Source organism: Pelophylax lessonae, assembly GCF_965119305.1.
Source record: "Pelophylax lessonae genome assembly, chromosome: 5".
Classification (NCBI taxonomy): domain Eukaryota; kingdom Metazoa; phylum Chordata; class Amphibia; order Anura; family Ranidae; genus Pelophylax; species Pelophylax lessonae.
Genome location: NC_138772.1, coordinates 544,863,329 through 544,935,187, shown reverse-complemented (window position 1 = coordinate 544,935,187; position 71,859 = coordinate 544,863,329). Strand labels below are relative to the sequence as shown.

General features: G+C 46.3%; 2 protein-coding genes across 6 annotated transcripts in view; one reads left to right on the top strand and one right to left on the bottom strand.

Moving 5' to 3' along the window:
- LOC309556394 (alanine aminotransferase 2-like) overlaps positions 1-5,851 on the top strand; it is a 9,379-nt gene extending 3,528 nt beyond the window's left edge. Inside the window, exons 2-3 of the mRNA XM_082258860.1 lie at positions 3,505-3,617; positions 5,678-5,851. Of these exons, the coding sequence (XP_082114986.1) occupies positions 3,505-3,617; positions 5,678-5,768 (204 nt within the window). The 3' untranslated portion in view covers positions 5,769-5,851. The remainder of the gene's footprint in view (positions 1-3,504; positions 3,618-5,677) is intronic.
- A 20,997-nt stretch (positions 5,852-26,848) lies between these two features.
- Positions 26,849-68,349, bottom strand: LOC309555394 (alanine aminotransferase 2-like). Of its 5 annotated transcripts, none has more exons than XM_082257409.1 (12): positions 68,326-68,349; positions 62,725-62,852; positions 60,116-60,205; positions 55,879-55,987; positions 51,857-51,990; positions 51,174-51,417; positions 46,562-46,641; positions 39,843-39,979; positions 35,016-35,187; positions 33,724-33,879; positions 32,363-32,475; positions 26,849-27,155 (listed from the first exon to the last, which is right to left on the bottom strand). In XM_082257409.1, the coding sequence occupies exons 2-12, from the start codon at positions 62,845-62,847 to the stop codon at positions 27,065-27,067; spliced, it is 1,449 nt and encodes a 482-aa protein (XP_082113535.1). In that variant the 5' UTR covers positions 62,848-62,852; positions 68,326-68,349; the 3' UTR covers positions 26,849-27,064. The 5 variants fall into 5 exon arrangements, with proteins under 5 accessions (XP_082113535.1, XP_082113534.1, XP_082113532.1 ...); XM_082257408.1 differs by lacking the exon at positions 68,326-68,349 and adding an exon at positions 68,114-68,189; XM_082257406.1 differs by lacking the exon at positions 68,326-68,349 and adding an exon at positions 67,978-68,107.
- Positions 68,350-71,859: the final 3,510 nt, after the last annotated feature.

Below are 71,859 nucleotides of genomic sequence, written 5' to 3'. Positions count from 1 at the left end.
TAATGCGTTAGGATCTATACTGGTATGGACTGGGTAATGTGTTAGGATCTATACTGGTATGGACTGGGTAATGTGTTAGGAAGGAAAGGATGCCACATCATTTGATGGGAATGAAAATTATCACCTTACAGAGGGCTGAATTCAATGACACCCCGAAAATCAAAGTGAAAAAAATTATGCTGCAGACTAGTCCATTTTGCTGACATTTCATTGCAAGTTTGAATTGCCCCCACGTGCTTGTATGCATGCCTGACAATGTCGGGGAATGGTCCTAATGAGACGACGGATGATGTCCTGGGGTATTTCCTCCCAGATCTGGACCAGGGCATCACTGAGCTCCTGAACAGACTGAGGTGCAACCTGGTGGCGTCAGATGGACCAAAACATAATGTCCCAAAGGTGTACTATTGGATTTAGGTCAGGCAAACGTGGGGGGCCATTCAATGGTATACATTCCTTTTATCCTCCAGGACTTGGCTGCATACTCTCGCCACATGAGGCCAGGCATTGTCCTGCACCAGGAGGAACCCAGGACCCACTTCACCAGCGTGGGGTCTAACAATGGGTCCAATGATTTCATCCTGATACCTAATGGCAGTCCGGTTGCCATTGTCTAGCCTGTAGAGGTCTGTGCGTCCCTCCATAGATATGCCTCCCCAGACCATCACTGACCCAACACCAAACCAGTCATGCTGAACAATGTTACAGGCAGCATAATGTTCTCCATGGCTTCTCCAGACCCTTTCACGTCTGTCACATGTGCTCAGGGTGAACCTGCTCTCATCTGTGAAAAGCACAGGGCGCCAGTGTCAGACCTGCCAATTCTGGTATTCAATGGCAAATGCCAATAGAGCTTCACGGTGCCGGGCAGTGAGCACAGGGCCCATTAGAGGATGTCGGGCCCTCAAGCCACCCTCATGAAGTCTGTTTCTGATTGTTTGGTCAGAGACGTTCACACCAGTGGCCTGCTGGGGGTCATTTTGTAGGGCTCTGGCAGTGCTCATCCTGTTCCCTCTTGCACAAAGGAGCAGATACCAGTCCTGCTGATGGGTTAAGGACCTTCCATGGCCCTGTCCAGCTCTCCTAAACAACCCTCTTTGCTTCTTAACTGACCAGATCAATATCCCAGAAGAAAAACTCTGATTAAAAAGTGTTCCTTTAATTTTTTTGAGCAGTGTAGTAGTAAAACAGAGCATATACACCAGACTATGGCCACCGCCTTGACATGCGTTCCAACAGCCGGAAATGGGGTGGAGCACTTGGGTTGTAGAACTTTTAATAAGCCAATTTTTTTTTTTTTTTAATTCTTCTTTTTTTTTTGTAGAGCTTGATCATTTAATAGTATTATGTGGATGTTGGGCTTGCAGATGGTAGTTCACTAGGGAATTCTCAGCCATGGAGGAGCTACTTGATGTGGTTACTATGTGCCTACAATAATAATCTCAAGGACTGATGGCCGCACATCCACCATGTAATCTCCCATGGTTATGTAGACCTTCATTTCACCCTCATTTAAGGCACTGATGGCCCCTTTTCCAAATTTTAGTTTCATGTGGTGTGTGCATATCCACCCATAAACCCTGATGAAGTGCCATTCCCAGAAGAACCTTCCACTGAGTGGAAAGCTGCTCTCCATATCGCACTGCTGAAATTGTAAATTTCACTGGATGACCCTGCTATGCAAACAGAGCATATACACTAGACTATGGCCACCACCTCGATGTACGTTTCAACAGCCAGAATTGATGATGTACAAAGACGTCCTTGCTTGACGTGTTTCGCCACCACTGGGCATCTTCAGAAGACGGGTCTGTATGCTCTGTTTTTCTACTATATTGTAAGTGTAATTTTGAATATTCTTTTAATGCAATAAACCGTAAAACACTATGGTACTAGGACACAAGTGTTTTTTACTGCAGGAGTGAGGATTCTGCACCTGTATGTAGGCAGGTGCAGGTTGACCTCCCCGACACAGGTGGCTCTGATCCACCTTGCGGGGAGAGTGGAGGACAGGAGTACTCCTTGCTCTTGGGCTTCTCTACGAGTCACCAGGTGAAGTACTGTCTGATTGGACGCTGTCACGTGGGCGACCCTTGCGTCCACATTTAGTGAGGGCAGATCTTTCAAAATCCCTGGCTCACTGCAGTTGGCGCACATTCTTCGTGTGGTGAGGTTAGGGACAGGAACCCAATGGTCAGGGAAAGTGAACCGAGGAGGAGGGACTAGAGATTGACGCAGACTACTTTTGGAGACTTCTGCTATTGGAGTGTACTGCATCTGCCTGCCTTCCGCCTCTGTGTCAGGAACCGCCGGCCTCTGTCTTCCACTCTCCTGCTGGATTTCCGCCTCCTTTCTGAGTGTTGCTGCTTAGCCTCTTAGCGCTGGCGCCTCACAGGACCTTTAAGAGGTTTATGACACCGGGAGCTTAAGGTAACGTGACCACCGTGATTGGCTATCACGGCGGTCAGGTGATCCGAAAACTCCCGTTTGCAAGGAGCAATCAGGAGCTTTTGATTGGGCGACAGTAACTGTGCCGGGTGCGTGTGTGCTCTCAGTACAGGTGTAGGTGTGGCAGCAATTCACGCAAATATGCAGCCCCTCGATGCTAAGGACCAGGCACAGAGAGGCCCTATATTTTTATATACAGGCAGAGCCAGGGGGTTATTACTGTTAAAGCGACTCAGTTTGTTGTATCTGGAACTAATAATAATATACTCTGCATTCTCAACCACTGTGTGTGCCGAGTTTTCCCATTGGGTGCCCATCACCTGGGTCACCCCCAGCCTACATGTAGTCTTTGAAACCTTAGTAAGCATGCACATTGGTGCAATTCCAGATTGTTGTAGGTAGCTTCAGCGTCTTATCAGCAGTTCCCCAGGAACTCCAAAGCGAAGTAAATCATTTTCAGAGTCTGAACTTGGACCTCCTACTTGCACTCCACCATTAGCCCCTCACTGTAATCTCTATCCAATAAAAAAGTTCCATCTTTCAAGCTTTTGTCAAACTTTGAATACTAGGCCATCTCAGGCTTTAGGAGTTCCAAGGAGTCCTAAGAAAAAAGCTGTAGTTGCCTGCATACTATGGTAGGTCTTTGCAATTGTGCAGAAGTACCAATTTTAAAGGATTTACTTTAATGTGTGGTATGGGTAAACAAACTGCGGTGTGTGAATGGCTCTCTGTACTCTGTAAAACTCTGAGCAATATTTTGGCACTGTAATAATACTGCAAATAAATGGTATACATAAGGGATCTATTGTAAATGGTTGTTTGATAAAATGTTCCTAACCGTACTTGTAGGTAAGGTGTAGAATGTCCTTCTAGTAATATTTAAATCAATTACTGGATCCTCCTCCCTTTTGTTTCTGAGAGTTTCCTTACTTTCCTCTGGATTAGGCTGAAGTTGTGCTTCATAGACCTGCATCTCCTTTAGCCTTGTCAAGTATTGAGCCCATAGTGTTTTCTTCCTCTGTGTGGTGACCTGTATCTCCCTCTTATCTCCCCCAGGCGGAAGGCCAGGCCCCAGACATGTTCTTCTGTATGAAGCTGCTGGAGGAAACCGGGATCTGTGTTGTTCCAGGGAGCGGCTTTGGTCAGCGGGAAGGGACACACCACTTCAGGTAAGAACCAGTTAGTTGTACCCAACCGGGGGGGAACCAATCTGGCACTGACCTAACCTGACCTCCAAATCGTCAAGGATCCGCACCAGGGACTTTAAGGTAGCCTCTTCAAAGTCATCTTCTTGATTGTATTCTTAACACATCCAACATGCGTCATGTAAGCATTGCAGCTTACAAAAGCTCTGCATTTATGTAAGGCACAGACTGGATTGGTATGCCGATTTAATCCCGGGTTCAATTCCCTAGTGGGCACAGAGCAGCCAGGCACATGACCTTTTCATACTGTGAGCCAGTAAACAGTCCACACATCTATCTTTTTTTTTTTTTTTTTTTGGGGGGGGGGGGGGGGGCAGAGAATGAGCTTGGATAATGTAGGGATGAGCCTTGGGATGCTCCAGAGAACTATACCTTGCTAATGAAGACTCAGACTGAAACACTTCCCCAGTTTTGAGGTTCTTAAGCTGAGCAGCCAACTAACCGCAATCCCAATAAAGATGCAGTCTTCAATGCAAAGAATAGTGGCTAAAGATCTTACAGATGAGTTAGTGAAAGTCTGTAGATCCAAAAGGGCCGGTACTCACTGTTTCCTGATCTTCCAAGCAGCCATGTGCAGGATCAGCAAACTTCAGTACTCCAGCAGCCTGTGTCTTGGGTCTCTAGTTGATTTTCTGAGAGGACTCAGTCCTCTGCTGCAGTCCAAGGTGATTCTCCTAGGGATGCCACAGCAGTGAGGCTGGGTCTCTCTCTCTCCTCTCCCTCTCCTCTCCTCTCCTCTCCTCTCCCTTCCTCTCCCTTCCTCTCCTCTCCCTCTCCTCTCCTCTCCCTCTCCTCTCCTCTCCTCTCCTCTCCCTCTCCTCTCCTCTCCTCTCCTCTCCCTTCCTCTCCTCTCCTCTCCCTTCCTCTCCTCCCCTCTCCCTTCCTCTCCTCCCCTCTCCCTTCCTCTCCTCCCCTCTCCCTTCCTCTCCTCCCCTCTCCCTCCTCTCCTCCCCTCTCCCTTCCTCCCCTCTCCCTTCCTCCCCTCTCCCTTCCTCTCCTCTCCCTTCCTCTCCTCTCCCTTCCTCTCCTCTCCCTCTCCTCTCCCCTCCCTCCCTTCCTCCCTCTCCTCTCCTCTCCTCTCCTCTCCTCTCCTCTCCTCTCCTCTCCTCTCCCTCTCCCCTCCCTCTCCTCTCCCTCTCTCCCCTCCCCTCCCTCCCTTCCTCTCCCTTCCTCTCCTCTCCCTTCCTCTCCCTCTCCTCTCCTCTCCTCTCCTCTCCTCTCCTCTCCTCTCCCTTCCTCTCCCTCTCCCCTTCCCTTCCCTTCCATTCCTCTCCTCTCCTCTCCTCTCCCCCTCTCCTCCCCTTCCTCTCCTCTCCCCCTCCCCTTACTTGGGGACAAGAGGCCTCTGCCCTGGACCTGACCCATTTTTACCTCCCTCCGCTCCCTGCTGGCCACCTGCATATCAACCAGGGATTGGCTGGGGTCATGATTCTCCCACCCACTATGTCCCAGGATCCCCTGGGAGACAGGGGGAAGCAATTGAGCCAATGCCTTTAGAGTCCAGAGCCGACCTAAATAATCAAACCATGCCTCCATGATTAAAGGGAGGCCAAAAAACTAAATTTAGCAAACAGCAGCTCTGGGTGTTCCACATTTATATTAGGATACATATCAGTTAATGGCAAACCCTTTCTGAAGCTGAAGTTGCAACTTGGTTGAGGAGTACAATAAGGAAGCTAGATTTTGAAGAACTTTTAAAGTCTCATGTGCTTTTCCTTGTTTGATGCAAACTAATAAACGCCAGTGGTAACTTGGGGAGGACCACTGCATGGGGCATTTATGCATGGAGTGGTGCAGACATTATGGTATCAAGTGACATACCTTATCACCATGAATGATGTTGGGCCCTGTGCTTATCCTGGGAAGTTAACTTTCTAACTCTCTATCTGACCACCATGAATGATGTTGGGCCCTGGTCTCAACCTGGGTAGTTAACCTTCTGACTCTCTATCTGAGCACCATGAATGATATTGGCCCTGTGCTCATCCTAGAAAGTTAACCTCCTGACTCTTATCTGTCCCCAGGATGACCATCCTACCACCTACTGAAAAACTGAAGATTCTCCTGGAGCGACTGAAGGACTTCCACCAGAAGTTTGTCCAGGAATACTCCTAAACGGTGAAGCCACATTGCTTGAACGACCTTGGATAACAGTGACTTGAGAAGAGATGCGTCCAATAAACTGTAGCTGCTCTTAATAGATTCTGCACCTTTCTAAGTCAGCCAAGTATATTTTTTGTGCCAAATTCAGCCCAAAGAGTAAAACTTTCTCCAATCCTTCCAGAAAGCCAGGAGATGAGAGCCACTTGTATTTGGCCCCCCGGAAATGTTGAGGTCTCTCTTGGACGTGGAGCACTTAGGTTGTAGAACTTTTAATAAGCCGATATATTTTAGAGCTTGAGCATTAAATAGTATTATGTGGAGGTTGGGCTTGTAGATGGTACTTCACTAGGAAATTCTCAGCCATGGAGAAGCTACTCGATGTGGTTACTATGTGCCTACAATAATAATCTCAAGGACTGATGGCCGCACATAAACCATGTAATCTCACATGGTTATGTAGACCTTCATTTCACTCTCATTTTAAGCACGGATGGCCCATTTTCGAAGTCTTCGTTTCAGGTGGTGCGTACATCTCCACCCATAAACCCTGATGAAGTGCCATTCCCAGAAGAAGCTTCCACTGAGTGGAAAGCCGCTCTCCATATCATGCTGCTGAAATTGTAAATTTCACTGGATGACGCTGCTATGCAAACTACAACAAACGGAAAACTCCACTCCTCACTGTCACTGGCGGATGCCATCCTTAAGGGAATTTTCTAAGCCTCGGCAGCCTACCAGGCCCTGACAAATCTTTTATTGCCTTATTGTAAGGTGACCCCATGGCGTGGGGACCCCCAGTGGGGGCAGGTGGGATTTCCAGTCGGCCCCTGCTGTTAGGTTCTTTTAAATCTTAAGGGTAATTTATATAAAATAAAGGCCAGTTGGATGAGGGAGATCTACAAATATGTGAAAAGGGCTCGTATACTGGTGTCTTAAATTTTAATCAATAAAAATTGTAATAAAGTGTCTGATTTCCTTTTTATTATCTGCTGTTACAATATACAAATGATACACAATGTGGATATTCCCAGAGATGGGGATTATATTGCACCTTCTCAAAAATTAATTTTATGGTTAAATAGTTGTAGGGACACAACTATACGAAGGCCTTTTGGTGTCCACTCAGTCCCTAAATTCTGCCTGAACTCTGCTACATCATTATGAAGAACATCCCATAGAATAAATATTAGTTATTATTGGGGAGGGGGAGGCAATTTGAATATGCCTGTGTGTATATATAAAATCAACTGCCATTTTGCAGCAGTTGTAAAAATGCAGAGAGGCAACAAATCGTATCAGCCAACCTCACTTTTGGTCTGCTGTTGTTTATTATGGTACAAAGCATAGTTGCATAGTAAAACTTTGAAAATCTGTGTATATGTGAAAGTGGCGCTGCTATAACCACTTCAAGACCAGGCCTATTCCTGCCATTTGTTCCATTTGTTTACAAGTTAAAAATCTTGATTTTTTTTTTTTTTTGCTAGAAAATTACTTGGAACCCCCAAACATAATTAAATCAATAAATATATATATACAGTGGGTACGGAAAGTATTCAGACCCCCTTAAATTTTTCACTCTTTGTTATATTGCAGCCATTTGCTAAAATCATTTAAGTTCATTCTTCTTCCTCATGAATGTACACATAGCACCCCATACTGACAGAAAAACACAGAATTGTTGACATTGTTGCAGATTTATTAAAAAAGAAAAACTGAAATATCACATGGTCCTAAGTATTCAGACCCTTTGCTCAGTATTTAGTAGAAGCCCCCTTTTGATCTAATACAGCCAGGAGTCTTTTTGGGAAAGATGCAACAAGTCTTTCACACCTGGATTTGGGGATCCTCTGCCATTCCTCCTTGCAGATCCTCTCCAGTTCTGTCAGGTTGGATGGTAAACGTTGGTGGACAGCCATTTTTAGGTCTCTCCAGAGATGCTCAATTGGGTTTAAGTCAGGGCTCTGGCTGGGCCATTCAAGAACAGTCACGGAGTTGTTGTGAAGCCACCCCTTCGTTATTTTAGCTGTGTGCTTAGGGTCATTGTCTTGTTGGAAGGTAAACCTTCGGCCCAGTCTGAGGTCCAGAGCACTCTGGAGAAGGTTTTTGTCCAGGATATCCCTGTACTTGGCCGCATTCATCTTTCCCTCGATTGCAACCAGTCGTCCTGTACCTGCAGCTGAAAAACACCCCCACAGCATGATGCTGCCACCACCATGCTTCACTGTTGGGACTGTATTGGACAGGTGATGAGCAGTGCCTGGTTTTCTCCACACATACCGCTTAGAATTAAGGCCAAAAAGTTCTATTTTGGTCTCATCAGACCAGAGAATCTCATTTCTCACCATCTTGGAGTCCTTCAGGTGTTTTTTTAGCAAACTCCATGCGGGCTTTCATGTGTCTTACACTGAGGAGAGGCTTCTGTCGGGCCACTCTGTCTGGCAGGAAGGGGGTGTACCTGCTCTGTATGGAAGTGGTTAAGGTTTGAACATGTGCTACAAACACAGATTTAGCCGTTGTGAAATAAATTCAATTTAGTTATAGTCACAGTCTTTTGACTAAAATGTCATTTTAGTTTTATTTGTATTTTAGTCAACTCCTTTACGACCCCCCGCCGCAGATGTACTGCAGCAGGCAGCCGCTTTTGGGAGTCTAGGCGGCGCGCTCCTGCCCCCGCTTGTCAGCTGGGAAGCCAATGCGTGTGTCAGGTGGCTCCAAATGCCGCCTGACACCCGCGATCGCTCCCCGCTGAGAGAGAACGGCCAGCTATTGCAAACACATCTGACCGTTCTCCTCCCTGGAATGATCAGAGCGCCTGTGATCCTTCTGTATAGGATCACAGGTCTTTATAGTCCTCCTTAAAAGCCCCCCCCCCCCCCCACAGTTAGAATCACTCCCCTAAGCTCATATTTAACTCCTTGATCACCCACAGGGTTAACCCCTTCCCTTTCAGTGTCATTATTACAGTAACAATGCATATTTTATCACTGATTACTGTGGTAATGTCACTGGTCCCCCCAAAAGTGTCAAAAATGTCAGTTAGGGGTCCGATCTATCAGCCGCAATGTCACAGTCTCGCTAAAAATCACAGATCGCTGTCATTACTAGTAAAAAAAAAACATAAAACAATAAAAATGACATAAATCTTTTCCGTAGTTAGTAGATGCGATAAATTTTGCGCAAACCAATCAAAATACGCTTATTGCATTTTTTTTTTTTTTTTTTTTTTACCAAAAATATGTAGCAGAAAACAAATTGGCCTAAAATGTTAAAAAATTTTGATTTTTAAATTTTTATTTGGGGAAAGTTTTATAGCAGAATGTGAAAAATATATATATATATTTTTTTTTTTCAAAATTGTTGCTCTATTTTTTTGTTCATAGTGCAAAAAATAAAAATCGCACAGGTGATCAAATACCGCCAAAAGAAAGCTCTATTTGTGGGAAAAAACGGACGTAAATTTAGTTTGGGTACAGCGTCGCACGACCGCGCAATTGTCCGTTAAAATAAGGCAGTGCCGAATTGCAAAATAGGGCCTGGTCAGGAAGGGGGGTAAAATCTTCTGGGGCTGAAGTGGTTAAAATAGTATTAATTTTGTTTGATGAAAATATTTTAGTCTATGAAATTAACACGGAGAGGTAGAAGGTGGCAGGAGGTGGGGGGGGGGGGGGGCGTCCCCTCCTGATCCATGGGGGCTGCTTAGCCGCATCGGTTGTTATTACTAGAAAGCCGACCGCCGGCTTTAAAAAACTGCAGGCATCACCCCAGAAAAAACACTTCAACAAAATGGATTTTGCGGGAAGTGATGAAAGTGATTTCACCGAATATATTTGTTTAGAAACAAGCAATTGTGTTAATGTTCTTATGTATATTTAACTGGGTACCCAAATCAAATGATGAAATATGGACAAAATTTTGGCAAGGTCTGGAGAGACCCCAACAGACGAGAGAAACTATCAGGGGAAGGGGGCAAGGGGATTTTATATAATCTTACATAAAAAAGTATCTTTTTATTATGTCCCAAATATAGTGCAAATATTAATACAAGGTTAAAATACAGTGTGTACGGATTATAATCATAGCTACAAAGACCTCATAATAGGCACAAGATCATTCCACAAAAAGCAAATGACTGTAACATGGTTCTGCTCGACATGTTTCGCGGTTTATTACCGCTTCTTCAGGAGCATAAACTTTAGAATGGACCAAAATCATCCTACAAACATAAAAGATGATAATCATACAAAATACAAGAACATAGATGTAGCACTGCCCCCTTGAGGACTGCTGGATATTACACCTTCAGGTCCCCCTGGGTTACCGTTCGCAACTGCAGCATGCACAATTCAACTCTTTACTCTCTGGCTCAGTCAATGAACAGTCTAGGGGATGTAGTTGTTTTTGTGGTTTTATTCAAATTGGGGATGGGAGAAGGGAAGAGTGGGATACTCCAACTTGAACTATTCACAATAGATGAGGGCTCCTGTCTAAAGATGCATCCAGGCTGCTGATTCACCTTGCCACTTAGATGAATTTAGGATTACTCGTTAGGATGAATTATCTTTGGGATACACTCCTAGTACCCCCTTTCACTCCACCTGCTGACACCCATCTTCTGACTATCCTACACCTGGGTGGCCCCCCTCAGGTCAGACCCCTAGACATGATTCCCTGTACTCACTATACTGTATTTCGAGGGTCTCCAATGTCTCTACCTCTCCAGTCAGCTCTCCTGGACCTTTGGGTTCAGCTCCTTCCTTCCTGGTCCCCAGGCTGACTGCCTGTGACCACGTGCCACTGCTACAGAGGAGGAGGCAGTGACCACCCTCCCTCCAGGAGATACAAGGGGAGAGAGGAACCCAAGCGCCGATCTGAGAGTAGCAATAAGAAACCTTTAAAGGTTTCTCATTGCTACACTCAGATCAGTGCTTGGGTTCCTCTCTCCCCTTGTATCTCATGACAGAGTTGCTTCTCTCTTTACCGCCAGCAGCCATCTAAGTGGACCAGAACATTTATCGGACTCATACTGGAACTGTAATTACCCCCCCACCTCCCAGCCCAGTAAGGACTGCTCCAGCAGCTCTGGCGTTCTGTTCTGTTCCCTCCCTCCAGGACTCTGCTCACCAGCCAAAGACCCCGCAGCACATGTGCTCCTGGCTTTTATACTACACCCCACAATGCACCGAGACAGCCAGTCTGTGCCAATCACTGGGGCTGTATCAAAGCCTGTGTACCCATTGGCCAGGTTTCCTCAACTGTCCAAAATGCCTCCCTATTGGACCAGTGTGAGACACTCCCTAGACCAGATGAATCACACTCTGAGCACCATGAGCAGACCTCGCTCACAGATCCTGCTCTATGGTGGGCAGAAAGCAATATAGATTTGCCTGCTGCTCCTCTGATAGGCAGATAGAGCCAAAAACTATACTCTCTCACTAGCACCTACCTAGGAGGGTGCTACATAGATTAAATGGTACTTGCACGATAATCTGAGGAGATTCACCCTGAAAAAAATACACCTCATTTGTTTAATGAAAACATTCAACCAGCCCAATACCAATAATAATAAAAGTTATGCCAAATTCAAATAATGATGACATCTGCAACAATGAAAAGGCAATTTTAGGTCTGAGATCTGCGGAGCGAGCTGTCTGGGTGACTGTATTTTGCTGGAATCGATCGGGTCCAGTCAGGATCTCCTAAATGTTTGAGCAAAGCGATTTCCACCTAGCCAGGGGCTTACTGGTAACTTTTGGCCTAGGGGGGCAAGTACAAACCAGAGGCCCATGGTGCAGCGACTCTGCCCAGCTCCCACTCTCCCTCTTCCCAGCCTCCTCCTGATCCCCATTCCAGGCTGAAGACTCCGGGTACTCTCTAGTCACCAGCCGAATCCAGGTTCCCAACCTGGTCAGCAGGGGGCGGTTGGGGGAGCTGGCACAGCTCGGTTGGGGCTGCCTGGGGGAGGAGAGTCTCCAGTGGGGCATGGAACCGGCCTCTGCTCAGACACAGCTTACACCATCCATGCTGGGGAGGATTGCCTGCTCTCTGTCCTTGCCTTCATCCCGCACTCAGTAGGTCAGCAGTGGGGACTTTTTACTTCTCTTCACCAGGAATCCTTTAGTAATGTCTGTGGAAGAACAAGTGCAGCCCTTTTTACAGAGCTTCAGAGTGGCCCTGGGGGGCAATTGCCCCCCTGGCCCAGTCCTCCCCTGCACCTAGTCCTCTCTGTGGAGCATGTTCAAAGGTTGATCGATTGCTGGAGCATAGCGGGACCCCTGGTTTATCCCACCTGGTGATCCCTGCCGTGTCCTCTCTGGGGAGCTCTCTAAAGGCTGTGCGATTGCCCGTTTTTTGGTAAGCGGCCGCCTTTTTCCTTTTTTGAGCACCTTGGGATGCATGCAGCACTCGGAGGAGATCATCATTGATATCTCGCACAGCTGACTTCATGCAGAGACTGTTTTATTTTCCATTTTTTTAATGGGACTTTTTATAAGCCACCTCATTGCTTTGGCTCTTTATCACAGTGATCTATAATAATATAATTTATGCTTATGACAATTTTTTCACTTTAACATGTTTGTATGTGTCACTATTTCATTTTGTTTTAACATTAATATTTCTAGAAGTGATAAGGATTTTTATAACTTGCCACAGTTAATTATTTATCACAGGGTGTGTCACGTTTCACATATGTCACACTTTTTGAGTTTCTGATAGCACACTTGTTTCTTTCTCTTTCCAATACCAATATGTAGAGACCTAGAAGTGAAAACCCAAAACCAATAAAAGTAACCATTCCAAATTTGTGTGTTAAGGTTCTGTGGACGATCCAAAATATTGCCAATAGTGTTTGTGCTCTATAATCAACATGTGTAATCCATCCACATCTTGGTTTGGTCACCGTGCCATGCTGAAACCTTCTTCTCCCCTTGTGACCTGCCGTGCCAATCAGGAGCGTAACTACAGGGGTTGCAGATGTTGCAATTGCAACCGGGCCCCATGCTCCAGGGGGCCTGTGCGACTCCCATGTACACCTTGATAGGAGGGGCGGCGGGGGCAGCATGTAGAGAAATCACCGTCCTCCTTTTTCCTCCTGTAGCTGCAGGAGGAAAATAGAGGAGATTGGTTCCTCTGCATGCTGCCCCCGCCACTCCTCCTATCCAGTTCACTTGTGATCTGCTGTCTCTGGGCCCCTGTGTGCTCCCCTGGTCCCCCCCCCCCACTGTGCTCCCCCCTCCCCCCCACTGTGCTCCCTCCCCTCTCCTGCCGGCTGCTGCAGGGGATGTGTCACAATAGAGAACCAGGAAAGGGTCGGTAAATATGTAATTTACCAGCTCCTTCCTTTTCTGAATGAACAGAGTCATAGTCAGTGACATTGTAAAAAAATAAAATAAAATGATAAAAAAATGATACAATTAAAATACCAAAAAATAAAAACTACTGACCCCAAAGGGTGAACTTCCAGGATCGCAAAGGTCACACTTGCGACCGGGCCCTGGTATTCCACCACCATGGGGAGGCCCCAAGATGGCAAGAAGGGGGCCCACTACAGAACTTGTGAAAGGGTCCCGCTGCAGGACTGTGTAATAAAGGGCCCCGCAACGAGAGTAAAGGGCCCCGGGATCAGTGGGAAGAGCCCCAAGGTTAAAGGGAAGGGCCCCAGCCAGGGGTCCGGGGGGGCCCTTCATGGTTTCTTGCATCGGGGCCCTGAAGGTTCTAGTTACGCCTCTGCCAAATGTGATCCTAATCACAGAAGGTGAAGGTGGGAATTCTCAAATCCCAGGGGTAGAGATGCTAAATGGACATTCTAGGTGTAATACAGATGGTATTGGAAGCCCCCTTACCTCTTCAGGGTGGACAGAGGACAACTGGTTTGCAAGATACAAAATAGATACAGTAAATGGGTATATCTGATGACCTCAGCACCACACCCCTAAAAGAAGAGTATCAAAAGAAATGGATAAGTGGTGGATAAGTGGTAGGGTTGGGACGAGGGGTGGGCAGAAGGGTCGGCTTCTCTGGACACTGTGATATCATGTGAGAAGGGAGGGAGATTGGGGGGGAGAGGATTTGTTTTGAAAGGAGGAATTTGGAGGGCAAAAGGGGGTAAGTATTGCTTGAGGATGGGAAATTGGGGGGGGGGGGGTGCTAAGAGTGTTAATTTAGGGGGATTTGTGTTAAGGGGGTGAAGATTTGTGCTAGGAGGTGGATTGATGGTGGTATTTGTACCGAGAGGGGGGATTTGGAGTGGGAGGGAGACAATGTGTTCTAGGAGGGGAAATTTCAGCGATAGAGGATTTGTGCTGGGAAGGCGATTTACTGGGATGAGGGGGAATTTATGCTTAGGGGATAAGCATGCAGATAAATAGGGGCACAGTTTGGCATGTTTGCCCTGAGCTCTAGATGACCTTGTCCCGGCACTGATAACTGTGACTTTAATGGTGCTAATCCTTTACCCTCAGAAAAGAATACACATAATATTAAAGCAAAATTTTATTCCAAAACTCGATTATTAAAAAGAGGGACAGTCCGTCCTTACTGATAACATTTTGGATAAACTTCAAATATATATACCATAAGCCACCCCATACACCTTCCAATAATCATAATAAATTGCATCTACAGAAAGTTTTCTAAGTTTTTTGGAAGACAGAAAAGGAAGGTGTAGTAACCCAACGCGTTTTGCAAGTTGAGCTTCTTCAGTGGTTCAAGGGGTGCAGAATCATAATATTCATCCAAGATTTGAGAGACTCCTTTGAGTGTTAGTGAAGACCTCCAGGGAGCAGACGGCAAGGTAAGTACATGTGGTAAACCGGATGGGAAAGGAACCCTCCCAATGGACCCAACCTGGTACCCTAAAGGCAGGATAACCCCTCCAAAGCCAAGGAGGAGACTTCTTTGAGTGCGAGTGAAGACCTGCAGGGAGCAGACGGCAAGGTAAGTACATGTGGTAAACCGGATGGGAAAGGAACCCTCCCAATGGACCCAACCTGGTACCCTAAAGGCAGGATAACCCCTCCAAAGCCAAGGAGGAGACTTCTTTGAGTGAAGACCTGCAGGGAGCAGATGGCAAGATAGGTACATGCATTAAACCGGATGGGAAAGGAACCCTCCCAACGGACCGAACCTGGTACCCTAAAGGCAGGATAATCCCTCCAAAGCCAGGGAGGAAACTCCTTTGAGTGCGAGTGAAGACCTGCAGGGAGCAGATGGCAAGGTAAGTACATGCATTAAACAGGATGGGAAAGGAACCCTCCCAATGGAACCAACCTGGTACCCTAAAGGCAGGATAACCCCTCCAAAGCCAGGGAGCGAGCTAGCATTTATCCCAAGGCAGAGGCCATGGCAATAATAGAGTTTCGAACAGAAATTGGGCACCAGTCACTTTTCAAAGCTTTAATGTTGAACTTGGAAAGAAGGTAGACAGAGAGAGGGTTAGGGGTCGCAGATATCGCAGAAGATCACTTACAGACTCTTTGGATCCAGAACAAAGTACAGCTTTACAGTGTCAGAACCTTTAAGCAAACCCAGCAACACTGCAAGCATGTTTTCAGATTCTGGTGTTTCCTCCAAGCGAGTCACCAGGCCCTTCTGAGAGACCAACCTTCATCCTAGCTCTCTCCATGCAAGGGTCCTCCCCTGGGTCTTATTGCCTAAACTTGGCTTCCTCCACACTGGGAAAGACAGCCTCAGGATCACCTCAGCATTCATAGGCCCCAGACAAGCTTCTGGGCCTACGCCAAGAGTTCACTTCAGCAGCATCTCCTCAGGCCTCAGCCTGGGGCAAGAGAGCTAGTGGACCCCCAAATGTACACTATATTACCAAAAGTATTGGGACGCCTGGCTTTACACGCACATGAACTTTAATGGCATCCCAGTCTTAGTCCGTAGGGTTCAATATTGAGTTGGCCCACCCTTTGCAGCTATAACAGCTTCCACTCTTCTGGGAAGGCCCTCCACAAGGTTTAGGAGTGCATCTATGGGAATGTTTGACCATTCTTCCAGAAGCGCATTTGTGAGGTCGGGTACTGATGTTGGACAAGAAGGCCTGGCTCGCAGTCTGCACTCCAATTCTTCCCAAAGGTGTTCTATCGGGTTGAGGTCAGGACTCTGTGCAGTGCAGGCCAGTGAAGTTCCTCCACCTCAACTCGCTCATCCATGTCTCGATGTGCAAAACACCCATTGTTACTGCGTCAACCACTCTGACACACCCCTGAATGAGTGAAATTACACCAATTTAAGTGGTCCTGTGATTATACTAGTGTACCGTCAGAATTTTTACTGGCAGCCAGTAAAAAAATGTGCCCTTTTCTCCTGCCAGTAAATGCCATTGAAATGAAAAGGCTGCCAGTAAAAAATATGGCTGTGACGCTTGGGTTGGAACTGCGCACGCGCTGTTCCAGTCTGAAGCTGGCCGAGCCCATCCAATTGCCTGCTACAGTGAGTTCAGGCAGCGCCAGCAGGGGGGGGGGGGTCTGGCAGAGGCGGTGCCTGATTGTGACTTGTGATGTCATGGTGCATGGGAGCCCAGCTGAGTGACTGGATCTGCAGGATGGGAGCAAAGCAAACCGGGAGCTGTTTGGATTGAAGGGATCACCTGGTGTGAAGAGAGACTTTCCCTGTGACTCAGGAAGACATGTGTCATCATCATCTGGACTGCTGCACACTGCTGTAGTCCATTTCATGTGTGTGTGCACCCTCCCATTATAATTTTTTTTGTCCTCTTGTCCTGTCCCTAAGCTATTTACATACTAAAACTGTAATTTTGGAAATGCCAGTAAAAACATGGCTGTGCCAGTAAATTTTGGGTGTCGTGTCCGTAAATTTCAATCTGGTAGGTTGGCAACACTGGATTATACAGGAGCATCTCGTAAAATTAGAAAATCATCAAAAAGTTCATTTATTTCGGTAATTCAATTCAAAAAGTGAAACTCCTATATATTATATACAGTAGATGTGTCACACACAGAGTGATATATTTCAAGCATTTCTTTCTTTTCATTTTGATCATTATGGCTTACAGCGAGTGACACCCCAAAATTCAGTATCTCAGAAAATGAGAATATTACATAAGACCAATAAAAAAAGAAATAATAAAAAGGGGGTTTTAATACAGAAATGTTGGCTTAGTGAAAAGTCTGTCCATGTACAGTATAGGATGCACTCAATACTTGGTTGGGGCTCCTTTTGCATGAATTACTGCATCAATGCGGCGTGGCATGGAGGCGATCAGGCTGTGGCACTGTTGAGGTGTTATTGAAGCCCAGGTACTTTCATAGTGGCCTTCAGCTAATCTGCATAGTTGGGTCTGGTGTCGCTGATAGCATGATCATTAAACCAGGTATTGGCACTGTGGGCGGTGCCAAGTCCTGTTGGAAAATGAAATCAGCATCTCCATAAAGCTGGTCAGCAGAGGGAAGCATGAAGTGCTCTAGAATTTCCCGCTAGAGGGCTGCGCTGACTTTGGACTTGATAAAACACAGTGGACCAACACCAGCAGATGACATGGCTCCCCAAATCATCACTGACTGTGGAAACGTCACACTGGACCTCATACAACTTGGATTCTGTGCCTCTCCACTCCTCCTCCAGACTCTGGGAACTTGAATTCCAAATGAAATGCAAAATTTTCCACAGTCAGTGATGATTTGGGGAGCCGTGTCATCTGCTGGTGTTGGTCCACTGTGTTTTATCAAGTCCAAAGTCAGCGCAGCCCTCTACCAGGAAATTCTAGAGCACTTCATGCTTCCCTCTGCTGACCAGCTTTATGGAGATGCTGATTTCATTTTCCAGCAGGACTTGGCACCGCCCACACTGCCAAAACTACCAATACCTGGTCACATGATCATGGTATCACTGTGCTTGATTGGCCAGCAAACTTGCCTGACCTAAACCCCATAGAGAATCTGTGGGGTATTTTCAAGAGGAAGATGAGAGACACCAGACCCAGCAATGCAGATGAGCTGAAGGCTGCTATCAAAGCAACCTGGGCTTCCATAACATCTCAGCAGTGTCACAGGCTGATCGCCTCCATGCCACGCCGCATTGATGCATTAATTCATGCAAAAGGAGCCCCGACCAAGTATTGAGTGCATACTATACTGCATCATAGGAAATGTTGTTCCAAAATATCTGGAGTGCTAAGGTTCGCCATCACTGCCCTAGGGTGACCCCTATATGCCCAAGTCTGCCTGCAGGTCTTTGCAATGTAATTGATTACATATTCCTTGTGTAGGGATACCAGTAGTTAAACCCCACTTGGCCATTTTTACCTACAAGCCTATAATAAGGTCTACCTGTAGGTAAAATTAATATCTTCTTAACATGCGCTGTTTAGGAGATATTCACCCTGCATGCCGCCAGTGACATCACCGTTGTGTGCCCTCTGAAGGTCCAGCATATCTTGCTGGAACTTCAGAGACTTGTGTCGGAATCCGAAGGCCCTGCGCGCATGCCTCTCAGCGGTGACACCGCGCCGCAGGAGGGCTTTGTTCTATGGTAAGTATTCCATAATGTGCTAGTATGCGATGCACGTTATACAATTGCTTTACAGGTGTTCTTTATGTTTTTTTTTTTTTTACAGCCGCGGTTTACAACCACTTTAATAAGGTCTGTAACGGAACCACCGACCCACACTGTGTTTGTGGTCTTCCGTCAGTATACGGCTTCCTTGAAGTCATGAACATATATACCAGATTTTCCCAGCCGCCCTCATACAAAGCTAGCCAACAACTTAGCTTGTACTGGAATCTCTCTTTATTAAACAGTCACACATAATTTATATACTGCATGGACCTCCCCCTCCTGATCATATTACCACACACAGGTACGGGATTGCCTGATTACATTATCATATGCAGATGAAATTGTATATAGACACAAAATTAACCTGAACTAATTATCTAGCCATCTGGACAGAACCATGTGGGCTCATTAACATTTAACAATGGGACAGGCAGACTTAACACATTCCACATTCCACCTCAATAGATAGATAATAGGACAAGACTGCCTATGACAGTCTGTCCGTCTCTTACATTGAAGTACATGAAAAACACATATATTTATTGCTATGATTATTTAGGAGTCAGACTTCATGGACACAGGCTATAGGTCTCACAGTGTAAAGTGGGATTAAATCTTAATTTTTCTTGAGAGATATTGCTGACAAATATTACTGTCCCACTTGAAGCAATCCAAACCATTAAATATCTGTCTTTACCTCCCAGTGACGGTGAGTACCGTCACAAAGGTCCTCAATTGGAACAAGTAAAAAAGCAAATGTGTTGTCATAGAGGACAACCCTTATAATTTTCCGGCTTGGTTGGGGCCCATACGGTGGTGCACGTATGATAGGGTTTGCTGGTTTTCTCCTAAACTATGTCAGTAGGCCATAAATAGAGTGAACTATCGAGTGCTTAAATGGATGACTGAAGTCAATTTCAGGAGTATAGCAGCGTAAAGGACAGGCGGAAGGAGAAAGGGAGACTATCCATATAATGATGTTAAAGTTCAGGTGATGAACTAACAACCTGTGGTAGACTAAAGGGACTTTTTTTGAGTTAAGAATATAGACAAGTGTGAGTGGACCCTCTAAAAAAAAAAAGTTGGCGGCGTGAAGATCTCCCACATCGCCCTGTGTGCTTGTTTCATTATGTACGTATAACCCGATTACCACTCCAAACTTCTCATTTAATCGCTTTCGGACCGCCCACCGCAGAAATACTGCGGCAGGCTGGCCCTCCTGCGCAGACCGCTGTAGGTATACGTCGGTCGCACACCTGCAGCTAGGGGGCGAGCGCACGCCACCGGTGGTGCCCTCCCACCCCCACTCGGCAGCGGGAGCTCCGATGCATGGGGCAGGTTGCCACCTGACACCCGCGATCGCTCCCTGCTGAGAAAACATTTTTTTTTGGGGGGGAATTTCATATAAAAAAAATGTGAAAAATATTGTTATTTTTTCAAAATATGTCGCTCTTTTTTTGTTTATAGCGCAAAAAGTAAAAATCGCACAGGTAATCAAATACCACCAAAAGAAAGCTCTGTTTGTGGGAAAAAAAGGACGTAAATTTTGTTTTGGTACGGTGTCGCATGAACGCGCAATTGTCAGTTAAAGTCGCACAGTGCTGAATTGCAAAAAGTGGCCCAGACGTAAGACAGCAAAATCCTCCGATGGTAAAGTGGTTAAAGGGACTTAGAGGGTGTAAATGGTGATTTAGGAAGCTTCTTGTGTTCTAGTAATACGCTGAATTCCAGTTTTGGTGGAATCCTTCTTTCAGTCCATGTTTTGGATGTTTTATGCCCAGGCTTTGTCATTGTATGAAGCCCTCTACCGCCATCTTGTGGCTAGAACACCAACTTCACATTGCCTATAAAAATGCTGCCAGTGTAAGCACTTGCAAGGTGATAAAGTAATATATCTGCAGTCTCTGATCATCTGATGAAATATATCTGCAGTCTCTGACCATCTCCTGTAATATATCTGCAGCCTCTGATCATCTAAAGTAATATATCTGCAGTCTCTGACCACCTCCTGTCATATATCTGCAGTCTCTATCATCTCATGAAGTATGTCTCTGATGGGAGAGCAGCAACCCTGCTCAGAGATGGCGGGGAAAAGTTCTGTCAGGGGAGAGGAGGTTGAGTGTGAGGAGGTGGAGGCTCCCTCTGAGGTAAAATAATGAATGGAGGCTGCGCTTGAGGTGACAGATGTTGTCTGAGAGGGGCTGGAGGCTCCTCAGAGGTGATATGGGGGATGGAGGCTCCATAGAGGGGATATGGAGGATGGAGGCTCCATAGAGGGGATATGGAGGATGGAGGCTTCATAGAGGGTATATGGGGGATGGAGGCTCCATAGAGGGGATATGGAGGATGGAGGCTCCATAGAGGGGATATGGAGGATGGAGGCTTCATAGAGGGGATATGGGGGATGGAGGCTTCTCAGAGGGGATATGGAGGATGGAGGCTTCATAGAGGGGATATGGAGGATGGAGGCTTCATAGAGGGGATATGGGGGATGGAGGCTTCTCAGAGGGGATATGGAGGATGGAGGCTTCATAGAGGGGATATGGAGGCTCCTCAGAGGTGATATGGGGGATGTCGGCTCCATAGAGGGGATATGGAGGATGTAGGCTCCATAGAGGGGATATGGGGGTGGAGGCTTCTCAGGGGTGATATGGGGGGTTGGAGGCTCCTCAGAGGGGATATGGGGGATGGAGGCTCCTCAGAGGTGATATGGGGGATGGAGGCTCCATAGAGGGCATATGGAGGATGGAGGCTCCATAGAGGGGATATGGAGGATGGAGGCTTCATAGAGGGGATATGGGGGATGGAGGCTTCTCAGAGGGGATATGGAGGATGGAGGCTCCATAGAGGGGATATGGAGGATGGAGGCTTCATAGAGGGGATATGGGGGATGGGGGCTCCTCAGAGGTGATATGGGGGATGTCGGCTCCATAGAGGGGATATGGAGGATGGAGGCTCCATAGAGGGGATATGGGGGGTGGAGGCTTCTCAGGGGTGATATGGGGGTTGGAGGCTCCTCAGAGGTGATATGGGGGATGGAGGCTCCTCAGAGGTGATATGGGGGATCGAGGCTCCTCAGAGGTGATATGGGGGATGGAGGCTCCATAGAGGGGATATGGGGGATGGAGGCTTCTCAGAGGTGATATTGGGGATGGAAACTCTTCAGAGGTGATATGGGGGATGGAGACTCCTCAGAGGGGATATGGGGGATGGAGGCTCTTCAGAGGGGATATGGGGGATGAAGGCTCCTCAGAGGGGATATGGGGGATGGAGGCTTCTCAGAGGTGATATGGGGGTTGGAGGCTCATCAGAGGTGATATGAGGGAATGAGGCTCCTCATAGGTGTTATGGGGGATGGAGGTTCCATAGAGGTGATATGGGGGATGGAGGTTCCATAGAGGGGATATGGGGGATGGAGGCTTCTCAGAGGTGATATTGGGGATGGAGGCTCCTCAGAGGTGATAAGGGGGATGGAGGCTCCTCAGAGGCGATATGAGGGATGGAAACTCTTCAGTGGTGATATGGGGGATGGAGGCTCCTCAGAGAGGATATGGGGATGGAGGCTCCTCAGAGGTGATATGGGGGGTGGAGGCTCTTCAGAGGTGATATGGGGAGTGGGGGCTCCTCAGAGGGGATATGGGGGAATGGAGGCTCCTCAGAGGGGATATGGGGGATGGAGGCTTCTCAGAGGTGATATGGGGGTTGGAGGCTCATCAGAGGTGATATGGGGGAATGAGGCTCCTCAGAGGTGTTATGGGGGATGGAGGCTCCATAGAAGTGATATGGGGAATGAAGGTTCCATAGAGGGAATATGGGGGATGGAGGCTTCTGAGAGGTGATATTGGGGATGGAGGCTCCTCAGAGGTGATATGGGGGATGGAGGCTCCTCAGAGGTGATATGGGGGATGGAAACTCTTCAGTGGTGATATGGGGGATGGAGGCTCCTCAGAGGGGATATTGGGGATGGAGGCTTCTCAGAGGTGATATTGGAGATGGAAAATCTTCAGTGGTGATATGGGGGATGGAGGCTCCTCAGAGGTGATATGGGGGATGGAGGCTCCTCAGAGGTGATATGGGGGATGGAGGATCCTTAGAGAAGATATGGGGGATGGAGGCTCCTCAGAGGTGATATGGGGGATGGAGGCTCATCAGAGGTGATATGAGGGATGAAAACTCTTCAGAGGTGATATGGGGGATGGAGGCTCCTCAGAGAAGATATGGGGGATGGTCCGCCTCCTCAGAGGTAAGTCTGCATTACTGGGCACTGATGAGGCTGCATTTGCTGGGCACTGGTAAGGCTGCATCGATGGTCACTGGTCAGGCTGTATTGATGGGCACTGGTCAGGCTGTATTGATGGGCACTGTTCAGGCTGCATTAATGGGCACTGGTAAGGCTGCATTGCTGGGCATTGGTAAGGCCACATTTGATGGGCACTGGTAAGGCTGCATTGCTGGGAACTTGTAAGGCTGCATTTGATGAGCCCCCAGTTATTGCAACTTGTCTTAGAAATTCCCTGCGAGGGAACCATTATCACACATTGTGGTGTTTTCCTTTTTAGTGTAGCATACACGTTAAATTATTTTGTTGTTACATCTATGCTATATTTATTTGTTTAATGCATGTGAATTTTGGAGTTGTCCTCGTAAAGTGGTACTTAACTGTTGCACTTTGTTTGTTAAAAAAAAGAGTAAGTATATATACACACACATGCTTTTGTATTTTTGAGGTGGGGGGAGGGACTTGGGTGAGTTCCCACACTTTTTTTCCTAGGACTTGACCCCTGGTTTCCACTATATAAGGTTAGTTTACTCCAGGGATCTCCAAACTACGGCCCTCCCAGCTGCGGAACTACGTGTTCCATGAGGCATTATAAAACTGACATTCACAGACATGACTAGGCATGATGGGAATTGTAGTTCCTGAACAACTGGAGGGCCAAATTTTGGAGACCCCTGGTTTACTCTATCCATTTGTCTCTTTTGTAATCCACACCCTGGCTGGTGTCCTCCCCCCTCTCTTACCCCTCGTTTTTGGGGGGGAGCTGCCTGGTGTGCTCTAAATACAGTGAAGCTCAGGTAGATGCAGGGCTTAGGGCCAACTACCTATTTATTGTACTAAGTATGGTTTATCTATTTTCTTTTTTACTTTTCATACTCCTGTTTGGCAGATTGGTCCCTGTGGCTGTTAAACCACGGCATCTTCTTGACTTACCATTAACCTTTTGTGGGTCGAGTGATGTGGGTCCCAGTGTTCCCACCAGTTGGACCTCCGGTAGCATACAGCGGCAAAATCAACCTATGTGTTTTTAAACAATGTGGTTGCTTATAAGCCATGTTTGTGTTTACAGGGTCAGTAAACTAAAGTGTTTCTCTGAAAATAAGACCTACCCCTGAAAATAAGCCCTACTGTTATTTTCGGGGAGGGCTGCAATATAAGCCCTACCCTGAAAATAAGCCCTAGTTTAAAGTGTTTGTAAAATCCTAGAACCCACTCTATTCAGTGGTGTATTTTGGTTTTGTGCTGCCCTAGGCAAGACTAAAATTGGGCGCCCCATCCTAGGTAAATTTGCCCCACTTCTTTTTTAACAGATGTGACTCCCTCCAAAATTGAAGGACTACAAGTCCCAGCATGAACCCCTGAGATCTCACAAGAGGGGGGGTGCGAGGGGGTGGGAGAGAGAGAGGGGGTGGGTGAGGGAGGGAGAGAGGGGGTGAGGGAGGGAGGGAGGGAGGGAGAGTAAGAGGGGGAAAAGAGTGAGGGGGTGAGAGAGAGGGGGGGGATGAGAGAGGGGATGAGAGAGAGAGGGGGGATGAAAAAGAGAGAGGGGGTTGTGAGAGAGAGGTGGGATAGAGTGGGCGGATGAGAGAGAGGGGGGAATAGAGAGAGAGAGAGGGGGGTGAGAGAGAGAGCGAGAGAGAGAGGGGGGAATAGAGAGAGAGAGAGAGAGAGGGAGGATGAAAGAGGGGGATGAGAGAGAGAGAGGGATGAGAGATAGGGGGATGAGAGAGAAAGAGAGAGAGGGAGGGGGGATAGAAAGAGAGAGGGGATGAGAAAGGGGGATGAGAGAGAGGGGGGGATAAGAGAGAGAGGGGGATGAGAGGGGGTGAGAGAGGGGGATGAGAGAGAAAGAGAGAGGTGAGAGAGAGAGGAAGGGTGAGAGAGAGAGAGAGAGAGAGGGAGGGAGGGGAGAGAGAGATGGGTGTGGGTGAGAGGGGTGAGAGAGAGAGAGGGGGGTGAGAGAGGCGGCTCTAGCAACCAGTGGCCAAAAGAGTCTCAGGTGGGGGGGCGGCTTTTTTGCTGCCCCCCTGCAAAGTGCCGCCCTAGGCCTGGGCCTTGTTGGCCTAGGCCAAAATACAGCACTGACTCTATTACTGTTTTATATAATGTCCAATGTGTGTTTTCCTGTACTATAATTGTGCCAAATACCTTCTTTACATTGCCGCTCGGTGCTCAGCTGATCTCCCGCTGCTCTCCTCCTCTTTACCCAGCTGTCAGTGGGGGATCTCAGCCCCTCCCCTCTGCAGTGCTCAGAGCGTGCAAGAGAGCTCCAGCGGGTCACGGCGCTGTAATGAAGGTATTTTAATACACTTATAATACAGGCACACACATTGGATATGATATAATCAGGGCTTTTTTTCTCAGAGAATAGGTGCAGGAACTCCCCCTTTCAGAGTCACCCCTTGTCTCCACCCCCTATCCATCTCCGAACACCGTCCCTTGGTTCCAACCTCTACCCACCTTTCAATACTGCCTCTTTTAGAGAATACAAACATTTGTGGTGCTAGGTAATTTGTATGGAATTTGTCGATGATAACAAGAAAAGCAGTAAAATAGATCCCCGGCAGCAAGCAACAATAGACCCCCCATCAGCAATAGATCCCCCCCAGCAACAATGGACCGCTTGCAACAATATACTTCCACCCCCCCAGCAACAACAAATATTGTCACATTGAGAATCAATAGACCTCCAGCAGCCAGCAACAATAGACCCCTACCTCAACAGTAGATTCCTCCTAGCAACAACTGACCCGGCAGCAACATAAGATTCACCTACAGCAACAATAGATCCCCCACCAGCAACAATAGACCTCAATCAATAGACACTGCAGCATACCCCAGAAAACCTTGCCATTACATGCATTCGGTGCTGGAGGTGCCGGAACTGCGTTCCCCCGCGTTCCCGCTGAAAAAAAGCCCTGGATATAACACTAATAATAGAGTGGATTCTAGGATTTTACAAACACTTTTACTCGGTTCACACAGGGGATTCCTGACAGGCAGGGAGGGACTCACCCCAAAAATAAGCCCTACCGTGTCTTTTGGTGCCAAAGTTAATATAAGACCTGGTCTTATTTTTGGGAAAACACAGTATTATATACATAGTATTTTCACTTTGTAATAATAGACTTGTAAGATGTCTAACTGTACCCTCTTCTGTATTGTAGAAAAGTTTTGTACTGTAACCTCTTACCCCTGAAGAAGAAACTTAAAATTTTCGAAACGCCTTGGATTTTCACTGTCTATAAGAATCCTTGGACAGACAAATGTGGTTATTTCTGTATATCCCCCAATACTACCTTCTGTAAAAGCATTGGTATTTTATCTGTGCATGACCACTTCTGTTTTATGTATTAGATCAATAAAGTTTATTGTAGTAACCTTTAATCATGTTGTACTTAATGCCCTAAAAAAAAATCCTACTAGAGCAGGGGTATCAAACTCAATTTCATTGCGGGCCACATCAGCATTGTGATTGCCCTCAAAGGGCCGGTTATTATTGTAAGATTAGATGTCCAGAGCACCCCACGACCCCTTACACCCTTACATTAGATGTCAAGAGCCCCCCCCCACCATCAGAAGTCAAGAGTCAACCACCCTTCCTTACATAACAATGCACCCCCTTACCTTGTGCTTCTGCCAGGAAGAGGTCTGCTGAATGCTGAGACCAGGGTAGGCAGAGACAAGGTGGGGTTGCGACTGCACAGAGAGGTGCAGGATCTGTAGGAGGAGTTCTGCCCTCCTCTCTGCTGTGGACTACTGGGTGGGCAAAGATGAGCCTTTCTGCAGCTGCACAGAGAAACACTGGATCTGGAAAAGGAGTTCTGTCCCCTCTGCTAAGGTGTGAGGGCTACATGAAATGACCTGGGGGGGCCGCATTCGGCCCGCGGGCCTTGTGTTTGACACCTGTGCACTAGAGGCTTGTGTCTATACAGTTCAGTTATTAAGGATATGAGCATTGTTCTCTATCTCCTCCTTACAGCAAATAGCATAGTACTACCTGCCGATCTGTTCCAGGCCAGTGACTTGTCATGGAAGTGGAAGGTTCAGCATAACAGCCAGCTAATGGCTTGTTTTAGGAGGACAGCCTCTTTGGTTGTCATGACAGATTTTAGTTTAGTAGCTATCTACAATTTTCTTATTGCTTTGTCAGGCAATTTTGTTGGACATTTTGATAGGCCTAATGGTAATGACAGGTCCTCTTTAATCTCCAGAATCTGCCTCTCGGAGAGGTTTTTGGTTCATGCTTTGGGAGGATGAACCATTTCCCTGTTTCTCAGTACCTCATTTTGCTCATGTAATAGAATTCCCGGCATTGCATGACACCGGATGTAGGAGTGATATACGACACATTGTTGCAGATATACCATCATTTCGATTTTTCCATTTATTGTGGAGTGCACGCTGATTTGTGGATGGAGTGACTGGGCAGAGTGCTGGTGAAGCAGCATGACTATTAATACTGAGATTTTCTATGAGATGGGGAATGGGGGGGGGGGGGGGCTTTTCAAGAATATTCCTGGAGAAATTTTCCATGGAATTCTACGATATTTTCCAGGATGGATTTCAGTTCCTCCAGAGGGTGGAGCAGAGAGATCCTGAAACACAATGAACGTGAAATGGACGTCACCAAATTATCACATATATAGATTTATTTTCTTCTTCTAGAACACCCCCAGACTATAGTATCATGGGGGGGGGGGGCATCCAATTTAACCACAGGAGGGAGGGGGGCCTCTGTTACATATAGAAACCCCTATCCCCAGTCTACAATACCCCAGGAGGGGAGGGGGGGCCTCTGTCACACACAGAACAGCCCCTCATCCCCAGTCTATATTTCCGCAGGAGAGAGGTGGGAATCTTTTTCACATATAGAACACCCCCCCCCCCCCATCTCCAGTCTATATTACCCCAGGAGAGAGGTGGGAGCCTTTTTCACATATAGAACACCCCCCATTCCCAGTCTATATTACCCCATGAAGGGGGGAAGCCTTTGTCATATATAGAACAACCCCCCCCCCCATCCCCAGTCTATAATACCCCAGGAAGGAGGGGAAGCCTTTGTCATATATAGAACACCCCATTCCCAATCTATATTACCCCAGGAGGAGGAGGGGGCTCTGTCACATACAGAACACCCCCCCCCCACCATCCCCAGTCTATATTACCCCAGGAAGGAGGGGGGAGCCTTTGTCATATATAGAACACCCCCCCCCCCCCAACCCCAACCTATATTACCCCAGGAGGGAGGGGGAGCCTTTGTCACATACAGAACATCCCCAATCTACATTACCCCAGGAGGAGGAGGAGGGGGCTCTGTCACATACAGAACACCCCCCCCCCTTTCCCCAGTTTATATTACCCCAGAAAGGAGGGGGGGGAGCCTTTGTCATATATAGAACACCCCCTCCCCCAACCCCAACCTATATTACCCCTGGAGAAAGGTGGGAGCCTTTTTCACATATAGAACACACCCCCCCCCCCCATCCCCAGTCTATATTACCCCAGGAAGGAGGGGAAGCCTTTGTCATATATAGAACAACCCCCCCCCAACCTATATTACCCCAGGAAGGAGGTGGGAGCCTTTGTCACATACAGAACATCCCCAATCTACATTACCCCAGGAGGAGGGGGCTCTGTCACATACAGAACACCCCCCCCCCTTCCCCAGTCTATATTACCCCAGGAGAGAGGTGGGAGCCTTTTTCACATATAGGACACCCCCCATTCCCAGTCTATATTACCCCATGAAGGGGGGGAAGCCTTTGTCATATATAGAACAACCCCCCCCATCCCCAGTCTATATTACCCCAGGAAGGAGGGGAAGCCTTTGTCATATATAGAACAACCCCATTCCCAATCTACATTACCCCAGGAGGAGGAGGAGGGGGCTCTGTCACATACAGAACACCCCCCCATCCCCAGTCTATATTACCCCAGGAAGGAGGGGGGAGCCTTTGTCATATATAGAACATCCCCAGTCTACATTACCCCAGGAGGAAGGGGGGAGCCTTTGTCACATATAGAACATCCCCGCCCCAATCCTATTTTACCCCAGGAATGAGTGGGGAGCCTTTAACACATATAGAAGACCCCCATCCCCAACCTATATTACCCGAGGAGGGAGGGGGGAGCCTTTGTCACATATAGAACAATCCCCATCCCCAGTCTATATTACCACAGAAGGGAGGGGGGAGCCTTTGTCACATATAGAACACACCCGCTCCCAGCCTATATTACCCCAGAACACAGTGACACCTCCCATTACCAGTCTCTATTATCCTAGGAGAGTGGAGGGGGCTCTCTTACATATAGAACACAGTAATACCCCCATCCTCAGCCTCAATAACCCCGGAAGGAGGCTCCATAACATAAACAACACAGTGACACCTCCCCCCCATTTCCAGCTTATATTGCCCCTGGAGGGAGGGGGGTTCTGTCATATATAGAACGCAGTTATACCCCCATTACCAGCATCAGAGGGAAGGAGAAGTCCCTGTCACATATACAATTCAGTGACACCCCCATCCCTGGCCTCAATTACCCCAACAGAGAGAGGGGACTTTGCTTAGAGGTGGGAGGGAAGTTGCACACAGACAGTCCCAATGCTGCTGAAAACAATAATGATCCATTTGGTCTCCTATAAGCATTCATTCCCAGCTGTTGTACATTGTGCTATAGATAATAGGCTCACAAGACCTGAACAAAAGAACACCAAGGCAGACTGTAATCCAACTTCTGGGGACACCTCCACTAATAAATAAAAAAAACACTACTCAAAAAAATTAAAGGAACACTTTGAAAACACATCAGATCTCAATGGGGAAAAATCTTACGCTAGATATCTATACTGGTATGGACTGAGTAATATGTTAGGATCTATACTGGTATGGACTGGGTAATGTGTTAGGATCTATACTGGTATGGACTGGGTAATGTGTTAGGAGCTATACTGGTATGGACTGGGTAATGTGTTAGGATCTATACTGGTATGGACTGGGTAATGTGTTAGGATCTATACTGGTATGGACTGAGTAATGTGTTAGGATCTATACTGGTATGGACTGGGTAATGTGTTAGGATCTATACTGGTATGGACTGGGTAATGTGTTAGGATCTATACTGGTATGGACTGGGTAATGTGTTAGGATCTATACTGGTATGGACTGGGTAATGTGTTAGGATCTATACTGGTATGGACTGGGTAATGTGTTAGGATCTATACTGGTATGGACTGAGTAATGTGTTAGGATCTATACTGGTATGGACTGAGTAATGTGTTAGGATCTATACTGGTATGGACTGGGTAATGTGTTAGGATCTATACTGGTATGGACTGGGTAATGTGTTAGGATCTATACTGGTATGGACTGAGTAATGTGTTAGGATCTATACTGGTATGGACTGAGTAATGTGTTAGGATCTATACTGGTATGGACTGAGTAATGTGTTAGGATCTATACTGGTATGGACTGGGTAATGTGTTAGGATCTATACTGGTATGGACTGGGTAATGTGTTAGGATCTATACTGGTATGGACTGAGTAATGTGTTAGGATCTATACTGGTATGGACTGGGTAATGTGTTAGGATCTATACTGGTATGGACTGGGTAATGTGTTAGGATCTATACTGGTATGGACTGAGTAATGTGTTAGGATCTATACTGGTATGGACTGGGTAATGTGTTAGGATCTATACTGGTATGGACTGAGTAATGTGTTAGGATCTATACTGGTATGGACTGGGTAATGTGTTAGGATCTATACTGGTATGGACTGGGTAATGTGTTAGGATCTATACTGGTATGGACTGGGTAATGTGTTAGGATCTATACTGGTATGGACTGGGTAATGTGTTAGGATCTATACTGGTATGGACTGGGTAATGTGTTAGGATCTATACTGGTATGGACTGAGTAATGTGTTAGGATCTATACTGGTATGGACTGGGTAATGTGTTAGGATCTATACTGGTATGGACTGGGTAATGTGTTAGGATCTATACTGGTATGGACTGAGTAATGTGTTAGGATCTATACTGGTATGGACTGGGTAATGTGTTAGGATCTATACTGGTATGGACTGAGTAATGTGTTAGGATCTATACTGGTATGGACTGGGTAATGTGTTAGGATCTATACTGGTATGGACTGGGTAATGTGTTAGGATCTATACTGGTATGGACTGGGTAATGTGTTAGGATCTATACTGGTATGGACTGGGTAATGTGTTAGGAAGGAAAGGATGCCACATCATTTGATGGAAATGAAAATTATCACCCTACAGGGGGCTGAATTCAAAGACACCCTGAAAATCAAAGTGAAAAAATGATGCAGCAGGCTCGTCCATTTTGCTGAAATTTCATTGCACAACTCAGAATGGTCCTCAGTAGTTTGTATGGCCCCCTCGTGCTTGTATGCATGCCTGACAAAGTCGGGGCATGCTCCTAATGAGAGGATGGATGGTGTCCTGGGGTATTTCCTCCCAGATCTGGACCAGGGCAATACTGAGCTCCTGAACAGACTGAGGTGCAACCTGGCGGCGTCAGATGGACCGAAACATAATGTGCCAGAGGTGTTCTATTGGATTTAGTTCAGGGGAGCGTGGGGGCCATTCAATGGTATAAATTCCTTCATCCTCCAGGTACTGGTTGTATACTCTCGCCACATGAGGTCGGGCATTGTCGTACACCAGGAGGAACCCAGGACCCACTGCACCAGCATAGGGTCTGACAATGGGTCCAAGGATTTCATCCCTATACCTAATGGCAGTCAGGGTGCCATTGCCTAGCCTGTAGAGGTCTGTGTGCCCCTCCATGGATTTGCCTCCCCAGACCATCACTGACCCACCACCAAACCGGTTATGCTGAACGATGTTACAGGCCGCATAAAGTTCTCCATGGCTTCTCCAGACCCTTTCACGTCTGTCACATGTGCTCAGGGTGAATCTGCTCTCATCTGTGAAAAGCACAGGGCGCCAGTGGTGGACCTTCCAATTCTGGTGTTCAGTGGCAAATGCCAATGGAGCTCCACGGTGCCAGGCAATGAGCACAGGGCTCACTAGAGGTTGTTGGGCCCTCAGGTCACCCTCATGAAGTCTGTTTCTGATTGGTCAGAGACACTCACACCAGTGGCCTGCTGGAGGTCATTTTGTAGGGCTCTGGCAGTGCTCATACTGTTCCTCCTTGCACAAAGGAGCAGATACAGGTCCTGTTGATGGGTTAAGGACCTTCTATGGCCCTGTCCATCTCTCCTAGAGTAACTGCCTATCTCCTGGAATCTCCTCCATGCTCTTGAGACTGTGCTGGGAGACACAGCAAACCTTCTGGCAATGCCACGTATTGATGTGCCATCCTGGAGGAGTTGGACTTCCTTTGCAAACTATATAGGGTCCAGATATCGCCTCATGCTACCAATAGTGACACTGACCCTAGCCAAATGCAGTGCACCTGTTGTTAATTTCATTAACACCAAAGCAGCTGAAACTTATTAACAACCCCCTCTGCTACTTAACTTACCAGATCAATATCCCAGGACTTTAATTGACTTGATGCTGTTCTCTGATTCAAAAGTGTTCCTTTGAGTAGTGTATATATTTTTACTTGGTTTTCCCATTTCTTTGTCATCCACAGATAAATAGATAGATTAGAGGAGATAAACCTTTTGCTGTGCTCTTGCTGAGAGTGCGATCTCTGACTTTCCATGTGTTCATGTTCATGGACCAAGTAGCAGCAAACGATTACATTGTATAAAGTACAGGTTCATATTTATTTGTATCACATTTTCTAGGAATTAAACGCTCACCTAAAGTGGTAAGTCCCCTTTGCTTGGCCAAAGCTGGTCCCGTCCACCAAGACGATGCCGGTCTCCTCCAGGAGAAGGTGGCAGAAGAATACGTCGGGCGCCTGTCCCCGTTCCTGAGAATGAACACAGCCATCACTCATAATGCCCTGACTGTGCCGCTAATCTGCTGTACCAACGCATAGGCAATGGACCCACCAGGTCCTCCAGAGAGCCAAATTGTCGGGGAAAAAAGGCAACTAGCCAAATATTCCTTTTTTTTTAAATAGGAAACCTGTATATTGTCTGCCTTTGGCATAAAATCAGTTATTGTTTGGAAGAGTTTCTCTCATTTCCTGTTGAGGTTGCCAGTGGTCACTAGAACAGGAAGTAAGGGTAATTTTACCAATCCATAGGAGATTATGCCCAGCTACCTGGCAACCCGGTATATTCCAAATTCTTTATTAGGCATTATTATATAACAGCACAGTACAGCTAACGCCTTTCGTCCGTAATTTTCCCAATGAAGAGAATAGAGAATTGAACCCTTCTGTCATTGACTTGCAATAGTGTTTGGCAGCTTACCTGTTCATTCATGTCTGTATTAGAGGCCAGACTTCACTTCTGGTTCCTTTTTATCATCTCTCCTTCCTGTTCAGCCCCACCCCAGGCCATCACAGGAAGTCTATATTAACCAGTGCACTGCAGGTCTGCTTTGCTGTTCAACAGTGCTTGTTAGTTGTCTTCCTGTCTGCTGTGTGCGTGATCTATCTTTCTGTGTACTGACTTTGGCTTGTCTCAGACTATTCCTGTTTGCCTGTTACCCTGACCTTCGGCCTGTCCCTTGGTTACCCTCGTCTGCCTGTTGCCCCGACCTAGGCTTACCCATCACCATTCCGTGTGTCCTGAGTGGCTGCTTCCCCACTCTCCCTACGGAGCGTGACCCGGGGGACCCCAGGGGCCGCGACCTGGGCCCAGCTGCAGCCAAGTCCATCCTCACCACTAGAGGCTCTGGTGAACACCTGCTGGGTCTTAGACTCCGCGCCCTGGGGAATCTTGGGCTCACATACCAGTCCATCCGCAGCAGTCTGCTATCGGGTTCACTACCTTGCGCTGCACCCCTGCCTCCTACAGGGTGCAGTTGTCACCTGGCCACAGGTGACCTGACACCTTTCCTGCTTCATCCAATGACACTTTTAGGCCAGGGATCCACCATTTACCTATAAATTAGCACGTGGCTCAGCAGATGACCAGCAAAGAGTTCATTATACTGGGTAATGTCAGGTTCCCCTGCAGGGACTGATATTTGACCCTGGGGTATTATTGTTAAGGGGGTTGTTGGTTAAGTTGCACAATGTATGTGTATCTGTATGACTGTGAGGTACCTGTGCCAGGCTGACGGCTCTCTCCGGGACCTGGATACAGGGAAAAGCATAAAAGGCCCCCTGGATGGGGTTGCAGCGGATTCCTGAGGCCCGGTTTAGTATTTCCTCTGCCAGTTGGGCCTTCTCCAGCTGAGAGCTCAACCGATCCTGTGTCTCCTGCAGAATAAGATGAAAGAGATAAGTAAGTAGCCTCATACGTAGTGCCTCCCCCCCACTCCCGTTCAGGTCACCTAACTCTTATGCTTTTTCCATCACTCTCACGGCACTGATAAAATAGTCACATTCTGTTTTGATACATTTCATCCTATTGGTCATGAACAACAACATCGCCTGGAGCCCGTTCTCCATCTTCCCCCTATTGATAGTGATAGATTACACCCAATTTAGGGTGGTTTCCATTATCACTGATGGGAAACGGTCAAACGACCATATTTCTGGATTCTGTTTCCCAAAATGAACAATTGCCAGGAGCAACTCTACAAGATGGTCAGAATCAATGGAAACAATGTTCAACATTAAAATAGAAATCCCAATCATGGCCTTCGTAAGTCACATGACGGACATTTTTCTGTCACGTTATAGAAGTTTGTTCCATTAAAGCTACCTTTCAGCTACAGTAAATGCACATTTTCAGACCCGTCATTTTAGAAGGGCGGAGGCGGAGGTTAAAGACAAGCAATGCCCACTAGGGGCTTTTTGCCTTTGCACAGTAGTGTAATCAAGGTCTCCTCTATTCCCTGTATTGACGGTGTAAGCCAACAAATATTCTATATATTATATACAGTATTCTATATATCAGGGGTCTCCAAACTTCTAAAGAAAGGGCCAGTTGACTGTCCTTCAGACTTTAGGGGGGCCGGACTGTGCCAAGTGGAAATAGGCAATGCCAATCTTTGATATTAGGGGAAGAAATAGTTGGTTTCAGTGGGAAGAGTAGTGGCCCATTATTGGTGTCTGTGGCAGGAATTATGCCTCATTGTTGGTATCAGTGGAAGGAAAAGTGTCCCATTGTAGGTGCCAGAAGCAGGAATTATGCATTATTGTTGGTGTCAGTGGGAAGAGTAGTGGCCCATTGTTGGTTTCCGTGGCAAGAATTATGCCTCATTGTTGGTATCAGTGGAAGGAAAAGTGTCCCATTGTAGGTGTCAGAAGCAGGAATTATTCACTATTGTTGGTGTCAGTGGCAGGAATAATGCATCAGGGGCCGACTAAATGCAAGCAAAGGGATGCAGTTTGGAGACCACTGCTATATATCATTCCCAAGCATTACATGTCCTACTTGCAATACTCACCATTTGGAATGTCTCAAATGAGGGGTCTCCAGGCTGTGGGGGGTCCACCAGAACCTCCAGGGCCAGAACAGCAATGATGGAGGGAATGTCAAAGGATTTCACAATATCGAAGTGCCTAAACACAGCCCGCTCCACGTTAACAAACTCAATGTAGCCGCTGCGGAGGCCGCACCTCGGGGGAGGGGAGAATAAATATTTATCACAGATGTTTTTTAGATCAACACTATGTAAACATCTAATAACAATTGTTACTGTATCCTAAAATTTTTTATGATATAATATTAATACTAATAATAATAATTAATAATAGAATGATGAAAACAGTCTAAATTCACGAAGGTTTAGCACAAGGATAGGGATTTTTATATCAGCAGGACAGGGGAAGGAGGGAAAAGGGAAGGGATGAGGATGCACCTGCCAACACAACAAAGGGAGGGGGGCAACAGTGATTGCCCTCTCTCCTGCCAAAATTAAGGGACTTTGAATGTGCCAAGACAATGGGGAGACAAAACAGCAAAAAAAAAAAAAAAACCTAATAAAAAACAGATTTTATTATTAAATTTCTTGAAATCATTGTATCACCATTAAAAAACAAGTCAACAGAATAAACTAGTAACATCAAATAGGTAGTGGTGAAACACCAGGCACTGTACAAATAAGCATATTGAGCTGGTTCGATACACTTATTTGTACAGTTTTTGTCCAAAAATATGGATCGGCTTATAGAAGAGGACCTCACTGATACCACAATGTGAAGGAGCCCTCAAAAAAATCTTTTGGATGCTCTGATAGATCACAGGAATATATTGTAATAGTAATCTCCAGAGTGTAATGGCGGAGATCTCAATAGTTGGAGGACTTGATCTTTTGAAGGGACAATTTGTCTGAGAATATGGAATAGCTTTTAGAAAAGGACCTCACTGATACCACAAATGGAAGATCTCTCAGAAAGAGTTTTAGAGGCTCTGACAGATCCCAGGAATCTATTGGAATGGTAATCTCCTCTCGTCCAGAGTGCAATGGCAGAGATTCCAATAGTTGGAAGACTTGATCTTCTGATCAGTGGCGGCTGGTGCTCAAAATTTTTGCGGGGGACGCAAACAGAAAAATGTAATAGGCATTGCTTTGCGGCAAAAAACGCTGTAAAAAATTGCGTGACTTTGAGGTCACAAAAGTGTGAAAGGGGCCTTCAGTAATTAAGGTATAGCGTGCCCCCTTTCAATGCACAGAGACCAGCGTGCCTTCTTTCAATGCAGAGATGCCAGAGTGCCCCCTTTCAATGCAGAGATGCCAGCGTGCCCCCTTTCAATGCAAAGATGCCATCATGCCCCCTTGCAATGCAGAGATGCCATCATGCCCCCTTGCAATGCAGCGATGCCAGCGTGCCCCCTTTCAATGCAGAGATGCCATCATGCCCCCTTTCAATGCAGAGATGCCAGCATGCCCCCTTTCAATGCAGAGATGCCATCATGCCCCCTAGCAATGCAGCAATGCCAGCATGCCCCCTTTCAATGCAGAGATGCCATCATGCCCCCTTTCAATGCAGAGATGCCAGCATGCCCCCTTTCAATGCAGAGATGCCATCATGCCCCCTTTCAATGCAGAGATGCCAGCATGCCCCCTTTCAATGCAGAGATGCCAGCATGCCCCCTTTCAATGCAGAGATGCCATCATGCCCCCTCTCAATGCAGAGATGCCATCATGCCCCCTTTCAATGCAGAGTTGCCATCATGCCCCCTTTCAATGCAGAGATGCCATCATGCCCCCTTTCAATGCAGAGATGCCAGCATGCCCCCTTTCAATGCAGAGTGACCAGCGTAAGCGTGTCCCCCCCGCACGAGACCAGTGCACTTACCTCACATCTGTGTCTGTCTCCTGCCTCGCCCTGCTCTTCTTACCGACATGGGTGATGACAGTGGCCAGCCTCTGGGTGAGCTCTTGGTGTCCAGCGGCGCCTCTCGGCTTCTTCATTTCCCCCGGCGTGGCGGCTTCTCTTCAGTCCTCCCGGCTCCCGCCTCCTCCCCAGCCAATGGCATGGGGTTTGCCTTTCGGCCAATCAGGAAGCGCGTATTGGACGCGCTTCCTGATTGGCCAGGAGGAGGATCCGTGTGACAATAGCGAATTTTCATTCGTTATTGTCACACAATGGGTGACTGCACTGCTCTGCGCCCTGGGACCACCCTTTGCATCACCCAACAGTATTAGAGCCTCTGGCTCTAATCAGGTGATGGAAAAAAAAAAAAAGCCCCATTGAGCTCCATGCGTCCTGCATGTAGATTAGGGGGCCGGACGCATGGATAGGGGGGCGGTGCCCCTGCACCCCCAACACACCAGCCGCCACTGCTTCTGATGGGGAATTTTTGCACATTTTGATTGGATTTTCCTGTATGATCAGTTTACAGAGAAGCATATTTCATATATGGATTTGAAAACGTGTTGTCATTGATCAAAACAAAAATTTAAAAGCTTAAAGTATAACTAAAAGCAACATTTCTTTTTTTTAGTTTTGGATGGAGTGGAGATGAATTACAATGCCTGCCAGTGTTTATTGCTGGGTGCGCCCCTGTTAGGGAGATTTATCCTCTCTATTTGTCATGTTTACCATTATCATTGAAAGTGAAAGTAAATGAAAATCCCAAATTTTGGGTTATCCCCAGAAAAATAATAAAGGGCAAACCTTACAATGGGGACACTAGTTCTGGAAACGTGAGGGTTCCCAAGGAATTCCTTTAATTTTCAGGGATTTCCTCTCACTTCCTGTTTGGATACGGGACAGGAAGTTAAGGGAAATCTCTGCAATGGAAGACAGATCGCAAAAATAAATCTGATAGGGGGGTTATAACCCTCCTTTGCTCTATCTAAAATTAAAAAAAAAATTTGCCTATAGTTCTACTTTAACCTCGTTAGCGGTCTGATTATGTCAGAATTTTTGTGCTAAAAGCGGTACATTGTTTTGGATGGAAATCTGTTGTTTTATATTTTAGGCCTGCAATTCTTAGGAATAACTCACTTAAATCTGTCCAAACAAGAGTCTAGTAGACATCCCAAGTATGATAAAGTTTGAAACACGAAATCATAAATTATAATATAATGACAAATTTCATCAAATTCTTCATTGTTTTCGAGGTGGAGATATTTCAATATGAGGGAGAATCTGTACTCTGACATGACCGTGCCAAAGAATGGAGTGGCAAGTAATGTGCTGGTTGTCCAATACCACTTCTGCAGGGGTTTCCCCACCACTCCTTGAAGAATTATTAGGCCCAGAAATTTCCAAAAGTCATCTTTGGTCACTGGTTCCCACTTTCTGCATCTTGCAAACTTCCGATGTGTAGCCAATTGTTGCTCTTTGTACCGGTTTGTCTCGGTAACTATTTTTTCAATAACCTCTTCGGTCAGAAATAATTGTAGGTATGCCAAGGGGTTGTCATGGTCAACGTCAACTTTCATACCAGGTGCTCCAGTAAATAGGAATCTTGGGGGCGCTGCCTGATCCGTACCACAGTCAATAGAGCACCAAGTCCGCACATCGCTGAGCTCAGACGCAGAATCGTCACTGTCGTCACTTTTAGTACCTGATGACGAATTTTCCCACAAACCGCTATCGCTCAGTTCTTCAAATAATTTCGATACACCGTCGCCGGTTTCCAGTTCATCCAAAAGTGCTTTTGAGCTAAAAGAACGCTTTTTGGACGCCATGAACGTTCTCAATTTTCCAAACACAAAGAACCGTAAAAAGTACAGGCAGGGCACTGGAAAAGCCACTAGGTGAAAACCTGTGGTGAACTGGCATGATACAAAGTTGTAATCCTAACAGATTACACTGTATCATGTCATTTGTTTCATTAATTTTTTTAATCTCCTACCGGTTCCACACCCTGCGTCATGGCGCTCGTAGAGAAGGGAACCGGAAGACAGGTGCCGGCATCGACCGAGCACACAGCAGGAAGACAGCGGGAGGATGGCTGGAGGACGGTGGGGGGATCACAGTGGAAGGTAAGTTTGATTGTTGGGTAATCCCGAGTGTGGCTCGGGGTTACCGCTTTTGGCACTGTATAGTAACCCCGAGCCACACTCGGGAATACCGCCAGGGAGGTTAAGCTGGCCATAGATGGATAACATTACAGATGAAATATCTTAGAAAAAGTCTGAGGAAACTTCTCAGAACATTCCTTTGTTGTTCGAAAGATTTTTTTTTTGCTTTGAACATTTGATTTTTGGAATAAATGGACTTAACCGAATGAAAACCACATACACTGCTAGAAATTTGTTCATTCACGAAAACTTTTCCATCCTGCATCTTCAAATTTTCTCATCACTCTGGTTGAATGCGAATGTCGATTTGACTCACTAATGAACCTTTTTTTTCCCCTAAGAATTTTTATTTGGAATTCTACCCATCTATGGCCAGCTTTAGTCAGTAAAATGTCTGTTTTAATGTTCGTTAAGGAAACTCCTGAAATGTCACCTCATGTAACTGCCTTATAGCTGAGGGTTTATGGTGGATTTTAAATTAATAATTAATGATAGATGAATTAATAATGAATTTATTATTAATTGTTAGGAAGATTGTCCCAAGCACGTTTCTTTAGAATGTAAACTGGATGGATTTATTTTCTTACATTTAATAGCTTTTTTTTATAATAGGGTATTATAGGAAAACTCTGATCCAAGACCCCCTTTTTGGGGTCAGGAAGGAACCCCCCCCCCCCTACCAATCCCCCAGTAAGGAAGAATTGGTAATATTTGCCCCAAGGAAGGAGTTCTTTGTTTCCACTGGTCCAAGCTCCACATTAAGTCCCCTTGGGATGGATGTGTGACACTCACTCTCCGCTGATCCCCTTGGAAATGGAGTAGATGGACACCAGCTGAACCCGTTCAGAATATTCCGGCCCCATTTCAAACAGAACTTTCTTAAGAGAATGAAAAGCGGATCCTGGGGCGAAGACATTCTCCTGATATACCTGGGGAGAGGAGAAAGTGGTGCTGAGAAAAGCAGTGGGACCAGAAATGAGGGGTGACAATACAATACAATTCTCCAACCTGACAACATACACCCCCACTGAACATAATGTAGAACTGCCCCCGTAGGGACTGCTGAATATTATCTCTGTGGGCTCCCCTGGTTACCAACACATGGTTATAAGTAAATACAGTTCCTACATTCCTCTTGGCTCTTCACTTCAATAAACAGTCCAGGGGTATTGGATACCATGAGAGTCCTGGAGGGTTACAGGAGATTCTCTGGGATTCTGAGAGAGTCCTGGAAAGTTTCAGAAGAGTCCCAAGGATTCCCAGGAGAGTCCTAGGTATTCCCTAGAGATTCCTGTGGCATTCCAGGAGAGCCCCAGGCATACCCAGGAGAGCCTTGGGGGGTTCCAGAAGACTCACTGTGAGTTCTAAGAGAGTTCTGGAGAGTTCCAGAAGTGCTCTGGGGGTTTCCAGTAGAGTCCTAGGGAGTCTTGGAGATTCCTAGGGGCAGTGGCGTAGCGTGGGTTGTCAGCACCCGGGGCAAGGCAAGTAATTTGCGCCCTCTAACCCGTGGGATTTTAGCACTCAAGTCTCTTCCACTAGATTAGGTAAAGAAACCCTTACCCCCTAAGCGCATGTATTGTTTGTTATGAAAATACTGATGTAATTAAAGAAAAAATGCATCTAAATACAAGTTTGAATGACCAGCGTGCCCCCTTTCAATGCAGAATGACCAGCGTGCCCCCTTTCAATGCAGAGAGACCAGCATACCCCCTTTCAATGCAGAATGACCAGCGTGCCCCCATTCAATGCAGAGAGACCAGCGTGCCCCCTTTCAATGGAGAGAGACCAGCGTGCCCCCTTTCAATGCAGAATGACCAGCGTGCCCCCATTCAATGCAGAGAGACCAGCGTGCCCCCTTTCAATGCAGAGAGACTAGTGTGCCCCCTTTCAATGCAGAATGACCAGTGTGCCCCCTTTCAATGCAGAGAGACCAGTGTGCCCCCTTTCAATGCAGAATGACCAGCATGCCCCCTTTCAATGCAGAATGACCAGCATGCCCTCTTTCAATGCAGAATGACCAGCGTGCCCCCTTTCAATGCAGAGAAACCAGCGTGCCCCCTTTCAATGCAGAATTACCAGTGTGCCCCCCTTCAATGCAGAGAGATCATCGTGCCCCCTTTCAATGCAGACAGACCAGAGAGACTTACCTGCAGCGGCGGCTTTTCCTCAGTTCCCCGCATCTCCGAGTCCTCCCGCCTCCTCCTCGGCCAATGGCATGCGATCGCCTTTCGGCCAATCAGGAAGCAGGTCTCGGACCCGCTTCCTGATTGGCCAGGAGGAGGATCCGTGTGACAATAGCAAATTTTCATTCGCTATTGTCACACAATGGGTGGGCTCAGGGTGCACTGCTCTGCGCCCCGGGTCCACCCTTTTTTGAAGCCTATTAGAGCCTCTGGCTCTAATCAGGTGATTAGAAAAAAAAACCCCACTCTGTGACAGCGCCAGGCTGCTGACTCACTCGCTGCTAAACTGACTGAGCAGTGAAGAGAGGCTGCATAGGCGGGGCTTGGCTTGCAACACCACCCCACCCTACACCAATGGACAGGTGAGGCACAGTCCAGCCCCGCCCCGACCCGCCATTTTCAGCCATAGGGCGGCTGCGCTGGACATCTCCCAGCCTAAAGATGGAGGCAGCCGCAGACAGTGTGTGAACTGTGTATGTCAGAGTCAGACAGACAGAGTGACACTGCGGATGCGCCCCCCCCAGATGTTGCGCCCGGTGCGGCCGGCCCCCCCTGCACCCCCCACGCTACGCCACTGCCTAGGGGGGTTCCAGGAGGAGAGTCCTGGGTATTCCCAAAAGAGTCTTGGGGGGTTCCAGATGAGACTCTTTGAATTCCAAGAGAGTTCTTGGGGCTCCAGAAGAGTTCTGATGTATTCTAGAAGAGTCCCAGAAAAATCCAGGATAGTCCCAGGGGTTCCAAAAGAGTTTTGAGGAATTCCAGAAAAGTCTCTATGTCTCCAGGAGAGTACTGAGGGGGTTCCTGAAGAGTCCCTGAGATTTTGGGAAAGTCACAGGGGTTCCAGGAGAGTTCCGGGGATTCTAGAAGAGTCATGGTGGGTTCCAAGAGAGTACTGTGTATTACAGGAGAGTTCTGAGAGATTCAGAAGTGTCTTGGTGGATTCCAGGAGAGTGATGGGGGTTCCAGGAGAGTAATGGGGATTGCAGGGGAGTTCTGAGGGATTCAGAAGTGTCCTGGGGGATTCTAGGAGAGTCATAACGGTTTCAGGAGATTAATGGGAATTGCAGGAGAGTCCTTAGGGAAGGGGGTGGGTCAAAAATCTAAACACTAATAACAATACAAAGACAACCTGCCAAATTGTGTCTTCTAGCAGATACCTGAAGTGGTTGGTGTCACTACTGGTGTGAGCCCACAGGTGAGCAGGTGACACGGGATCCCCCAGGGCGTGGGATCCAGGGACTAACAGCTGGGGTTCTGCCAGGGACCCCCTCACGGGAGTTTGGACTTAGCTGCATGCTGACCCCAGGTCACGACCCCCAGGTTCACCCTGCTCGTGAGGAGAGTATCCAAAGATGCAGTGCAGGCTCTGATGGATGGAGCAAAAGGAGAGCTGGATAACGAGCCAAGGTCAGGGCGGGCAGCAGTCAAACGTATTTAGAAGAACTAGCCGAGTTGGTACACAAGAGATCAGTCCCCGAGAAGTCAGGTTAGGAATGATTGCAAGAAAGGGGCTCAGGAACAAGTGTTGCTCAAGCAACAAGAAATTGGTGGTATTTAAATAGGGAGACACATGGGAGGCTAGACAGGAATTAATAGGAAGAAAGGTCTATAAACCATCAGGTGAAGCGGGCAACACGCATAGATGCTAAGCCAGTGCAGCAAGAGCAGAGCACAAGCTTGTGGAACTACAGGTTCCAGCAGACCTACAGCAGTAAAAGGTAAAAAAGCCTATGCAAACAGTAAGACACAGATCAGCTCCGCAGCTGATCTGTCACAGTTGGTTTTCGATGGAGTGAGGGAAAGGTTAGATGCTATGTTAGTTTTTTTTATTGCTGCCCCTCTCTGCCAATTTCTTCACTGGCTTCCCCTACCCCATCATATAAAATTCAAAATACTAACCACAACATGCAAGGCCATGCACAACATCACCTCCAGCTACATCACCAACCTCATCTGCAGATATTGCCCAAATCGTCCTCTCCGCTCCTCCAAGGACCTCCTGCTCTCTAGCTCCCTTGTTACCTCCTCCCATGCTTGCCTCCAGGACATCTCCAGAGCATGGGCGTCCGCAGAACTTTTTTCGGGGGGGGGGCAACATTTTAAGGTCACCAATGCTCTGCCCCTTTTTCAACAATGTCATGAAGGGGAGGGGCTTATTCCGTATACTTATTTTGAGTATTCATTTTTAAAGAGCAAACAGGAGCATTTATTTTTAAAGCATTTGTTAACCTAAAATAAAATTGCTCCTGTTCCCTTAAAGCATGTTATACAACACAGTGCTTGTGCTGTGTAAATTTGGCCCCTTCTATCACCTAAAATACCTGGCTGATCCTGCCTGGCTATGTCTTCCCCTCTGTAAACTGACCACGGTATACCATGGCGACTAAGCCCTGACACTGTGGTCAGTTTACGTGCCTCCGTCATCTATAGCTCTCCTGTCCTCCTCTGTCCTCTCCTCTCCGCTGCAGGCAGCTGTCAGATGGGGAGAGGAGAGAGACAACGGGTCACGTGAGTGGCCTCAGCCCTCTGAAAACTGTTAAAGAATGGCTTATTTTTTTAAAACACAGACTCTGGGGCAAACAGGATTTTTAAAAAGACCAGACAGGATGGTATAAATTGGCTTAACAATCACTTTAAAGGGGGAAGTTGAGATTCCAGGGGGGGGGGCATTTGCCCCCCCCTTGCCCCTACCTGCGGATGCCCATGCTCCAGAGCCTCTCCCATCCTCTGGAACTCCCTGCCCCTGTATGTCCGGTCAGCTCCTACCCTGTCCGCCTTTAGGCGATCCCTGAAAACTCACTTATTCAGGGAAGCCTTCCACACCTCCACCTAAGAACCATACTTGAGTCCCCTCCATCAGATGATCCCCTGCAGCCATTACCACCTCCCCCTCACTTTAGATTGTAAGCTCCAGGAGCAGGGCCCTCCTATTCCTTCTGTATTGAACTGTATTGTAACTGTACTGTCCCCCTTTTTATTGTAAAGTGCTGCTTAAACTGTTGGCGCTATACAAATCCTGTGTAATAAATAATAATAATATTTCCTCTCTCTCTCACCTTCTTGTTTCATCATTGCTTGTCTGTGTGTCAAAAGGATTAAAGAAAATAAGGTGGCATTATGGGAAAATCTGATCATCTCTTGTGGACACACAAAGGTTGTGGGTGGAAAAGGAGACTGGAACCACATCAGGAAGGGGCAGCGAGTCCCGCTAGACTCTGCCTATAACTGGGATTTTATCTATTTAGGTACATTACCACTTGCTGACCCCCCCACCGCAGATATACTGTGGCAAGCTGGCTCAGCTGCGGGAACCGTCGTACCTGTACGGCGGTTTGCAGGAGCGTGGCCCCCGGGAAAAACCGATCCACGTGTCCCTGCCCGCCATTTTCTCCGTCCATGCTTGCACCTTTCACTGTTAAGCAGACACAGTCCATATTCACAAAAAGGTGCCTTTCTCCTGCCTCCCAGCACTTCATGGGAGTATATACTTTGTAACTCAGATGGAAACTTTCCGGGATATTGTGATTCTGGAATCTTAACGTTGCCACGGGCAACTATCATTGTGCAATTTTTTCTTCATCCCACTCTCCCTATCTCCTGTAGAGCAGGCCTCACACTTGGATTGAGCATTAGAACACAGTCTCTGGAGCAAAACTGACATTTTTGAAAATTTCCTTCGGCCGTTGACATTAGCAACTGGCCCGGTAACCCAGGGAGATATCCCGGACGAGCCCCCAAATGTAGCACTACTCCCTTGGGAGCTGCTGGTTACAGGTTCCCCATAGCAGCAACACAATAGTTTAGCGACTTTTAAGTGTTTGGCTCAGTCAAGAAACAGTCTAGGGGTTTTGTCTTTTTGTAATTTTATTTGAGAACTTGGGTAGGAGAAAGGAATGAGTGGGATACTCCAACTTGAATGAACTATGCACAATTTGCTGGGACGTCTAGAAATAACTGAGTGCGGCAAGGCCGCTGCTTCACCTTGTCACTAGCAGTGAAGAAGAATTAATGAACTTATATTGCTCTGTGAATCGCTCTTCGGGGCCCGAATAGGCACCCCTTCATCCCTATTCTTCAGGGTTCTACACGGCACCCCCTTTACTGTAATTCTCTCTGTGTGAGCTAGCTCCTTGATCCCCTGACTTCACTGGAGTGCTCCCCCTTCCTGGGCAGACCCTTTGGCAAATCTCCCGGTACTCACGGACACTGTTTTTCCTGAGAGACTCTGCCAGCAGCTCCACCATCAGCTCCACTGGATCCTCTGCAGCTCAGATCCACACCTGGTTCACTAGGCCGACTGCCTGAACCACCTTCCTCACACTCTGCAGGAGGAGAGACAGCCGTCCTCCTCCTCCTGGGACTCTGCTTCCTGCCAAAAGACGCCCTGTCACATGCCCCCCCCCCCGACTTTTATGGGCAATCCCAGGATGCATTGCAAGAATGCCCTCCCACTGGGACTCCCATAAAAGCCTATGTGTCACTGGCTGGGTTTCCTCCACTGTCCAACAAGCTCCCTCATTGGATACAGTGGGGACACTCCCTCAGACCCAGTGAATCACACCTGGAGACATGGAACAGGCACCCTAATAGATCAGGCTCCCCTGATAAGCAGAAGGAGCAAATAGATGCATTTTCCTAGCACCTACCTGCCTAGGAGGGTGCTACACAAGTAAAAAAATAAATAAATAATAATGACAAATCTTTCCACTAGTTTGTAGACGCCAAAATCAAAAATTAACCAAAAATATGTAGCAGAATACAAATTGGCCTAAAAGGATTAAAAAAAATATTTTTTACATTTTTTTTATTGGGAATTTTATACAGCAGAATGTGAAAAATATTGTTTTTTTTTTTTTTTTTTTCAGAATTGTCGCTCTTTTTTTGTTTATAGCGCAAAAAATAAAAATCACAGAGGTGATCAAATACCACCAAAAGAAAGCTCTATTTGTGAGAAAAAAAGGACATCAAATTGGCCTAAAAGGATTAAAAAAATAGAATTTTACATTTTTTTTTTTATTGGAGATGTTATATAGCAGAATGTGAAAAATATATATATTTTTTTTTTCAGAATTGTCACTTTTTTTATTTATAGCGCAAAAAATAACAACCACACAGGTGATCAAATACCACCAAAAGAAAGCTCTATTTGTGAGAAAAAAAGGACATCAATTTTATTTGGGTGCAGCGTTGCACGACCGCGCAATTGTTTGTTAAAGTAATGCAGTGCCGAATCGCAAAAAATGGCCTGGTCATTAAGGTGGGTAAAACCTTCCGGTCCAGAAGTGGTTAATATTATAATAATAATAATATGGTTATAAATAATATCACCTCATCAGCAAAAAGCAGCAGATTCTCTTCAGCAGCCAGTCTTATGATCTCCTCAATGTTGTCTCTGCTCAGTACATGTCCTGTGAAGAGATGGGAGAAAGCACATTTATCATATAGAAATCTATCATTTCATTAGCACATTCCTGTCCTGATATCAGCCTACTATCACCCCCTGCACAGCAGCACTTAGACTGGGAGAAGGAGGGGCCAAGCTTTAAGCCAACCACTTTGCACAATACTCAAAGCCTAACTAGAACCTTCAGGGCCCCAGTGCAAGAAACCACAAAGGGCCCCCTGGTCTCCAACCGGGGGCCCTTCCCACTGATCCCGGGGACCTTTATTATGATCCTGCAGCAGGCCACCTTCCTGCCGTCTTGGGGTTCCCCTACGGTGGCGCAATGCCAGAGACCAGTCACAAGTCTTACCTTTGCTACCCTGGCCATTCCGCCACTGGTGTCCGCAGTTTTTGTTTTTGTTGTTTTATTTTTCCTATATGTTGCACCCTCCTAGGTAGGTGATAGTGAGAAAAGTATAGTTTGTGGCTCTGTCTGCCTATCAGAGGGGCAGCAGGCAAATCTATATTGGTTTCTGCCTACCAGAGAGCAAATCTGTGAGTGAGGTCTGCTCATGGTGCTCAGTGTGCGGTCCATTATAACTAGAACCTTCAGGGCCCTGGTGCAAGAAACCATGAAGGGCCCCCCCGGCCCCTGGCCGGAGTCCTTCCCTTCAAGCCTGGGGCTCTTCCCACTGATCCTGGGGCCCTTTACTCTCATTGCGGGGCCCTTTATCTAAAAATGTTATTATTATTAAAAAAAAAAAAGGATGTGGGGGCCTTTGGGTGTGGTTGATTTTTTATTTGGGGGGGGGGGGGCATTTCATTCTTGGACCCAGGCAGCACAATGTCTTGGGCCAGCCCTGAGTTGTGGAGTGTATGAGGTTGAAGTAAACCTTCACAGCTGAGATACACCGATCAGCCACAACGTTTTGACCACTGACAGGTGAAGGGAATGTCTTGTTACAATGGCATCTGAAAATTGGTGGGATATATTAGACAGCAAGAGAACATGTTGTCCATGAAACCGATGTGGTGAAAGCAGAAAAAAAATGGGCATCGCAGTTTGTTGTGTATGGGGCTGTAAAGCCCATGGTGACCCGTGTCCACAGCCAAAAGCTTCTACAATGGTCACATTAACATCAGAACTGGACTACAGAGCAATGGAAGAAGGTGGTCTGGTCTGAAGAATCACGTTTTCTTTTACATCATGTGGATGGCCGGGTACGTGTGCGTCACTTACCTGGGGAAGAGATGGCACCAGGATGCGGTATAAGAAGGCAAGCCGGCAGAGGTAGTGTGATGCTTTGGGCAATGTTCTGCTGGGAAACCTTGGGTCTTGCCATTCATGTGGATGTTACTTTGGTGTCCATGCCTCAATGGGTCAGCAACAGGGGCCCATACTCAATATTAGGTGGGTGGTCATAATGTTATGGCTGATCGGTGTATTCTCTCTGTATTGGTTGGCTGGGTAGTCAATGCAGCAAACATCAGAGGATGAATTCTTTGCTTTTAATTTGGAGCCCACGGTGCAGTGCACAAAAACTACACACCAATGAGAACCAAAAACTGCTTGTGAACATGCACAAAAAAGTGCACTAGGGTGTGTCATATGGTTCTCTCCCAAAGAGGAAAGACCCTTCCCTGACCTGCAAGACTGCTGATAGGGGCAAGGCACTCTGGTCCTCCAAGCCAAAAGGCCTGGTGGACCCCTCTCCTTGTGATCAGCTGAAGCCAATCACCAAATACTAAGTTAGGGGCTCTTCTGAAGAGACTCCTCAAGGCAGGGGAGTAAGGATTAGTGCTTCATCATTGGTGTCAATGGGAGAAATAGTGCCCCATCATTGGTGTCAGTGGTTGGAATAGTGCCCCATCATTGGTGTCATTACTGTTAGTGGGAGGAATAGTGCCCCATCATTGGTATTAGTGGGAGGAATAGTGCCCCATCATTGGTATTAGTGGGAGGAATAGTGCCCCATCATTGGTATTAGTTGGAGGAATAGTGCCCTATCATTGGTATTAGTGGGAGGAATAGTGCCCCATCATTGGTATTAGTTGGAGGAATAGTGCCCCATTATTGGTATTAGTTGGAGGAATAGTGCCTCATTATTGGTATTAGTTGGAGGAATAGTGCCCCATCATTGGTATTAGTGGGAGGAATAGTGCCCCATCATTGGTATTAGTTGGAGGAATAGTGCCCCATCATTGGTATTAGTTGGAGGAATAGTGCCCCATTATTGGTATTAGTTGGAGGAATAGTGCCCCATCATTGGTATTAGTGGGAGGAATAGTGCCCCATCATTGGTATTAGTGGGAGGAATAGTGCCCCATCATTGGTGTCAGTGGGAGAAATAGTGCCCCATCATTGGTATTAGTGGGAGGAATAGTGCCCCATCATTGGTATTAGTGGGAGGAATAGTGCCCCATCATTGGTGTCATTACTGTTAGTGGGAGGAATAGTGCCCCATCATTGGTATTAGTGGGAGGAATAATGCCCCATCATTGGTGTCAGTGGGAGGAATAGTGCCCCATCATTGGTATTAGTGGGAGGAATAGTGCCCCATCATTGGTATTAGTTGGAGGAATAGTGCCTCATTATTGGTATTAGTTGGAGGAATAGTGCCCCATCATTGGTATTAGTGGGAGGAATAGTGCCCCATCATTGGTATTAGTTGGAGGAATAGTGCCCCATTATTGGTATTAGTTGGAGGAATAGTGCCCCATTATTGGTATTAGTTGGAGGAATAGTGCCCCATCATTGGTATTAGTGGGAGGAATAGTGCCCATCATTGGTGTCGTTACTGTTAGTAGGAGGAATAGTGCCCGATCATTGATGTCAGTGGGAGGAATAGTGCCCCGCTGTCAGTGTCAATGGCAGGAACTATGCCCCACTGTTGCTGACAGTGGGAGGAACAATGCCCCAAGGGTCAGATTAAAGCAAGCAAAGGGCCACACTTTGGAGACCACTGTGATAGAAAATGGCTATAGGTTGTGGCATGAAAACAAAAATTGTCCCAGTCATAGCTCAGGTCTAGCCCATGAGGCGAGATGCAGAAAAAGGAAGGTCGTGTTGTGGCCTACTGCTCATCCTCACAGTGGGGTCCCAAACCCAAATTGATATTAAGGGCACCTGGGCTGCCACTCCCAGGGGGCACCTGACAGCCCAGGCTCTCTTCCTTCCCAGCCCTCAGCCAGACCAGGCGGGACCGTTCAAATCAAGAGCCACTGGACTCTTGGAATCTTCCACACCAGGAAAATACACCTCCTACCCATTGGGCGGTTAATTAATTTTTTTTTCCAACAAAGAAGGTCCCCAAAGGCTCCTATCATAACAGAAGGGATACTATACAGCCAGCCAACCCTGCCAGATGCCCAGAATGAAGGTTAAGCACCCTTAATGGACCCCAATAGGAACAGGTAATACACTTGATCATAGCCAAAAGGCAGAGCAACGATCAGAGGATGAATGTGGCACTCAAATGATTGTTGCCATTCTACACGCAACAATTTGGTGGCCCTTAGTTGCCCAGAGCAGGGGTCTCCAAAGTTTAAAAACAAAGGGCCTGTTTACTGTCGTTCAGATTTTAGGGGGTCCAGATTGTGCCCAGTGGGAGTAAACCATGCCCTATATTTGGTCTTAGGGGGAGGAATAGTGCCCCATCGTTGTTTTCAGTGGGAGAAAAAGTGCCCAATTGTTGGTGTCAGTGGAAGGTGTTAGGTCCCGTTGTTGGTGATAGTGGGAGGAATAGTGCCCAATTGTTGGTGTCAGTGGAAGGAATTATGTCCCGTTGTTGGGGATAGTGGGAGGAATAGTGCCCAATTGTTGGTGTCAGTGGAAGGAGTTATGTCCCGTTGTTGGGGATAGTGGGAGGAATAGTGCCCAATTGTTGGTGTCAGTGGAAGGAGTTATGTCCCGTTGTTGGTGATAGTGGGAGGAATAGAGCCCAATTATTGGTGTCAATGGAAGGAGTTATGTCCCCTTGTTGGTGATAGTGGGAGGAATAGTGCCCAATTGTTGGTGTCAGTGGAAGGAATTATGTCCCGTTGTTGGGGATAGTGGGAGGAATAGTGCCTTATTGTTGGTGTCAGTGGAAGGAGTTATGTCCCGTTGTTGGTGATAGTGGGAGAAGTAGTGCCCAATTGTTGGTGTCAGTGGAAGGAGTTATGTCCCGTTGTTGGTGATAGTGGGAGGAATAGTGCCTTATTGTTGGTGTCAGTGGAAGGAGTTATGTCCCGTTGTTGGCGATAGTGGGAGAAGTAGTGCCCAATTGTTGGTGTCAGTGGAAGGAGTTATGTCCCGTTGTTTGTGATAGTGGGAGGAATAGTGCCTTATTGTTGGTATCAGTGAAAGGAATAATGCCTCAAGGGCTGGATAAAGGCAAGCAAAGGGCCGAATCCAGCCCTTGAGCCACAATTTGGAGACCACTGGCCTAGAGAGAGCCCTCATCTGTCAGATCTGCTATAGAAGCTTTGGGTGGCCTGGTCTGCATGTGCATTGGATAGGGCAATCATGCGGACAGTGAAAACTGGCAAATCAGTACAGTCCTGGTCGGTCGGTACCGGTGGGATTCCCTGGGTTGAGGACCAACAGGACTTTTGGGTTGCAGTGTTTTCGAGCAGTGCTGAGAGATTCCCGAATACGGTCCACATTCACCGCCCATCCGCGTTCCTCGTCCAGGAGATACTCCACCTTTGTGGCACCAAAAAGCGCGATGGCGTCTGAATAGAGTGGATAGTGCGGCATGGGGACCACAATGCCCGTCTTCAGTGGCTCCTCTTCATTTGCCACCAGTGCCAGCACGTTCTGCCAAAGAAACAGAGGATGAGTAACATCAGAAACCCTGCCTTTCGTATGTCTGATAGTAACAGGTTCTTTAAAGAAGAACTCCAGCCTTTTGAGTCTCTGTCAGGTTTTTATTGCTGTCTGTGTTCCATAGAGGAGATTTCCTATTTGTCCGTACAAGACATAAGGGGAAATCTCCTGTAACAGGGACACAAGGAAAATCAAAAACACATTTATTAGCAGAGTAAGGACAGGTTAGAACTGCTGATAAAGTTTTTATTACTGTCCCAGTGTCAATAGCTCCTTCCATTTCCTTTACGGGTGTCACCAGGGCAGGAAGTGAAGGGAAATCTGCCCCAAATGGGGACACAGACAAAAGGAATGAACGCAGAGTGGAATAAGTGCCACTAACAGAGTTCGGAGGTCGTCAGTGACTATCTTTTGCCACTCGCAGACTCACCAGAATGGCCTTCGACATCCCCCCCGTCACCATAATATCCCTGGGGTCACTGGGTACTCCGCCGTCTCTCTGTTCAATGAACTTGGCGATCTTGGAGGGCATAACCCGACCTATGAAATTTGGATTGTAGCTGCCTGTTGAGACACAAAGAGAAACTTCTGGGCTTTACCCAATACAATTGTATATATATATATATATTTCTCTTTTTCTTAGACAGATATGAAATACCGCAGGTCACTGTGGATGTTTTTATTTTCAGCCAGCAGGTGGAATTCTCGCCTCCTTTTGCATATTCTCTTAAACTACTTTGCTAAAAAGCCAGCTGTTTACAGAGCCCAATTTCTCAAGCTGCAGTTTAAACACAATCAGCAGTAACAACCCTCCCCCCATCTATATCCAGACAGTTCTGTTCAGTAAATAGGAAGAAAGTTAGAAAATAAACAGCTCCTTCCCTGCTCACCTATAGCTGACCCATCATGCTCTACGGATTCTTTATCATTTTATTTGTCATTTTGACAATAAACACTGCACGTAGTCCACTGGGGCATCTGCTTTTTTTAATGTATTCAAAATCCTTGTTCAATATATTAAAAACTAATATCTAACTAAAATACTATCCTATTTAAAATAATGCTTTTAATTAAACACACGTGTAAATGAGATATAAGGTATAATGAAAGGGTAAAAAAAAAAAAAAATACAAAAATGCAGCATGCTCTCTTTCTATATATCTATATATACTGTATATATACCGTATATGTCAATCCTTTAAATTCAAAACATGTTCAAATATGTACCGTTTGTAAATAGAAAATGTAATTCAGCCACTTTAAAACCAAAACAAGGCTTGGTTTTATTACTCATTAATATGTGGGACATTTCCCTCTTGAATAAACAATTTATTGACGCGTCACCAGTGTCCGTGCCCCCGATAACATCAGTTGTGACGAAATGCGTAGGACAGAGCTTAAGCTTATGATGTCACAACGCTCATTTTAAGCATGGATGCAATTCCTTGGATATTTGTATTGTATTTGTGATTTTAGATTTTTAACATTGTGAGTGGTCCTTTTTTTTTTCTTTTTTTACAATAATAAAAAGATTTATACAGTTTCACGCTATGAGAGTTTTCCCTGATTCTCTTTTATGGTATGGTCCATTGCTCTGGGACACTTGATGGAAGATTTCATTGATTGTGTATGGAGATATGGAGGTAATATCAGGTTCCCCAGAGGCGACACATACAAATTCTATGCGCATATTACTATTTTGATATAAAGGGTCCTGGGGTTCCGGTAAGAGTCCCCTTCATCTCAGGTGGTGGTGCACAGTGGTGTTGCAAACATCCAGACTTACAAGACTTATCTCTTCATTTGTACATTGGTGAAGTCTGATTTGGACACATTGGGACTGTTCTTTGTATTTTTCACTTTTTATCCTCCATTCTTTATTCTCACGTTTATTGCATCGTGTCACAATATTTGATTGCGTGTTTTATAATTAGTTCGGCAATGTGACTTTATATACACTCACCGGTCACTGGTAAACCTTGCTAGTGCTAGGTTAGGCCCCCTTTTGCCTTCAGAACTGCTTTAATTCTTCGTGGCATAGATTCAACAAGGTGTTGGAAACTTTCCTCAGAGATTTTGGTCCATCATGACATAATAGCATCACGCAGTTGCTGCAGATTTGTCGACTGCACATCCATGATGTGAATCTCCCACATCCCAATGGTGCTGTATTGGATTGAGATCTGGTAAGCATGGAGGCCATTGGAGTACAGTCGCCTCAATGTCATGTTCAAGAAACCAGATTTGAGCTTTGTGATGTAGCACCCTCCTAGGTAGGTGCTAGACGAGAGAGTCAATTTATATTGCTCTCTGCCTACCTGAGAGCAGGATCTGTTAGTAAGGTCTGCCCATGGTGCTCAGGTGCAGCTCAGCTTGTCTGTAGTGTTTCAGACTGGTCCAATAGGGAGGCATATTGGGCAGTGGGAGGAAACCTGACAAATGAGTGCACAGGCATTTAGTATAATCCTGGTGATTGGTAGAGGCAAGTGCCTCAGTGCATGCTGGGATACTGTATAAATTCCAAGGGAACATGTGCTCAAGGTCATTCAGCTGGAGAGCCCTCCTAAGTAGTTGCTAGAGTGAGTGTGTATAGTTTTTGGTTTCTCTGCCTAACAGAGAGACAGTAGGTAAATGAATGTGCGGTTTGCTTAACAGAGGCTGTGATTGCTTAGTAGAGTCTGCTCAATGTGCTCTGGTGCTGCTCATGCTGTCTTGAGAAGTTTCACACTGGTCTAGTAGTTATGGAATGTACTGGACAGTGGGAGGAAACCAGGCAGATGAGAACATGAATGTCCATACAGCCCTGGCCAATTAAAAGGGGATGAGCGCCAATGCATGCTGGGTGTCTGTATTTCTATTGGATGAGCACATGGGACCAGGGTCTTCCTCTACAAAGAGAGGTCCAGGTGGGGAGGGGGACTTCCACTCCTTCTCAATGCAGGCTGCCATGTGGCCTCAGGTGGGCAAACTGAGGGCCTGAAACACTGAAGCATGGAGGATGTCCACAGATCCTGTCTGGTACTACTGAGGAAGGTTGCCATTGGTGCATCAGGAGCCTTGTGAGCACAAACCACCCACAAGGGATCATTTGGAAATCCTTCGGTGCATGCTGGGATACTGTATAAATTCCAAGGGAACATGTGCTCAAGGTCATTCAGCTTGAGAGCGGGGTCCCGGAGGGAGGGGGCTGCTGCCCCTCCTCTGTAGAAGTTGCCATGCAGCCTCAGGTGGTCAACCTGAGGGCCTGAGAATCAGAGAGGAGCTGAACCCGGAGGTCATGCAGAGCTGACTGGAAGGGAGACACTGGAAAGGATCTGATTCTGCCTACAGTGAGTGCAGATCTGTGTCATGGGGCCTGTCTTGTGAGGGCCACCCCTCTTGCTAGAAGAGTCAGTGGATGGGTGTCAGTCAAGGGGATGATAGAGAGTTTCCGAAAGATAATGTAGTTCCATCAAGTCTGCTGCTAGAGAGAGCAAGAAGACTTATTTCTTCCATACAAGTGGCAGTATGGTCAAAGCAGTGTGTCTGCTTCCACAAATAACCTAGTTCAATTTGGAGTATCCCACTATTCCCTTCTCCCATCCAAGTGCCACAATAAATCTAAAACCAAATCCCCTGGACTGTTTATTGCGTAATGAGCAAACAGGAGTAAGGATGGATGTGTGAAAAATCCCATAGTGACTGGCTACAGCCCTGGCCAATTAAAAGGGGATGAGCCCCAATGCATGCTGGGTGTCTGTATTTATATTGGATGAGCACATGGGCTCAGGGTCTTCCTCTACAAAGAGAGGTCCAGGTGGGGAGGGGGACTTCCCCCTTATATTTGTATCGGCTTATACTCGAGTATATACGGTAGCTTAAAACTGCATGTATAGCTCCCTTACAGGGTGTAAGTCTTTCCCAAAAGTCTGTACTAAGTTACAAGTCAGATTTCAGGCATCCCCTGCAACTAAAATGTCATTTTTGGTGGGATACTTCCAATTGGAAATCATGTCTAAAGAGACATGCAGCTTTCCTCATTAGAGCCCTGCAGGCGTGCAGCTGGTTGATAATTAAGAAACCACTCCCATTAGAAATCTGCAACAAAGTTTGTTAAAAAACCTTGTAATATACAAAGATCACCCAGAGGGAAATGTTTTTTCTCAAACAAAAGTGGAGTTATGCTTTGAGATGCTAAGGCATCGACATCACCTCAATACAGTCAAGGAAGTCATGTGGCTGTGATGAAACGCATCGGGGCGGAGCCAGTGAGGTCATCTCGTAAACCAGAAGTGATGTATTTTTTGGTTGTATTGAGGTGATGCAAAAAAGTAATAAAAAAGTGCAGTGTGTACAGCAACATAGAAACTAAATAACTTCATCACTCTCTGTGTTTACCTTTATTTAAATGCTGCAGTAATGCATCTAAAAAGTGCCCTAGACAGACAATATTCCCGGAGGCCCCACACTCACCCACTGATCCATTATCCAAGTTCTTCAAGATCTCCTGGGCCCGATGCTTAGCGTCCTCTGCAAAGTGATCAGTGTCCAATAGGTCTGGGTAGGTACACAGAGCGGTCACCTACGGACAGAGAGAGCGAGGTGACATTACTGTTAGCAGGTAGTGACATGATACATATTGATATTTAAATTATTTTCAGAAATACTTATGGGAAATTAATTATCATGCATGCTAGGGGGTGGGAGCAGAATTGGGCGATAAAGAGCAGACAGAAACAGCTGTAAATACGGGTGCAACTTTATGCAGGGATTGAAAACTTTGCATATCAACCTGTCTGATATGCGGGAATTCAGGGACACAATCTCCTGTATAGTTACCAATATGTGAAAATAGGAGGCCAACTTGAAAGTATCAAGAAGAACACCTTTGGGGCATGGCGTTGAAAAAAAATGTATAACTTGTAGCGTGGGGGTAAAAAAAAGGCCCAACATTGGTGTCAGTGGCTGCAAAAATCGCCCCCTTCATTGGTGGTGGTAATAATAAGCCCCCCGCATTGGTGGTCAGCGGTAGGCTCAAGAAACCCCTCCCTTCCAGCATTGATAGTCGATGGCAGGCTTAGGCTTTAATAAATCAGTGATGGACTCCGAGTTTGGACCAGGTCAGCAATAAAAGTTGTCCCCCACCCTGGAAATTCAGGAGGAATGAGCCATGTAAAGTGCATTGATTGGTGATGGATTAGGAGTGTGGTAGGTTGGGGATAAAAGGTGTCCCTCATCCTGGGAAGTCAGGATAAAATGAACTGTGTACACTGCATTGGTTGATAAGGAGCATGGCATTGTCAGGACCAGGATCCAAACATACAACCTCTGCTGTGTCTGGCAGTGGCTCTTCTTGCTGAGCCATCTGAGATGCTGGGCATCTGCCTGATCCTTTGGTCTTTCTTGTCTTGTGTCTTGTTTCTATTGAACCTTGAACTTTTTACTCCTTCCATGACCTTCTTGATTTATGCCATGTCTCTGTACTTCCTGTTTGCCAGATTATTGTGCTTTCTCCAGCCGATATCTCGCTCCTATGCCTATCTGCAGCTGTCCTTATCTCCACTACCACTTGTTATGGACCTTTGGCTTGTTACTGACTACGGTTCTGCTTGACCCCTACCTGCTATATCTGCTACTGGACCCCAGCTTGCTCACCCCCTGGTGGGACGATCCTGAGGGGTGCGACCTTATGCCAGCACAATGCAAAACCCAACTCCCCCATCAGGAGCTCTAGTGAACACCAGTTAGTGCTTAGACCCTGCACCTCAGGTGAGCCCGTGTCATCTGCCAGGGTAACCTACTTGTATACCTGTCCTGCTGGTCAGTGGGAGCCTTTTTACTGCTATAGCTACTGGTCTCCAAGCCTGACCCCGACCGTAACAGGAAGGTTGGTGCCAAAAAGGCATCCCAGGAAGTTTAAAAGAAAGAGCTGTGTGCAATGATTGGTGATGAACTGGGAATTTGTTGGTTTGGTGATAAATGGTGTCCCTCGTAGGAAATCAGGAGGAAAGGGCTATGTATAGTACAATAGTAGAGGGTGTTAGTACAATTCTCAGTTTGGCCAATAGGTGGTGCCTTCCTCTTAGATATAAATGCCCTGGGTTGTAAGAATTTAGTTTAGGAGGAGAGTCTAAGGAGCCTGGAGATAATATGGAACTTAAAGTGCTAGTAAATCCTTATATATACCCAGTGAAGTCACTGGCCTCAGGTGATACGCAGAGATGAAACAAATCCTCCTACATAAGTTGTACCTGTTTATCTGCAGTCTTCTCTTCTCTACAACCATTCAAAGTGCAGAATGTATAAAGTTTTTCTGACAGTTCAGAAAAAAGGGGATGGAGAGCTGAAGTCCCACTCTGCAGGGCTCAGTGAGAAGAACTCTGATTGGAGGGAAGAGACACGCCCCCCCCCCCCCCTTCACACAGCTCACAGGAACAGAACAAACACCCCTAGCTTTTCTAGCCGTAGCCATCCTGAGTTAAGGCAGATGGTTCGTGTAGCATTTACTTTCTGGACTCTATCTGCCTTTAGCTCAGGCATGCAGGTAGGAGGGTGTGTTTGGCTGAGAAAGCCTCTCCTCGCCTCCTGAAGACTCCTCCTCTCTTCCATATGAAATTTAAAAAAAATGTCCATGAAGACTCCTGGGATGTATGACATCATTTCGGCCTAGACTAGACACTAGGAAGAAACTGAAGAAATGTAAAGAAAAATGCTAGCAGCGTAGGGATTAAAAATAGTTAATGTTTAGTTCCACTTTAATCTCTAAAGCTGGCCCCCATGGGACTTGGTGGGGCCCTTTACGCAAAGATAGATTTTCCAGTGGTTTAAATTCCCCAGGTGGGGCATACCTGGAAACTCCCTGGTGCCCTAGATAGGATGAAATTGGTCACAAGACAGAGAGAGCCCAACCTGAGAATGTGCTGGTGACCACTATGTGTGCCCTGAAGTTGTAAAAGTAAAGCTTTGAAATTAACCAGTATCACCTCTTATCCATGGCCTATCCTTGGAACTGGTACCTGGCTCAGCCAGGAAGAATGTGGGGGGAGGTGGCGGGCATGATATTGTACATTAACTGGAGAATGTACACTCTTTTTGCTCCCGCCAGGAGTGGGGACTCACTCTTACGTGAAACTAGGGCAAGGGCCCTCTTAGTGGTACCCGGGAATGAAACATTATTCTCATGCTTTCTTTGGCTCTGCCTACACACTGATTGGTGATGGATCAGAAATGTGGTAGGTTGGAGATTAAAGGTTTCCCTTGCACCGGGACATTGGAAGGAATGCGCTGTGTAGAGTGCATTCATTGGTGATGGACCTGGGAGTTTGGCAGGTTGGTGAAAAAAAGTTGTCCCTTTTCATTTGCAGTAACTCAAAAAGGCTTTAATTGAGGGGATTGAGGCTAAAAGTGGGTGCTCCCAGCATATTTAGAGGCAGAGTCTAGGAGCGACCAACCCGTGAAATGGGCATGATGGGCTGTCCCTTCATAGAAGCAGGGTCTGTACAGGACAAATCAGTAAAGTGGGCATAATTTGGGCACACCCGAGGTGAGCAGATGAAATGCGAACCATGAGTGGGATTATCAGTGTCCTGGGATTTACTGTAGAAACCATAATGTTGGTAAGTATTTTTAGGCCTGTAAAAGAGTGCACATGCCTCTTCCCACCTTTGCAACTGTCCATCAAGTGGATTACAAATACCAGGAATACCTCCCTCCCCTCTTTAACTTCTGGCAGGTTAAGTCCTAACGGGAGAAGCCTATACGTTGAGTAGAAAAACTATGGAGCTTGTACAGGATAAATAGGAGGAATCCCTCCTCATAGGAGGAACTTTTATGCTGAGTGGAGCCTATATAGGGAAATCCCCATTGGAAGAGCTTTTGTGCTGAGTGGAGCCATTACGAAGCCTGTGTAGGATAAATCCTCATTGGAGGAGCCAGTATGTTGAAAGAAGCAACTATTGAGTCTGTACAGGACAAATCCTCATTGGAGGACCCATTACTGAGCCTATGCAGAACAAATCCTCATAGGAGGCAAGTGTATTTATTGGTGATGGACCTGGGAGTTTGGCAGTTTGGTGAAAAAAAGGTGTCCTTCATTCCAAGAAATCAGGAGGAATGAGTTGTGTACAGTACGTTGATCAGTGACTGACTGGGAGTTCGGCAGGTTGGCAATAAATGGTTTGCAGCACCCTAGGAAGTTAGGAGGACTGGGCTGCATGCATTGTATTGATCGGTAGAGACTGGGAGTTTGCAGGATGGCGATAAATGGACTCCTTCACCCCAGGAATTTTGGAGGAATAATCGTGTAATTGATCGGTGAAAGACCAGAAGAGTAGCAAGATTGGTGATATAGACACACTGCCCTCCCTGCTCTGTTATGTTTTAGGGGATGGACACAGTGGGGTGATGGGTGATATTCGCCCACATATACTGATCCTTACCCTAACTGGACTCCTTCACCCCAGGAATTTTGGAGGAATAACCGTGTAATTGATCGGTGAAAGACCAGAAGTGTAGCAAGATTGGTGATAAAAGGTGTCCCTCACCCAGGGAATTTGGGGGGGGGGGGGAATGAACTATGTACATTACATGTATTAATGGTGATGGACTGGGAGTGTGGCAAGCTTGGTAATAAAAAAATGTCCCTCGTGCCAGTGAATTGATCTGTGACATGATTGGCGGGTGTTGATCAGTACCAGCGCCGTCCCCTCACCTGTCTCAGAAAGGTGCGCGGTTTAAGCCCCATGGCCTGCTGGTCCCCAAAATGGCATTTTGTGACGTTACCGAATGGCTTGATAATCCCCTACAGAAGAAAAGAGAATATTTAGATGTTACAGAAACTCTTTACAATAATAATCTCTTGAATGATCCCTGTGGACATTTCTTGGAAAGGGTCCCTCTGCTTCCATATAAACACACTGCCCTCCCTGCTCTGTTATGTTTTAGGGGATGGACACAGTGGGGTGATTGGTGTTATTCAACCACAAATACTGATCCTTACCATAATCGTGATATGTCAGCTACAGGTGGAACCTGGGGGATAGGTGTAACCTAACTTTTTTTTATGACTCCTTTAGGAAGATCTCACTTTAAAAATTCCTGGCTCTGTTTTTGCCTAATTGGAAGTTTTTGGTGTTCCTGTCAACCTGTATGTGGGCACATCAGGTGTGCAGACCCAAGAAGTCAGTATAGGGATGGTGGGAACCCATCGTAATAGGTAAAGCAGGAGTACAGACCCAGGAAGTCAGCACAGGGATGGTGGGAACCCCTCATAATGGGCACAATAGGTGTGCATATCTAGGAAGTCAGTGCAGGGATGGTGGGAATACCTCAAAATTGGCACAGCATGTGTAGTAAAATAGACACAGGAGTTTAACTTGTGACAGGATAAATCCTCACAGAAGGAGCCTTCATGTTAAGTGGAGAAATTAATAAATAGGAGGAACTTTTATGGTGGGTGGAGCGTTTACTGAGCCTATATAGGCAAATCGCCATTGGAAGAGCCTTTGTGCTGAGTGGAGCCATTACAAAGCCTGTACAGGATAAATCCTATTAGGATGAGCCTTTATGCTGGGTAGAGGATAAATCCCCATAGGAGGAACTTTAATGCTGGGTGGAGCCTTTACTGATCCTATACAGGAAAATCCTCACTGAAAGAGTGTTTGCGCTGAGCGGAGCCATTACAAAACCTGTAAAGTATAAATCTTATTAGGAGGAGCCTTTATGCTGGGTGAGGCAATTACAAAGCCTGTACAGGATAAATCCTTATTGGAGGAGCCTTTATGTTGAAGGAAGCCACTACTGAGCTAGTACAGGATGAATCCTCATATGAGAAGCCATTACGGAGCCTATGCACAATAAATTCCCATAGGAGGAGCCTTTATATTAAATTAAGCCACTACTGAGTCTGTATAGGATGAATCCTCATAGGAGGAGCCATTACCGAGTCCATACATGATAAATCTTTATAGGAGGAGCCTTAACGTTGGGTGGAGCCCTGCTGAGCCTAGAGGATAAATCCTTATAGGAAGACCCTTTATGTTGAAATGGAGCCACTACTGAGCTTGTACAGGATACATCCTCATAGGAGGAGCTATTACTGAGCCTATTCAGGATAATTCCTCGTAGGTGAAGCCTAAATGTTGTGTAGAACTATTACTGAGCCTATAAAGGATAAATCCTCATAGGAGGAGGCTGTATGTTGAATACAACCACTACTGAGCCTTTTTTACAGTATAAATCCATATTGGCGGAGCCTTAATGTTGTGTGGAACCATTACTGAGCCTACCCACATGGAAGAAAAATATATTAAAAATATATTTTTAAAAAAATAAATTTTTCCCCCAAATATATTGGAAATATATTTGAAATGCTACAATTTTGGCCATATTTAATATATTTCTAAAAATTGTTCCCTAAATATATTGAAAATATATTTTTCTTCCATATGGGATACAGGATAAATCCTCATAGGAGGAGCCTTAATGTTTTGTGAAGCCATTACTGAGCCTGTAAAAAAATAAATCCTCATAGGAGGAGTCATTTTGTTTGTTGGAACTATTACACGGCCTGTGTAGTTTCAATTCTCATAGGGGGAGCCTTTATGTTAAATGGAGCCACTACTGAGCCCGTACAGAATAAATCCTCATAGGAGGAGCTATTACTGAGCCTGTGCAGGATAAATCCTCATAGGAGGAGCCATAATGTTGGTTGGAGTCATTACAAAACTAGTACAGGATAAATCCTCAGAGGAGCCTTTATGCTGGGTGGAGCCATTATTGAGCCTATCCAGGATAAATCCTCATAGGAGGAGCCTTTATGTTGGGTGAAGCCATTACAAATCCTGAACAGGATAAATCCTCAGAGAAGGAGCCTTTATGCTGGGTGGATCCATTACTGAGTCTTCCCAGGATAAATGATCATAGGGGGAGCCTTTATGCTGGGTGGGTGGAGCCATTACAAAGCCTGTATAGGATACATCCTCAGAGGAGGAGCCTTTATGCTGGGTAGAGCCATTACAAAGCCTTTACAGGAATAATCCTCAAAGGGGGAGCTTTCAGGTTGAATGGGGCCACTACTGAGCCTACGTATACAGGATAAATCCTCATCAGAGGAAACATTACTAAGCCTATTCAGAATAAATCCTCACAGGAGGAGCCATTACTGAGCCTGTAAAGGATAAATCCTAAAAGGGGGAGTTTTTATGTTGGGTGGAGCCATTACTGAACAATTACTGAGTCTAAGTGTGTCCAGAAATTCACATATTTAATTCATATTTCAATCTTACCCCAGGCAATAATCTCACCTATCCATTCTCATACCTGATTGATCTCCTTCTGCATCTCCACTGCTCGGGCTGACACTGACCCCAGAATTGGGACCTTAACATTCAGGACCGCCTGGTTCATGGTCTCCAGGTTCAGGAGTCGCTTCCCAGGCGCCATTTTCCCTGCGGTCAAAAATAGGAAGGCCAAATGTCAGCAAATATTAGTGTACACAGAAGAAGCATGGAGGTGTGTTGGGACCCCTTATCCTGTCTGGAAGAAGCCATGACCATTGGTGCTGTGCTAATTAGTACTTTTATGGCCAAAATTGTTTCAGTCAGCCACAGGGCTTTCACCTAGACATAGACAACAGGGAAATTACCAGGCAAAGGTTTAGTCATCTAAAACCGGACACAGATCTGATCTATTAAGGTGGTCACTATGATCATACACTTGATCATTCACTGTGACTAAAATGATGGAATTGAATTAAAATCTCAAGATTCTCCATTCAATAGATTTAGTGAACTCTCAATTCTGATTCTGCCAAGATGATTGGACAACTCATAGCTGATAGATCATATCTTCATTCGATGTTTTCAGTTGAGCAGAACAATACATTGTTGCATTGCTTGATATTTTCGATATTGCTTGATCACAAATTGCTATATGTATGGCCACCTTTAAATATCAGCAAAATTTGCTCTGTACAGTAGTAGGAGAACCTACCTGAATAATCTGCTATATGTATAGCCAATGGGTTCTGCCTCTTTGAAAATTTTGGTGATCTAACAGATAAACTCTAAGGAACTGGGGAGGGGCTTGTGGATTTTCCTGGTACCATTAGACACATTTTGGACCATATATATGTAGCACCCTACAGGTAGGTGCTAGGTAAGATATCGTGGGCCTTGTCTGCCTAACAGCAGGGCTGTGATTTGTTAGGTAGGGTGTCAGGGCTTCCAGATGTGCCTACTGCAGGGAGAAGTATCCCCACTGGCTCCTGTGAGAGGCTTCTCATAGGGCAGTGTGGGAAGCCCAATCAGGGGACACATCCCAGCTTGTAAAGGATTCTGGGAGTGGGTATAAGTTTGGGTGCGTGACAGGTTGTCGTTGGCGGGAGCAGAGTCCCAGGAAGGAGAGTGCAGCTGTCTCTCCTCCTGTCTGAGGAAGGTGGATGTCTCGGGGTGTCGCCTGAGTTTCCAGAGAGTGCTGAGCTGAGCTGAGGGGATCCGGTGTGCCGAGAGCCTGTGGAGAGAGAGAGGGGTCCAGTCCCAGGAAAGCCTACACAGGTCGTGAGTACTGAGGATTGCCCCTGGGGGTCTGCCTAGAGTCAGAGGGGACCACTCCGGGAGAGGTTCTGGGATCCAGTGTCAGCTAGCGGTAAAGGGGGTACCTAGGTTGAGGACCCTGAAGTTACAAAGGGGGTACATAGTCAGTGGACCCTGAAGAGTTCACGGTCAAAGGGGGCACCTGCAGTCTGGGCCCTGAATTGGGCAGAGGGTATCAGTACAGTGACAGTTACACAGAGTTCTACAACATACTACCTCAAGCTGTACCAAGCTGGGGAAAATATTTGGTGACTCACACAGCACAGCAGTGTCAGGAGTTCTACAGTTCTCAGTCTTGGATCTACAGGACTATAAGTTGGGGATTCAACACTTCCTCTGTTTTACAGAGTGTTCTCAGAGTCAGTGAGCGTTGGCTGGCGCCGGCTGGCGTCAAGGAGGCGCCGACGGGCATTTTTCCAGGATCAAGTCCCAATTGTAATTAGTTCAAGCCAAGAGGAGTATCCCACTCATTCCCTTCTCCCATCCTCTTAATTTACAATAAAAACCACAAAACAAAGATGCCGGAGTTGTCACTTTCTCAATTGTCGCACCTGGGGACTCAGCTCACATGGGCTGGAGAGGATTCCGGTACTAATGGCAGACCCACATCAGGCCATAGGCCTGGAAACCTTGCTACATATAATAAAAATCATTTTTATTACAAGAATATACAAAATGACAAAGTGTTTACACAAAATAGTTTAAGGATATTCATTAAACCATTACACCCATTAAAGTGGCTCAACTATGCTTTATATATTGTGTCCAATTGGTACAAGATGGTAATGTATACAAATGGATGCATAGTTAGCCAATGCTCAACATGTTTTGCGGTTACCCGCTTCTTCAGGAGTTTCAGGGGTGGGGAAAGACATTTTTCTATAACAAGAAATGTAAAATAATCAGTATAAGAATAGTTTAAAACATATAAACATTACACAAAAGTATGCACTTTTGTAGGTTTCTGTGGCCCCTGTCTGCTCCCACACTCGCCCGGGGGAATGTTACCGGCGCCCGTAACTTTTGGCTAATTTTCCATTCTTTATGCACCCACGCCCTGGGGGAGGTGTCCGAGTGACTTTTCTACAGCCCATTTTCGATTGTATACTTTCGTGTAAGGTTTAAATGTTTAAATTGTTCTGATACTGAATATTATTAATTTCTTGTTATATAAAAATTCCTTTTCTCGCCCCTAAAAACCCTGAAGAAGCGGGCAATCGTGAAACATGTTGAGTATTTGCTAAATGTGCCTCCATTTGTATACATTACCATCGACACAAAATATAAAGCACAGTTGAGCCACTAATGGGTGTAACTTTTTAATGAATATCCTTTTTTTTTTTTGTTGTCATTTTGTATATTTTTAGAATACATTTTTTTATTTTATTTTATATGTTCTGAAATGTGTCTAATGGTACCAGGAACATACTCAAGCCCCTCCCCTTTTCTTGTATTCTTAAAGCAGAATTCCAGCCTCAAATACCTTTTTTAACTAAAAATACCCCTATAATACTAATCCATCGCCCTTTACAGAACCGCTATTCTCATACTTACAGGGTGTACAGTATTGAATTTTAGTCAAAATCGTACTTTTAAAAATGCTGTCTGGGCGCGGCCATCTTGGATGTGGGCATCTGAAGCCGCAGTGTAATTTGCTGTGTCCTCCTTCCTGATTCCAGGGAGTGTTCTGGGAGTTCTTCCTGATTCCAGCCTCCTGGGAGTGATGACAAACAGCTCCCAGGATGCAATACAAAGGCGGAAGTGATGTCGGTGGCCAAGGCCACAGAGGGGGGAGAAGGAGGAAGTACAATCAAAAATGCCCTGAAAATAAGATAAGGGACCCCCGAAAAAAATTGAAAATGCCCAATTGTTGATCAGCATAGCGAGCACTCCAGGAATCACTAAAGTTGCAAAATAGGCCGGAACTCCACTATAACTTCAATTTAGGATGTAGGCACCCATTTTTAATTAGAGATTTGCACAAAAAGAGCACAAAAACAATAAATTCCTATAAACTCTAAAGAACATCAAAACTGTGTATGGATGTCCACAGATGGACAGATATCTGTCATTCTTTCACGTGTTTACCTTCCTAACACACTGAAGCAGCACATGAGCGACAAGAAAGTGTTGTTACTCATCCCAGAGAGACCTTCCAGATCAACAGCCACCCCGGTGTGATATCCCCCTCCTGCCCAGGGCAGCCCAGAACAGCAGAGCCTTATTTCTGGCCTTCATTTTGGGCAACATCGGAAAGGTTATGGCCAACCTAACAAAGATTACGGAGTCTGTTTATTAGTGTTCTTACACAACTTTCACCCAGGATTCACCATTTTCTCATTGTAAAAAATATTAATTGACTGCTGAACTACAGCTAAGTTCATAATGGGCAGTGCCATCTTAAGAGCATTAAAGGGCCCTGGGCAATGCAGTGCACTGGGGCCCCGCCTACACAATCACCCACGAGAATAAAAACGCAAATTATCGATAAGGAGATATTTATTGGTACAGCGGTGCCAGGCTAATGACAGCTTCCAAGTTCGGCGGCTGGGTCCGGTGAACACACACACGGATGGGAGTCAGACTCGACTGTCCTGTGTGTTTCTGTTCCCGTGAAGGCGGACAGGCATTCCTGCAGTTGTGGGCTCCCCCTCTACGGCCCAAGGGGCCTGACAGCAGTGCAGGGCCGACAGCCGCGTGCCACCTGCTAAGTTGGGCGGCGGGATGCACACAGAAATCAGGACTAATGCTTGGCTGGGGATGGGTCGCTGGGCAGATGGGGCCCCCCGGGCAACTTCCCAGCGTTCCCATTTGGTAAGATGGTCCTGATACTGGGCTGTCTTCAGATCTACATGTGAGTTCAAACTGAACATGTACAGACATAGTGACTGCTGAACTACAGGTGAGTTCATAGTAGAGTTGCCACCTCATTCCTTTAACCCAGGACACATATTAATTACACAACTTCTGTGGCTGATTAAGGCGGTAATTAAACTCACTTAGTACCTTATGTGCATTATATTAGCCTTAGAACCTGTGTAATTAATATGTGTCCTGGATTAAAGGGATGAGGTGGCTGACCTACCCTACTATGATTGTACTTGTTGTTCAGCAGTCATCCCGGTATGAACTCACCTATAGTTCAGCAATCCCCCCCACTATGGTTGCACATACAGTTTAGTAAGTTAGTCTGGCATGATTTCACCTGTGGTTCAGCAGTCACAATGCTATGACTATATATGTTGTTCAGCAGTCACAATGCTATGACTATATATGTGGTTCAGCAGTCACAATGCTATGACTATACATGTAGTTCAGCAGTCACAATGCTATGACTATATATGTGGTTCAGCAGTCACAATGCTATGACTATATATGTAGTTCAGCAGTCACAATGCTATGACTATATATGTAGTTCAGCAGTCACAATGCTATGGACTATACATGTAGTTCAGCAATCAGTTCTGTATGATCTTAGCTGTAATTTAGACACCTCACTATGACTGAACATATTGTTTAGCAGTCAGTCCGTAATGATTTCACTTGTAGTTCAGCAGTCACCCTGTTATGTCTTTACATGTATAATCTCATCAATAGCTCAGCAGTGACACCACTATGGCTGTACATGTAGTTCAGCAGTCAGTCCAGTATAATCTCATCTATAGTTCAGCAGTGACACCACTATGACTGTACATGTAGTTCAGCAGTCAGGTATGATCTCCCCTATAGTTCAGCAGTGACACCACTATGCATGTACACGTAGTAAAGCAGTCAGCCCGGTATAATCTCATCAATAGCTCAGCAGTGACACCACTATGACTGTACATGTAGTTCAGTAGTCAGTCCGATATAACAGTGACACCACTATGACTGTACATGTAGTTTAGCAGTCAGTCCAGGTATAATCTCATCTATAGCTCAGCAGTGACACCACTATGACTGTACATGTAGTTCAGCAGTGACACCACTATGACTGTACATGTAGTTCAGCAGTGACACCACTATGACTGCACATGTAGTTCAGTAGTCAGTCCAATATAATCTCATCTATAGTTCAGCAGTGACACCACTATGACTGTACATGTAGTTCAGCAATCAGCCCGGTATGATCTCACCTATAGTTCAGCAGTGACACCACTATATGACTGTACATGTAGTTCAGCAGTCAGTCCAGTATAATCTCATCTATAATTCAGCAGCAGTGACACCACTATGACTGTACATGTAGTTCAGCAGTCAGTCCAGTATAATCTCATCTATAATTCAGCAGCAGTGACACCACTATGACTGTACATGTAGTTCAGCAGTCAGCTCGGTATGATCTCACCTATAGTTCAGCAGTGACACCACTATGCATGTACACGTAGTAAAGCAGTCAGTCAGGTATAATCTCCTCTATAGTTCAGCAGTGACACCACTATGACTGTACATGTAGTTCAGCAGTCAGTCCAGTATGATCTCCCCCAGTGCTGGGACAAGGTCACCCAGTGCCCAGGGCAAATATGCCAAACTGCACCCCCTCCCCCATTTATGATGTGCAAGCTTAGAGGATACTACACCCAGTAAACCATTGCACCCAGTAAACCATTGCACCCAGGGCAACAGTACCTCCCGCCCACTCCTTGTCCCGACCCTGATCTCACCTGTAGTTCAGCAGTCACCCCGCTATGACCGTACATGCGGTTTGGTGGAAAGGTAATAAATATCAGTGAAGCATTAAATAAAAGATGAGTCTGCATGTGTCTGTCGGGTTATTGTATAATCCAAGGAAAGAACACCTATTAACTGAGTCAGGATGATTGTCTATATGTTCAGCACTCATGATATTGAATTTAAGATAACATTATAAATTCCACGTTCCATGTATGGCCATCCTGACTTCTTCTTAAAGAGAAAGTAAAGCCTGGAAATTTTTTTTTTTTTGGTTACCTGCAAAGTAAATGCGTAATGTGCTAGTATGCAACACACACTAGCACATTATATGACACTTACCTGCAAACGAAGCACGCGTCATCCCCGCTGGAGGCCGCATCCATCTTCGCCCGCCTTCCTTCCGGGTCTGCGGACTCCGGCTCTGTGCTACTGCTTGACGTCACTTCCACGCATGCAGGGCCGCTTATAGGGGGGGGACCACCAGCCCTCCTGTAGGGGGCCCGGGCACACAGGGGGGCCCCAACAGCATGGGTAATCGGTGCGGTCGGGCAGGGGGGCAAGTATAGAAGGAAGCCCTGTGTGGCTCTCTGCAACAGTTGAAAGCCAGTTTCTCCCCCTCCTGCCGGCATTCAGCTGCTGCGGGGAGAGACACAGACACAGGGCATCGTTCCTGTAATAATTGCTTCTCCAACACCGATCCCCCTCCCTGCTCTGCCTGATACTTATCCCCCCTGTCCCCGTGTGCCCTTCTTTCACTGTGCCCCCCCCCCCCCCCCCCGCACCTCACACCTCCACAGTGCTGTAGGCTTCCCTGCCCTATAAAAAAAATAACAAGTTGTAAAAAAAAATAATAATAATAAACATTGTAATAAATAATTCTAAAAAATTATACAGTAATATAATTGGAAACATTTTCAATGTTTAAAAAAAATGAATACTGTATATATATTTTTTCAATGTAAAAAAACAATTTAAAGGGGCTAATTCACACAAGTTCTCTGTTATGTTTGTGTTTGCTAATTATCATTTTAGTGTACTTTTATTGAAAATATTGTCTTAAAATATTGTCTTTGTAGCGGGGTTAAACATGCCTAAAGACACTGTTTGATATGTGGGAAGGAACTAGGCTCCCTCTAGTGGTAGCTGCATGGAATTTCCCGGGCTGTGACTTCCTTTTCACAAGATGAAGAAACTACATCTCCCAGGCTGCTTTGCAAGATCCAGGGTGCACGGCTGCACCGCACGGCACTATGGGGGAGGTTATTTAAAGGAAGAGAGAAGCGCGCGAAGGGGGGGGGCCTTTCTGCGCTGGACTCTGAGGAACCAGCGAGCAAGAGTGAAGGACTGACACTGGATATTGGGCCAGAGCCTTTTAGCCTGGAGGGACGACGTGGAACCGTCCCATCTCAAGCACGAGGCACATTCCTGGAGGTCATACTGCTGTTTGCCGAGACCGGAAGTCATCCGCCAGAAGGACCCCGCGCGGCTGGCATATAGCCAAAGGACTGAGACCGCAGTGGAAGCGCGCGAAGGAGAAACTTCTGTTGGTGAGAGGGCACATGCCCAATAACTGACTTTATCTGCTGAAGAGACAGTTTTATCTACAGATAGCGGTAGCGCAGCAGGAGGTGATAAAACCCCGGGGTTTATCACCATACTCTCTCAGGAGACTCATAGACAAACAATAAGGTCTGTAAAGGAGTCGCCAGAGGCTTATCTCTCTCGCAGAAGTTATTGCTCAGTTACGCAGACACCCTGCGGTGACAACTAACAGCTCGTTGTTTTTTCTCTCTTGATCTTTATTCCTAATCTGGATTACAAATGAGCTCTATTCAATAACCTTGCTAGCGAAGATCAACAAGAAAGAAGAGAACTCTGGGGGAGGGACTCAGATAGGCCCACCTACCTGGTACTGTGTCTAGCCTTAATGCAGGAGGAGTGTGGGGGTATTCTTTTACCTTTTTAAAGCTGTTTTAAATAACCTTTTATGGACTTGTATTGTATTGTATTGTATCTCCCCTATTCAATTTGATACATAGTAAACTAAGTTTGGTTAATTACAATCTTGTGCGTTGTTCCATTGTGTCACCCAGAAGGACTACTATTCAAGAAGGTAACAAGGTATTGTTGCATAGTGAAGTATTGTATTCCAACCTGTGTATCTATTTGATAGTCCAGTCCTATTCTGGGTCAGTTGTGCCTGAGGAGGGATCGAGCCAATTTGATTGGGTTGTTAGGCAGGGTGTAGACCCAATAATATAATCAGCAGCTCCTGCGGGGGTGGTGCTACACGTGGGGGCTCGTCCGGGATTTCTACAGTCCTGCAATACAACCCTCTCAGCCATAGAATCCCCTCCCACGCAGAAATGGATCCTGTCGCTGCTGCTGAGTGGTGCAAGGAAGAGAATGTCATAGTGGAAAATGGCCTGGTGGTTGAAATCAAGGGAGAAGCCTGGACTGAAGAAAAGCTCCTCCCTGTTTTGAGGGCACTATCCACAGACAGGAAATTTTGGGTGATTGACATGAAAACTGACACCACTGTCCCACACACGTATGCACTGTGTGAGTGGAGGAAGGGGGTCCCTGATTATTTCAACGGAAACAGTGTAAAAACTACTGACCAAACAGAACTTTTCCTGATACATCCAGGAGTTCCTATTGCGGGTCCCTCATCCACCACCCCTGGGGTATCCAGCCAAGAAAAAGGTGTCCAAGAAGGGCATCCTGAGTCATCACCTTTGTCGACTTTTAGCTCAGAACTGTGTGCTGTTCTTGGGGAGATTGTGGCAAAATGTAGTAGGGACTCCTCGAGCTATTTGATGACTGGATATAGGAAGCTCCGGACATTCTCTGGGAAACAGCCTGTGCCTTCAGCAGAAGATGGGTTCGAAGAGTGGTTAGATACCGCCACTCAGGCTTTGGAGGAATGGGAGGTACCAGAACAGCACAAGAAGCAGAGAATCACAGAGAGTTTAAGGGGACCTGCATTAGAGGCTGTACGTAATCTAAAGCTTAGCAAGAAGAACTGCACTGCACAGGATTATTTGGACATTCTGCAAGATGTGTTTGGTCGGACGGAGAACGCGGCTGAACTTCTCTACCAGTTGGACCACTGTTATCAAGAAGAGGGGGAGAAGTTGTCCGAATTCATTAAACGTCTGGATAGGATTATCCACCAGATTCTGTTAAAGAAAGGAATAGACCACCG

Bases quoted from the DNA above. Each gene is read 5' to 3' on its own strand.
- LOC309555394 (XM_082257409.1), bottom strand. From the start codon at position 62,847: ATGGCGCCTGGGAAGCGACTCCTGAACCTGGAGACCATGAACCAGGCG. The intron at 51,418-51,856 runs GTGAGTCTGCGA...TTTCTTTGGCAG, and splicing joins GGATGTCGAAGGCCATTCTG to AACGTGCTGGCACTGGTGGC. The intron at 32,476-33,723 runs GTACCTCACAGT...GTTCATTCTCAG, and splicing joins GAGCCGTCAGCCTGGCACAG to GAACGGGGACAGGCGCCCGA.